Source organism: Anopheles maculipalpis, chromosome 3RL (assembly GCF_943734695.1).
Source record: "Anopheles maculipalpis chromosome 3RL, idAnoMacuDA_375_x, whole genome shotgun sequence".
NCBI lineage: Eukaryota > Metazoa > Arthropoda > Insecta > Diptera > Culicidae > Anopheles > Anopheles maculipalpis.
In genome coordinates, this window is record NC_064872.1 from 42,315,670 (window position 1) to 42,387,758 (window position 72,089).

Here is a 72,089-nt window from a genome sequence, read left to right on the forward strand (position 1 = left end):
GCACTTTAATCTTGCGAATACTTTTTCCTACCATCCCAAACTAGTCCATCCGTGACAAATAATGCGCACAAGCGTAAGCTGGAAAACGTTTTCTTAAGTACAAACATTCATCTTCATTCATCAAGATTGTGAGAATTAGTAAAAATAACCTCTTTTTGCTATCAAGTACGATTACGTTCTGCATGTGGCGAAGCTCAGAACTCTCTGCCCAAACGTTGTAATTATGCGTACTTCGAGCGAGTGGCCTTTTAATATCCCCATCAGAGTGAGGATTTTTTTGTTGTTGTGTGAACAATCATTGACAGCGTCGGTCAGGCTGTTGGTAGTAACCTTATCATTTCCACCAGGGACACGTTCGAACTCTGACCTGTTTGAGTTTATCAATCTTCTTCAGCTGGTGGTTTCGCAGCATCTCGATCGTTCTTGGACATGGCGTGTAGCAATGTTGAGTAATTCATGTGATCTTCTAGAATAGCTCTCCATCACGAGATGATCATTATCAAGGGATGGAAATAAAACCAAAATCGCGCGAATAGGATGATTAACCAGTGTACATAAACAATTCCCGAATGTTCGCTTTGCATTGCGATCGCTATGATCAAGCTGATAGCAGTTATGTTATGATGCGTACATTGGAGACACCAAAAAAATCTGCATTTCCCAATCTGCTCCCCGGTGATAAGCCGCAAGCATATGCATCATCAGTAGTCAATTTGACTGATGTTGTTTTCGCCAGCCACAACGCCAAGGTGATTGTACGTTATTTGTTATGCTTCTTTTGAAACCCACCAAGACTGGAAGAATAAGGTCATCGGCACGAATTAGATTGTTATCAAAATGCTTCAGCTTCAGCTACTGGAAGCGTCCTACATTGGGGACATTCGCGCACCATTTACAGTCTATTAAAAATGTCTCACTAAATCTGTACGAGCACTCTTTTAACGATTTTTGCTTTCCTACTCCTCGATAATACCACCCAAGGCGAAAACATAAACCGCAGTCCATTAGGGACGAATGCCGGTACGAAATCGTACGGAATGTGTTACCTACAAATGCAGCTCATTATCGACCAATCACTTTATTTATAGTGTGGCTATGGCCCTCCGGTTCATTTGCCTGTTCCACGCCGAACCAGCAGATTGGATCTAAAAATATGTGCATTCCGCACTGTTTGGACCGGCCGGTTGATGGTCTCGTCTAGGCCTTAACGTCGAACTTCCTTCCTGCTTTGTGGATGCTTCGTGCGTGGTTGATGGGTTGAAGGCTGCTCATCGTCGTTTGCAGTGGAAATGATCAAACCTACCTCGACGCTAAAACCGAACTCCACACGGCTGGGCAAGCACACAAGATGGCGAGTGGCGTCGAAACTGTCACAACTAATTACAGATGGCGACCAATCGATGCTGTGTCTTTGCGAAAGAACGGGAAGGTTACGGTTGACTTGTACTGCATCACAACTCAACCGTACTGCATCCAGTAGGATATCCTGGCGTCTGAACCCAAACCCAAAACGTACGTACCGATAGCCAAGGCTAACGAAAAGAAAACTCACACCGTACCGCACCCTAAGTGTCGCGAGACACGATCGTAATTGATTTGATCGCAGTCATTAATTATGGTCAACTACTGTGGACGGTAATACCGCGTTGGCGTCGCGCCCGGCGACGACTCAACTCGTTTGCATCGGGCCCTGTGCTGTGTCGCGCTTAGGTGACGGCTGGGCGACGAGATTGCGAGCCGTCCGACATTTGGCAGCCATGCGGCTCCAGTGCTCTACACCAGGCGAAATGACACTCCGACACTTTGGATTAGCTGGAACCTGTCGGATGCTGCCGGCTGCGCAAGGTGTGCGAAGTACAGTACAGAGGTGCAGCCGTAACAATTAACGATGCTGTTCAACGATTTCGTGATCGACGATCGGGATTGAGCCCGTGAGTGATTGAATGGGACACTGTCGCCCGCAAGATGTTGAGTGGTTGATTAGTAATAACTGTCAATTAGAAATTTCTCCTGTGAATATCGCAGACATAATACCGTTACAAAGCTAAACAATTGCTCACGTGTAATGTTGGTTAAGATTAGTGTTAGAAAATGTTGCGCGATATTTTACTACAATATTTTATTAATTATAGTAGAATCGAGTACACCCAAACAATGGTCCGTTCTTAGTGTGTAACTTGGCTCCTTCCTTACCCAGTGTTCGTTGCTGCGGATCACTCGCTCCCTTGATGATCCTGGGAGATCCTTTACCGATTCTTCTTCTTTTTCTCTTCCTCTTCTGTTCACTCTCCTATCCGCTTTTTAACTGGCAAGAGGTTGAAATCCCTACAAATTTTCCAACAATCAATTTAGCTGTTTAGCTGTAAACAAATCCTTGTTTGTTTCACGTCTAAATACAGTAGAATTTACCTATCGAGAGATATCGTCTTCTTTTTTTAACGCTAAACACTTTTCATTATCGATACAGCCAGGCTATTGTTTTGGAATAGAAAATAAGAAAATGATTAATTATTGCTTTACGAATGGTTATGCTGCATCGAGACGAACGCCATCACTTCAACACTATAACTTCACTGTCCACGTGAACGGCTAAAAAAACTCGTAATTGTTACAACTGCCACATTACACAACTGTAAATCCAACAATCCTTCTCAACATAATGAACTTGTGCGTAAAGTGTTGATTGGAGAAGTTTCTGTTAGCTTTAGTATGATCGATAGGCAGTCAGCACTTTAGGGCGTATTTCAACAGCGTTTTTATGATGCCTTGACTCCTAATTTTAAATTTGATTTTGATCTAAAAAAAAGGTGGCTTCCTGCACGAAAGATTTATGCACATCAAACATGCATCAAACTAATAATAACTTTTTCATCAGCATATCATAGCATCTGTACCCAGAAACTTCTCAGGAACAAGGAAGCAAGCTTCTGAAGTTTTGAGTTTATGTTGACCGACTCCCATCTGAGGGTGCTAATATCCTGACGATTGTCAAAGTCACAAGAATATGATGGAGATGCAGCTGCAGAGTCAGGATCCCGGAAAAAATATTACTAAATTTGTAACATTATAGTTTTTCAGATTAACTGCGAATTAATTGATCTTAAATGTTGTTACATTGTTTTATATGTTTATTATAACGTATTTATGGTATCACAATTTGAGTATAGGATTTAAGATACAAACATTCAAACAGTTGTATAAATCACATTTGTTTACATGACCTTAATTGAACATTTAATCAAATTTCAATGCTGTCCCAAAGTTGAATGTCATTACCAACCAATCCTACAAACGCTCCACATCAGCTGCAAACAGGAGATCCTTGACACACATCGCCAGTGCAACGGAACGATCATAATCATTTCAGCAAAAAAACATAATGCTTCCCTCGACGCCATGACTAGTTCCTGACAGGTTTGCACAACCACAGCCGCTGTAGCAGTGAGCATTAATTAGAAAATAATAAATGTCATTATGCACGGAGTTATTGCGTGTCGTCGCTGAAGACGCCGAGAGTAAAATATTTCAATCGGATGCCTAGGGCTATCACACATTGACCTTCATACTGAGTCAGCACCGGCCAAACTCTTCCCAACCTCCCAAGCAGCTCCACTGGAACCGAGAACGGGATGGTTCGCAATGCAAAAAAAGTGCACCGGTTGCGTCCAGTAACGGAACGAATTTCGCCTTTTCGGGACAATGCGCCATCGCGGCAACTGCTTGCGGTCAGTCGCACCAAACGTGTCCGCCGTGGCGCAGTGCACTTTACATTCATAACCCATCATTAAAGCGTCGCGTATGTGCCGAATTTTAAAATCGTACCGCCAGAAAGTCAGCCAGCAGGGAGGAAACGACCGCTTAGAGTTTGCAGGGCAACCATTACTGTTGTGATATTGCCAATGTTGAATCACAATAAAAGATGCCGATGACACGGGAATAGCACAAACAATTGGTTGATCCAATGAGTCGTAATCAAGAGACAGTGTTTGATTATTGATTTTAACAAATAAAGAATAATCATTTAAGATTACTCCGAATTTAACTAAGAATAATACATATTTACATAAACCTTTTGCAACCCAAGGGTTGCCGATCGGTTTATTGTGGATGAATGTTTAATTATGAACGATCGTCACGATTCACCCGGGAACGGAAACACACCAGAGTCCATTTCGTCCGACGCCAATCCGCGGTTTGTACGCTCCTTTTCTTTGGCGGCTCATTTAAGCGCTTAACAGGTCCATAATGATGTTGTTAAGAATTGCGACCAGAGCTTTTGTTGCGTTTCGGCGACGGGAAAGTGAAGAGCGGTGGGCAGCTTGAAGAACATGTGAATACCAGCCATAACCAAATGGTCATCCTTCCGCACGGGTCACCTTCCGCAGCTGGGATAACTCTCTCTGCGCGGAATCGATCCGTGCACGGAGCGATTCGTTCACGAGCTTCTCCTTTAAACTGTGGCCCGACTTGTCCTGCGTATGCTCGCGTATGGACTAAATTACAATAATAATGGTCCATTGTTTCGCCCCGATAATGATCGTTGTTCCCGCGATCGTACCGAAGTCGCTGAAAGACTTGAAGACTATTTTTGCCGCTCAAGTGCTGTCCAGTACGGTCTTGGAGCGGTTTGATTAGATTGTGAAAATTTTGATTTATTTTCTAGAAATGGCGATTTTTTCTTTTTCTTTAGTTAAACGAGTTCAAGCTCAACGAAGAACTTTCAACGGGCCGTTCCTTGTCAGTTACCTGAGCGACCTGATGAGTCGAACAGGATATTCCGCCAGTTGTTGGAACCTTCTAGTTTTTCTGCTTAATATACGTAACGAAAAATACACAATCAACTTTAAGTGGATCTAGCTTTCCAATACAATAAATCCTCCAAAAACAGGACCTATTCCATCTACCAATCCAAACTGCACACACTTATCAATCAAGCGCGTTAAATCGCACCCTTGGTTGCTCTCGCTTCTGCTGATTCACTTTGCCAAAATTATCTTTTGACAGTCACATTTCAAGATCTGCCGTGATTCTGTCAAAAAAATCGAAACGCAATAAACGGTGCACTGCAAGTTGCATTTGTTTCTTGCACCAGTTCGTAACCGGTTGGTTCCCGAACAACAGTCGACGGCTGGCTGGGCGTGTTACGTGACATCAGTTGGATTGATTGCATATTAGCATTTCGAACCGTTCGTACCGGTCGCTTTGCAGTGGTTTTTTTTCATTTATTTGCCTTAGCTTTGCAATTGGCTTTTGGCTTTTTTTTAGTTTGCCTCTCACCAATGCATTGGAAGAATCGTTCCTCTCGTCCAGTGGTTAACTCGACTTCTGGTTCGAGTTTTGTGTTCTTCAATACAGCGCTTGATTTTATGGGCAATTTTCTTTTAGGGATGCGATCGTTATCGCTTTAATTCTTGACCCTTTTTTTCGTAGCAAATCCTTCAATTATTACCGACCGAAACTCATTTTGACCCGATGCTTTGTCGGATGTTCTGGATGTGAAATATTCAACCGAAAAACCAAAAATAAAATCTCCACGAAACCGCAGATCACAAATATAGAAATACGCTGTCAGACCAGCTTGTTCGCTCGCTTAAGATCCAGCACCATATCTGTATCGGAACCGGACGCTGCACTGTACCCCCTGCACGGGAGAACAATAACGTTTACAGCCCATACCAGAAACTGATGTCGATGTAGGACAAAAAGAAAAAAAAAACATCCGACAAAAATCGCCGTTCTGCATTAATGATCATAAATCGATGGAACGCGATAAAACTAAGCAATTAATGCACCGAGCGTTCTTCATTAAATGGCGTCATTGGTGGCGCTTCGTGGCCGAGCTGCCCGCAACTCGTTGAACACTTGCATATGCATTGTCCTTCAGTTGGTTACCATTTCTTCCCGTGCCGTGGCAAAAATCGACGCGTTTCACTCGCTGAACCGTCCCTTGTGTCCGCGTGTTTTGTGTCCTTGCTTAAGACGCATGACAATTCTGGCCACGATAGGCAATGTAAGCATGCGTGCTAAATTTTACAATGCACCAATCTTGCACCCCGTACCGTATTAAAACGAGTGAGTTTGACAAACTGTCAATTCGATTATTCGACAACAATTAAGTGATTGAGAGATGCAGACTGTTGGTTGGTTACTCTATAATACGGTTGGCGCATGGTATGGGCAGGTCTTTTTCTGGTTCATTTTTGGTTGGAGCATCTTGCAAAGAATATCTGTTAAGGTTCATTGGTAGCGAATGGTTTGGTTTTCACATTCCACCACGTTCCACCACCGGTTATGGTATGATCGCAATGCATTGCATTTATTATCGTGTGCGCTTTCGTCAATTTATTGATTCTCTCACCAAAGCGTCATGTAATGAGCCTCAGCAATTGCATATTAGGAGACCACACAGCGATAGATGTCTTCTAGCTGAAATGAATGCTAATTGTGTTTTTGGATAACATTCTCTCGATGTTCAATAATAAAGGTGGGGAGATTATACACAACTATTACTTTAAACAGAGTTTACGTACCATCTAAAAAAAATGAAGCAAAAACGCATTAAAACTTCAATTTTAGAGTGCAAAAATCACTGCAATAGAGCCCGCTTTTATACCAGCAAAAAACATATTTGATCCGCAGATAAATAACGGCTGTTTTGAAATCGATGGGGCCACTGTGGATTGTGGCGCAATTTTGACGTTTACAAACGTCATAAATCAAGTTCGAAAGTGACATACTCGAACTGTGTAAACCGATTAGTGATTATTTCGTGCAAGTAAAAGTTCCTAGTTGTAGAAAATGTCTGATTTTGAGCCGGATAAGCGCCATATGCGGGAGGTGTTGCTGTTTTTGTAAACAAAACACATCACGCCACGACAAAGTTATTCTGCTGCATGACAATGCTCTGCCAAATGCTGCTCAGCCTTGATTGCGTCGAAAAACGTATCATTTTTCCGAAAAGGAATCCGTAATTTAACCGAAAGGTGGATGAAAGTAAAAAATAATAATGGCCAATATTTCGATTGACCCAATTTCTACAAATAAAATGCCTCGAGTAAAAATAAACTTGTGAAAAGAATGGCCGTTATTTCCTTGCGCGCCAAATAGTTAAACGATTTTAAAGTTTACACAATTAACTTAAAAACTTTTTCATTTTTTTCCAATGACTAAACAAGCTATTTGAAGATCACAATACATGATGGTCAAATCTTTTAATTGATAGCTAATGTTAAGCTTATTTATCCGTTTGTTTTGACAGCATGGTATTGTATTCTCGTTATGTTAATCTTTTCACCATATTAAATATACGGATTAACAAACCTTCACGATTGATAATTTTCATCAACAAAAACTTTACCTTTCCATATTCATGAACATTTAAAGGATGGTTTCAACTTTTTGGACACATTTTGAAAATTTCGATCTTCATCAAAGCAACAGATTTTTCTAGCACCTGCGAGTTCCATTCGTTACGCCATAAGAGGATAATTTATGCACGCATCTTTAGCGTCTCATGAGCAACAATTTATTTTCATCCCGCAAGGATGTTTCAAAACTGTCGATGAATCAGTTTTACCGTTTTGTCTACATTTGTCATAGTTTTATTTTTTGCGCATCCTTTTCCCAACGAAATGGGAGAATCGCTTGTGTTCAATGTCACTTTGTAAGGTGTAAGCAGCTAATCAATCTCAATAACGCTTCAATGGAACCAGCGGTTGAATAATTTGTCATCGCTCTCTGCACATCGACGCCAGCACAGAGTTCTGCTGCGAGTCTGGCATGCACGGTCATGGCTTCAGGAAGTGCAGCGCCGAGAAATCGGTGTTAGTGGACTAGACAATAAATTTGTAGTCCATCAAACAACAGGAGGCAGCGGTTAGAGAGTAACCTTGGGCGCGAAGTAGCAAAGCAGCACCAGCGAACCAGCCTGTTCGTCCACCGGCAACAACATTGCAGCCTCGAACGGTGTCAATTACAAAGTTTCCTTTACCGTCGTGCTGCGGCACCCCCGTACTACTACCACTACTAGTCCAACTACTTAACCCAACCCAATGTCCGCACGGTCCGTCAAGCTTCCTGTGTCGCTTTGGTTCGTGTTAACCCATCGACCGGGTGGCTGCAGAAGCTTTATGGCGATTAGTACGATTTCGATTAGCATAAAATATCATTTATTAATTTAGCAGGCACGCCACGCCATTCAATGGGCGAGGACCAGTACCGACAACTGTTTGGTGACCGTTGTGCTCAAGTCGGCACAGGAAAATAACGGCTAGACAACGGCACGTACTGACCATCTGCATCGATTTTTGCCTTCAGGGTTGATAAGTTACGCGGACGGTCAAATGTTGTTGACAAAAAAAAGCACAATAATATGTTTGTGTGGCGTTACGCCTGAAATGTCAATGGACATTATATTGTGTATACGAACAATATATTGATCGATACGAGTCTTGAAATCGTTTAAGTCACAACCAATAACGTAATTCATACTCCTGATGCTTATCAATCCTCCAGCCTTACACCAAGCTTCGAACATCTGTACGACTTGCAACCACTCAGGAGCTGCGGCTGTTACTAGATTCTAATCAAATTTCTCCCCAACACCGGGCAATACCAATCGTGTGGCACGACGCCACCACAGGAAGGGTGTCGTACTTGATGCATGTCACGCGTTACGAATATATCACCCAACTGCCCCATTGTCCACCACGGTGTGACACGGGCGTTGGCAAGCACGCCGGCCCCGAGGACTGTTCAACATTCCTGCCTTACAGAATGGTACTACTTTTCCGCTCCTTTCGATGGGCACTTCCTCGATGGCAAAACGAGCCCACACACATAAACTTAACGGCTGGACAGTTTTGTGGGTGAAACAGGCAGAGCTATTGCTCCACCCAACATCGTTTAGCATCTCATAAAACAAGCACGCAGATGCACGGTGCAGTGAGTAACTGGTTTCAGTTTTATCAACATTCACTTAGTGAGACAATTTTAATTTGAATATTCCAAAGTTGCACTGGCTATTAGGAGGTTGGTAACATTTCCACTCTTAATGGATTTCCCGGGCACAAACTGGCTCTCGTATAACGAAAAAAAAATTAAAACATTAAAAATAGTTTTGTTATGTTTGATTATTTCTTCCTTCAAAATGCTGGATCATTTCATTCAAACAGGAAATTCTCAAAAGATTATCAAGCCAAAAACCAAAAAACAAAAGCTTGCTCATTTCTTAGCCATATCAAAGCACTTGTAGAGCAATCATTCATCAGAGGTCATTTATAACCCGGAGTTTTTTTCAATGGGTACAATTTTACCAGACCTGACCGTTCTACAAGAATGAACAAAAAATTTTCCGGGGTTATCTAGAAATCAGAGGTGATGTACCTCAATGTTCATGCGTCTTTACGAAATCAATAAGACATAGCATCTATACGGTACTAGTCGTCTCATGTTTACCAATTTTAATCGAGCGCAATAGAAATGATCAAAACGTTTTCATACCCAGTTGGAAAGGGAGTACGACCGCTGCCCACACTAAGACGTCAAGATTGTCATCGGAGATTTTACCGCTCAGGTTGGAAGGGAGGAAGTATTTAAACCCTCGATAGGAAGTTTCAGTGTCCACCAGCTGACGAACGACAACGGGCTTCGTCTTGTGAACTTCTCCTCCTCCAAGCACATGACCATTCGCAGCACCTCACTTCAGTTACACCTGGAGATCACCACAGCGGACATATTCCCAGATTGACCACGTTCTTATCCATGGAAGGCACTTCTCAGATATTATCGACGTAAGGACATATAGAGGAGCAAACGTCGACTCAGATCATTTCCTGGTTATGGTTTAGTTACGCCAAAAACTCTGCGTCGCCAATAAGCTGCGCTTTCAAACTACCCCAAGCCCCAACATAGATCGGCTGAGGCAAGCTGATGTGGCGAGGGACTTCGCAAACGCGCTTGGTGAAGCGCTGCCGGAGGACACCACCACCGAGACGATGTCCCTCAATGACCACTGGCGCATGATGGAGCAAGCCATCAGCAACACAGCCGAGCGAACAATTGGCCGCGTGACACGTAACCAGAGGAAGGAATGGTTTGATGATGAGTGCAGGCAAGCACTATCCGAGAAGAACGCAGCGCATACCCGCATGCTCCAGCGCGAGACACGGCAGAACGTGAAACACTACAGACGACTGAGGAGGTAGCAGATCCGGCTCTTCCAGGATAAGAAGCGGAGTTTCGAAGAGTCGGACGAGCATCTGATGCAGCAATTATCCCAGTCGGGAGAAACTCGCAAGTTCTACAGGATGTTGAATGCGGCACGGGGCGGTTTTACTCCCATGACCGCTATGAGCCGCAGCGAGGAAGGAGATACCCTGTCGGACGAGCGAGAGGTTATCAACAGGTGGAAGTGCTACTTCGACAGACACCTTAACGGAGCAGATGCAGGAGGCACCGACCTAGGCGACCTGTCTTGAATACTCTTCTGCAGACTGGAACCCCTTGCTACAGATTTTGTAGGAAGCTACCAAGCTGGATTTGTTGGAGGCAAATGATCTTTACTCTACGGCAGATCCTTAAAAAATGCCGGAAGCACCAGATCCCTGTTCATTGACTTCAAGGCGGCCTACGATACCATAGATCGAACCGAACTATGGAACACCATGCAGCAGTACGGGAAGTCCCTGGGAATCTGGTACGGCTGCTAAAGGCCACTATGGACGGGGTGCAGTGCAAGGTGAGAGTTTCGAGCATACTGTCGGAATCGTTCGAATCTCACCGGGGTCTGAGGCATGGAGACGGACTCTCATGTTTGTTGTTCAACATCCCTCTACAAGGTGTCTACAACCGATCTCTCCAATTCCTTGGCTTCGCGGATGACATCGACATCATTGGACTCCGAAGCAGAGTATCATTTGACGGTGACGATCTCGAGGTGGTAGAGGAGTTCTGCTACTTTGGTACGATTGTAACTTCGGACATCAACGTAAGCAGCGAAATCCGAGGCGCATTGTTCAGGGGAATCGTGCCTACTACGGACTCCACAAACTCCTGCGATCCAGAGGACTCCAACAACACACGAAATGTGCGATATACCACACCTTGATACGTCCGGTAGTCTTCTACGGGTACGAGTCTTGGACTATGCTGATGGAGGACGCCAATGCACTCGCCATTTTCGAACGGCGGGTGCTAAGGACTATCTTTGGCGGTGTGTGCGAGCAGGGCGTGTGGCGAGGGAGAATGAACCACGAGCTAGCTGAGTTGTTTGGCGGTGCTGATATCCTGACGGTAGTCAAAGCCGGAAGGATATGTTGGCTGGGGCACGTGATGAGGATGCCAGACTCAGGCCGGACACCAAGAAGGTGCTCGTCAGCGAAACGTTCGGCACGAGGCGTAGAGGAGCACAGCGAGCTCGTTGGCTGGATCAAGTGGAGTCTAACCTGTCGGAGATCGGATGCAGCCGTGGATGGAGGATTGCAGCCCTAGACCGAGTTTCCTGGAAACTGATTGGAGACCTGGATATGTCGACACGACGTGCTCAATCCTGAGCAGGCCAAAAATAAGAAGAAGAAGAAATCATCGAATTGGAAAAAAGTTTTTGGTTATTTTGATTTTTTTTTTTTTATTTATTTATTTACTATTAATTATGACGTTACAACGACGTATTGTCAACACCGCTTGTGATGATTAAATTTTATAAACATACTGATAAGGCATTTTCTCCTTATTCTTTGCCTCAGGGCGGACATACACAATTATATTATTTTGAAAAAAAAAGTTATTTATTTTCAGAGAATAATATTTTTTAAATTGATTGGTGGATAAATTCATCGAAAGTAATGCTTTATCATCACTTCATTTGAAATACAGTTTATATGAACTATTATTTATTGTTTCTTCATTCACATGTGTACCCGTATACAAAAAATAAATATTCTTTATAATGCCGAACTTGAAGCAGTTCTACAAAAGTCGCAGAACAATGCCCCAATGTCCACAAACTGCTCAAACAGTATTACCTATCACAGAGCCAACGATTGTTTCATCGTTTCACATTTCACTCGTTGGAAGCTTTTCGATTGGAGTACCTCTATGTGTTGATTAACTGTATATTAATTGCTTGGCACAACTCCACCTGGAAGCCGTTTGAACAAACATGGACCAAACAAACCTTGCAACGAGGACGCCACGCTTCAACCCTATTTCTTTGCACCTAGCAATCTTCTACCTACCACTAATGCTAATGTTTACAGCTGTTGCACGCCCTCAAACAGGGAGGAAGTATTTTAAACCTAGTGTCTTGTGTTAAGCGCAAACAATGTATTTGTCCAACGCCCACGACTAGAAATGGCGGCTTGGAGCGACACACGCGGCGGAAGATGGTGTTGCCGTTGCCAAAGAAGGTATCGAAACAAACAAATATCTATCGCCCTTGCCTGCCCTGCCATCCTTCCAGAAGAACCATTTCCCCGCTTCCTTCCGCGAGTCAAATCCGATGGTTCGTTTAGCACCTCCCAACGTTTTGTAACGAACGTTAAGCGAAGGAACTAGCTTCTGATAGTGTCACGTTTTCGAGTTTGTTTCCGATATCCACGCCTGTGGTGCAAGCCTTCGTCAAAGACCTCGACTCTCGGACCTGTGAAATTTCGCTCCAGATGACGACGTCAATAGTGAGTCGCGTACTGATGGAGAGCAGGGCGACCACTTCGGTAGCAGTTGTTTGCCAAGTTCTCACCTGCACTTCCGCACTCACCTGCTTAGTGGCCGCCCGGTACCGATGAGGTGGGACGCAAGAGCAAATACGATTTTTATTGCCGGTAATTGTTGGCTGTCCACTTGACGCTCGGAAAACGGGCTCACGTTGACCGGTACCGGGGCTACTTTGCACGGTTTGTTTGCGCCAAACTGGCACCGGTAAGCATCCCTCAATGTGGATCGCTACCAATGTGGCGCATCTGTTTTCACACTGCAATTCCTCCGCTTCCTTACCACATCCCGGGGTATATCCAACCCGACAGCACCTCGCTCATCATTGCTCGCGCACATCGATTCATTGGCGTAAAAAAAAAAATACACCAACAGACACATGGCTGCACTACACCCACTCGCGCGCGCTCGCGCTCTTGATGCACCGGGACGATCAAGCGCATCGGTGCATCTTTGCAGCTGCACTTTAGCAAACGAGTGCCACCACTAACTGCCACTCTCGTACCATAGCCACCCTCTCCGGTTGTGCATCGATCGACGCCGTCGAACGAACGAAAATAGATGCATTTGTTTAGCATTAATTTGTCGCCCAGTGGAAATAAAACAACAAGTAGAAGAAGAAAAAAAGCACAAAACGGCATCTCTAATGCGTTCACCATAAATCTCTGGCTCGGGGCCGTGTGGTTGCTCTACCCTTCCCCCCCAAACATTCCGTACCGTACCGATCATCCGTTTCGTACAGTTGACGCCAGCCGGCTGACGAACCGGCCGGTCGACGGTTGCGCATCGTCGAGCACATTAAATCGCTGTGGTTTACGTGATTATGGCTAACGAATGGTAGTAAATTATTTAATCGTATGAGGGAGGAATTTTGCCTTGGGCGAAATCGAACGGGAAGAGAACATCTTGGTTTTCCAAGACGCCGTCAAGTTCACATATTGACAAGTGTCTGTTTCACTGGGGTAGAGTCGTCTATGATACCGCAGGTGTAGATGGTGACATTTCTCGAATGAAATCAACGTCGTTGTGAATGCTGCTTTAATCTTTGATTGAGTACGGTTACAGGGAAAGAAGAGAAGAATAGAATAATAAGACAATCAACAATGATAGAACTAAGTCTTCGTAAGGTTTCATTTTCTTTTTTGCGTTCAACTCTACAACGATGCATAATAACTATGTTAATAGTCGAATTTTTCTTATCAAAATTTAAGCAGAAGGAACATATTGAAAACACCTAATTAATACTTAAGAAATATGACGTCATAGAAATAAAAGTATTTTGTGTCGGTTTAGCATACATGGACTAGCAAAATGCTGTCAAATATTTCATGCATTTTACAAGTATCTCGATGGAGGTGTTTGTCTCGATGACAGTCATTCGATCTACATTGTCAAATTTTAAGGTGCTCCGTTTTGCTTACCACTCATTCCGCACCGCACCGATCGAGCGTGTTGTCCTCACAGTTGATCGCAACCACCTGGACAAAGAAGTGTACCGTCTGCTACGCTAACCCACCCCTACCACGTTCTATCCCATCCTGCACGAACCAAACTGACATTGAAACGAGCGGCAAGATGATGCTAATCTCGCGCATAATACGAAAATTAGTCCCAAAAATATGGCTCTCGGCTACGAACGAAGTGGGGGCTCGTACACGGGGCGATGAATGGTGCTAATTAAAATCGACAACATTAATACGAATTTATGGAGGTTGCGCCGCGTCGGTCCGCATTGTTTCTCCCGCGCATCCATCGCGTACGCGATCCCACTCGGATCAAATCTGGTCAGCCGGAAATCGACTCCGAGCTGAACTCGTATGATGCGCTAACGCTGTCCCATTGCCGTATCGGACGTTTGCTTTGCTGGCAAACCGGGCAGCGAGCGAGAACAACAAATTAATACGCTAAATTATAGTCTGACCTCCGAAGAGTAAATTAGATCACCGGCGGTAAACGGTTTCGAAGTGTGTAAGGAAGCCCTTTTAAGGATCGGAAACCAGGGAAGAATGAAAACACAGCACCGAATCTCATGCATATCTTCTTTTTTTTTTTTGCTTCTGTAGGTTAGATCGTGAAAGAGTTCGTTCATATTTATCCCTGTACGTAGGAGAAGCCTATTTTCAGTCTTTACTCACGTACATGTAGCAGCATCACCCTTTGGTTGCTCATCATTTTCCAATAGTTCGGCGGTTAGCTTCATAAAAACATTAATTATCGATCAAGCTCAGCTTTGTGCATTTGGGATACTTTCAGGATCGAAATCCTTAAACTTATGACAACTGCCTGCTAGCACGGTGGTCCAGATCGTTTGTAGCTACATTTATCACCGGCTTTAGATCGGACTAGTCCGCTGCTTGATGGAGAAATTATTGTAAGCCGTTACTTTGAATATATTCGATTATTGATCGTTTCTTTTTAATGCCCTGCTCAGGCTCCCTGCTCAGGTGCACCGACATTTATGACCAGCGAGTTTACTGATGTGAATAGTGACTGAACTGAAAGTAATTAATACTGGTCGTTTTCTTTATCGTACTGCACGCGAAAGGGAAGTTTTAAATGAATCACAGTTACACTGCTGTTAAATTCAAATCGAAACTGGCAAACACATGTTAATGAAACAAAATGAAACAATTTTACCCATTCGTCTAGATTTCAAGTGTCATTTTAAGGAGTAAAATTTTTATTTAGTTAATTGGAACATAGTTTTTTGGAGCTCGGACATTTTCATAGTTAAGGGATCGTTAAATTGTCATAAGTTTTACATGATCGATTTTTTTAATAATTTCAGAAAAACAACAAAACTCTAATCAACCACGAGGTACCTCAAACTTTAACTCTAAAATACTATTTTTATACAAAAAGTAGTAAATCTATCTCCTCGGAATCTTTACTAACGAATGTGTCACTTCGCTTGAAAGGTGCCTTAAATTACTCACCCTACACTGAAGTCACAAATTTTTCAAAACAAACCGACAGTCCCATTTGGCAGCTACCGTAACGTCACAAGAAACTCGTCCAAGTTGCGACAAGGGGCAAGAAAAACCAAAGCTTTCCTTTAAAAAAAACCCCCAACAAAATCTCCAAACCGAAACGATAACGATCTCGATGATTTTCGGTGTCCGTCCATCGTCCTCCTTGCGGCCATTCGTTAACTGACTACGACTTCCGCCAGCGATCCGCGTATCGTTTGCTTTATCAACGATCTCCGATCGCCAATCGAACGGATGGTTCCGCGATACATATTTTAGTGATCCTTTTATTCCTCTTGCCGGTACCTGGCTGCTGGCGACAGTGGTTTACCGCCGCACAACCTGCATTCCTTCTGCCCTACGTTCCAGCTCTTCCTTAAATGCGATCGATACCGGGACCGAGCAATCAGTCAGAATCAGCCCAAAAAAATGGTCCCCGTTTTTTTTTTTGCTTCATTACGCCCGTGTGCATGTCTGAGTGCGTATGTTCGTGTATGTGGTCCAAAAAGATCAATTCCACGATCGGCGATGTGGATGCTAGAGTGCTGCTGACATTGCTGATGCATTTCGATACAAACACGATTTTCCGGTGGAACGTTTTTTTCTTTGCGTTCTTCTGCCTGCCGGCCCAGCAAGAGCTGCGTTCGAAAATGAAAACGAGCGTTGCTGTTGGTCCAGCCGCCCTTGGTTCAGCTTCCGTCCATCGCGAGGGAAACCGGTTGCTGATTTAGGACGGCAGATAAAAACCAATCAATCTCATCGCACATTCGATCGGTAACAACCGCTCTTACGCATGACGCGGTGAAATCCTGTCGATCGCACTCGCTACCGATTCGTCTTTATTTAGCGAGCGATCGGAGCACATTGAAGCACCGAGGATGAGGTGAGAAACGGCTCCCACCCGACGATTGTTTTCGATCGTAAAGATCGCTTCGGTTCGCTCGACGCATACGGGTGAGAGCATAAGTTGTGATCATAAACGGCGATAATTTTTTGGAATTGATTGTCGGTTCTGAGCTGTGGTTTTTTGTTGCTTTCGCTATTGTTGCTCTGCTCTGGTAAAGTTTTGCTCGCTACTGCAACGTATCACTTGGCTTTTTGATCGACAAAAGAAGCGAAAATTGGCTGTTTTTTTGTAAGGTAAAATTGAATTTTATTTATTTTATGATCAAACAATTCTGCACTGCTCTACCCCTGCAACGGTTTCACCCTTTTGCAAGAACCTTTTCAAACTTCTCTGAGCAACCGCCATAAAAGCAGCGAGTGTGCACCCGGCTTGAATATGTAAACCTTTCGCCACCATGAAATGCAGCGCCAACTCGCGGTGTGGCGCGCGTAAAGTGAATCATCAACCGGACCGGAAAGATGATTTCATTACTGTGGCGGACAGGCTTGCCCTTTCCGCTGTCCACCGCAGTCCAGTGATAGAGAGCAAACTTCGCAGTCGCATTTCAATGAGCGGAATCGACAGTCACCAAATGTGGAATTGGAGAATCCATTTATTCCCTAGTGGTAAAGTGAATTGTCTTGGGATTTTCCCGAAATTTATACAAAAAATTTAAGCTTGTAATCGATTTTAAATAAGTAGTGGTAAAATTTTTATTACGTTTGATAATGTTAAACCACATTACGTATCTTTGTGTTCCCAAAGTTCCAATAATCTATTTTAATTTTAATCTATCAATGTACAAAGAAGTTAATGTACTTCAAAATCTGCTAAAAAAAATCCTGTGAGACTTATTTATTTCAGATAATTAAGTCTGTTTGGTACTAAGTATGTAACCTTTGATAACTTTACTGGTAATAGTTTGATAGTTGAATAGTTCATTGATCTCATGTAAATTAAAATATGATTTGCATTCGATCAAATGTTCAAAAATTAGGAAATGTTTTCATTCACAACGTTCGCGTATTGTTTTAACCTTTAAAACTTTAGGATTGACATAAAAAATTCACATAAATTGTTTTTCTTTTAATTCGTTTTTTATTGTACTTTTCCTTTTTCCGGCAACTGCCGCTGTATTTAAAAATATTTGTTTTCATGTTTACCCTTCTTGAAAACAACTTTAAATCGATATGTTATAGCAATACGGCCGTTCAACATGAACAAAAACAAGTGGGTATGTTAGATTTCGTTAGGCTTGTTTAACTAATAACATATTTTGAATGTTTTACGTTTTATTATGTCTTTATGAAAACTAATTGCACGGATATTGACAATTTTTCTATGGTATATTTCTGATTTTGTTTCAAGCTTCTTCATCATCAACATCATTTTGGCCTGCTCATTTAAAGAGCACGTCGTCGTGACATGGCCCGGTCAACAATAGATGTCAAGGAAACTCGATCCCTGGCTGCAGCTTCCCATCCATGTAGGCACCCGATCTCCGACAGGGTCACCCTACACCTGATTCAGCCAACGAACTCGCTGTGCTCCCCGACGCCTCGTGTCGAACTGGGGGTCGCTGACGAATACCTTCTTGGCGGAACATGAGTCCGGCATCCTCATAACAAGCCCTAACCATCGTATCCTGCCGGTCTTTGCTACCGTCAGGATGTTCGGTTCTCTGTATAGCTCAGCAAGCTCATGGTTCATCCTTCTCCTCCACACTCCATGCTCGAACACACCGCCAAAGATGGTCCGAAGAATGTTTGCATCCTCCGTCCGGATGGTCCAAGACTCGTGGCCATATAAGACCACCGGGCGAATCAATGTGCGATGTATCTCACATTACGTGCGGTCTCGAAGTCTTCTGGATCTCAGCAGACGGTGAAGGCCGTAGTAGGCACGATTCCTCTGCACAATGCGTCTCCGGATTTCGCTGCTGATATCAGTATCCGAAGTTACGACAGTCCCAAGATAGCAGAACTCCTCTACTACCTCGAGATCGTCGCCGTCGACTAACATGCTGCTTCCCACTCGAGCTCTATCGCGGTCAGAGCCTCCGGCAAGCAGGTATTTCGTCTTCGTCACATTGATCATCAATCCAATTCTTGCTGCTTCACGTTTCAGTCAGGTATGATTTCGATCTGGCCGCCTTGAAGTCGATAAACAGGGGATCTGGCGCTCTCGGCACTTCCAGAGGATCTGCCGAACAGTGAAGATTTGATCGGTGGTGGATTTGCCTACAACAAACCCAGCTTGGTAACTGCCGACGAAATCGGCAAGGGGGGCAAGTCTGCAGAACAAGATCTGGGACAGGGTCTTATAGGCGGCATTAAGGACTGAAATGGCACGATAGTTCGAGCATTCCAGTCTGTCGCCCTTTTTGTAGACTTGGTGAATGACGCCAAGTTTCCACTCCTCTGGTAATTCTTCCTGTTCCCAGATTCTCGTGATCAGCTTGTGCATTTCGACGGTAAGCCACTCCGGCCCCATCTTGAAGAGCTCGGCCGCCAGTCCATCACTACCAGCAGCCTTGTTGCTTTTAAGCTGCTGGATGGCGCTGGCAATCTCATCCAGAGATGGCGGAGGCACTTCGTCCTCTGTACGATTGCCTCTGTACGATTGATGTTGTTGCTGCTGTTGGCTTGTTATGCTACTTGCACCAACCTCTACCTCTGTGTCCTTCGAAGTAGCACTTCCACCTTTCGATCACCTTCCGCTCGTCTGTTAGGAGGTTTCCGTCTGCGTCCCGGCACATCGCGGTTTTAGGAGCAAATCCACTCCGTGCCTCTTTTAACCTCCAGTAAAACGAGCGGACGTAACCCCCCCCCCCCCCCCCTGGACCGAGAGAGTCTCCTCAATCGTTTGTAGTTTTCCACGTTCTGACGGGTTTCATGCTGAAGCATGAGAGCGCGTGCTGCATTCTTCTCGGATAGTGCACGAGTGCACTCTTCGTTGAACTATTAGTAGCTAATTTTCAGATTCCTAAATTTTTCAAAATTCCTATTTCTATCCAATACTCGTATTTCCCATCTTAGCACATCGTTGTTTTCTATGCATGTTTTCTTCTTCCTCTTCTTGGCTTAACGACCTCTAAGGCCATCTCACCTCACCTCACGTTGGCCATCGAAAAAATGTCTTGCTAGACTGCTGATATCACGTAGCTGGATAGTCAGTCCTCACTACAAGAGGACGGTCCGGAAGGGATTTGAACCCCGGTCCTGCCGTTTGAAGACCGACGCCGTTGTTGCCTACACCACCGGGCCGCCCCAATCTATGCATCCATGCATTACATTGAACGAACACCATATGGACCATATACAACACATTACCTGTTCAAGATAGTTATTTCTCTCTCCTTGCTACAACTTTGTATGCAAAAAGCACCAGCAAGGAAGGCGACCAAAGTATCCCGTCCGATGTCAACAGTGCTAGTCACTAGCGTTTTGTAAACAGGTGATTCAACAGCCTCCATCTGCCAGCACGGACATAATTGCAAATGGCAAAAAATAGCATCATCTGTTGCTTGTCAAACGCCGCACAAAATAGTCAACAAAGCTTTAGCCATCACATCACGCTAAGTGCAATCACATAGATGCACTATTCGAGCAAGTTTCACCTTCATTTGCACTCATTTTCTGCACCTCTTGGGGCGTGCATGGCATGACACGCCTGTCAGTCAGCGGATATGCAAAGATTTTACCTTTGCACCAGTTCTTACAGCATACAGTCTGCCAATTTTTTAGCCTAGAGACGCAACGTGCTCGTCAATTAGCGTAAGATATTTTTGATTGCTGTTTTACGGGTCCAAAGCGCACCATTGGTCTGTTCGGATGCGGATGCTGTATAACGGACACCTCATTACACTTAGCTGTAAACTATCATGGCTCTCGGACGGAGATTCACGAGCGACAGGTGATCGGTTTCGTACTGGTGACCATCGTACAACTGCTACAATGCTTCAACAGCTATGCATCCTTCTAGTTTCAGTTTCCTCAGGATAGAGTTTCGCGATCAGCGAATGGTCTGGTGTCTTTAATTTAAAAGTATTATTATACTTAAAACACTATTCCTAGGGTAATATGCACCCAGGTTCCGGGTCAGTGTGTTCGCACTCAGGCCAGTACACATGTACGCCGAACCCACGGACATACGCACTCGAGGAGTAAGCCATCCGGAGCAGCTACACGAAGTGCGATAACGCACAAGTGTTTCCCTCCCGGTCAATGCACACACATACATACACAGACACACACACACTCAGGTCTAATTTGCTTCGCTTATCAACCCCCCCAGGTTTAATGTTTCTCCTCTTCGTGCTGTCCAAAATCGACACTTGGCAGAGTTTACGCGACTTATCACACCTGTGCGATATCCGACCGTTCACTCGAGCAACTGGATCGCGACGCTGGTGGATGTTTTGTTTTTGGTTGGATTTTTTTTTCCAGCACCACTTGATACCACACCCCGCTCTCACTAAAGCGCCCAGTGTGTGATAAAGCAATGATGATTAAGGGCTCATCGTGTCGCTGCCAGATGGTTTGTGATGGGAAAGACCCTTCAATCAATCGATTCCACGTTTCCACGGGGTTTGTGGTTACATTTTAGCCCATTTTTAGAAGAATTTCTAACGCCGTTTGTCAGTGAAACTTTAATAATTACAGCAGAAAAAGTCTCGCATCGCATCCCCAAGTAAAAACCGCTTGGGGGTAAAATACTCTACCCAAGCCATTCTCTGCGCCACGAGCCACATAGTACAGCGGCAGCCAACAACAACAAAAAAAACTCACAACAGGTGTTTTCAAAGCCACTCCAAATCACCACGATAAGGGGTGGCACTGATACGGAGCAGCATAGACAACGCCGAACCACTACTCCGCTTATCGCACTGTTGCGAATGTGAACATTTGTTGTTTGCAATGTTTACCGATGTCTTTTCATTTGGTACGACGAGCCTTTAACGATAATGCAACCACCTGCACTTCACCTACCACCCCAACACCGGTCTCGATGATGATCGATGAAGCACGGAGACACTGTAACGCATCTAGCGCAAATTGGCAAACTGTGAAAACGTATGAACTTCAATCCTCCTGCACAAATATCTCGAACGTGCCAGTGCTTTCCTGATTCGTTTGCAGTGCAACAATCGTACCATCAATAATGTATTTATCTGTACGCATCCAACGACTGTCATCCAGTTGACCTGTTTCTTGGAACCCTCGCAGAAGTATCTTCATCTAGCGCGCAACTGTGTCATTATCAACATATGACAATTTGCCACTTTTTTGAGAGCATACATAAATGACTCGACAATTTGAGCTGACGGTTGCAATTCGGACTTTGATCCGGTGCAATTTTTCTTACCGGTTTTTCACCTTCGTCATCACTCGTCTTTTAGTTGTTCTACACAAAAATAAAACCCATGATTCGTTAAATGTTTTCTTACAAAAATATTTTATTTGTTTTTTGTTTTCATTTTCCTTTTTTCAGTATCTCACAAACTTGTAGTTGCTTCGTAGATCATCATTCTACTTTCACCTGTTCGATCACAATATTTGTATATAGTTTAACCTTAACCGTCTAAGGTACGATTGATTTTGTAAGTATTACAAAACAAGACTCTTACATCGCTATGCTTAGTGACCATTTGATATCGCTTATCCGATGCTTTGTGTTTTTCTAAAACAAACTGCAAATATGTACAAAATTGTCCACCCCGTTCTTCTCATAACTTGCTTTCCTTTACCAAGTACGATACACCTACAGGCCGAGCCCTTGACTTGAACATAACTTAAGACAATGCCACCAATCATGACTCACAGATCATACTTCGGAAGTAGAAGACCCACTTACGACCTAATATGGCTGTGTTTGTGGAGCAGCGGAAGCGTCAACTATTTGGGAAAACAAAAATTGTCTGGACGAGATTTTTCGCAACAAAACTTTCTCCAAGCCCTGATCTCCGGAAGCTACCGTTGATGCTGCGGCTGCACCTCGAACGTGATAATAATGACCGAGACACTAAATGGGACGCTGTGGGCTACTTTATTTTCGGTCGTGGCGCTAAGCTACTAGTGTAATATGACACTCCTCGTTCTTGTACTTTCTTCCGGCGGACTTTGACTGGCTAGCCGACATGCTCAGCACTCCCTAGGAACACGGAACCAGCTGTAAATGTATGTGGGTGTGTTGATTGTGTCACCATTGCTTCCTACCTATGTTTGGCAATGCTGTTCTCTATTCTCCTTCAAGATCACTGTAAACGCTCCTTGTTGTCAGTGTTTCTCATTTGCGCATTATTGCATTGTATGGCACTTTTACGTTTGGCTGCCATCCGAAAAGCATGAGGATGCACTTGGTTTGGTTTTGATTTCTTTTTTTTTGTTGCTTGCTTGTACCACCTATCTTTATGTCCTACCCTGCGATCAGTTATTGTCATTGGTGTGTTTAAGAAAATTGTGACACCTTGTCTAGTGAAAGAATTTGCTTGAAGTTAGCAATTTCAAGCCTACATTTGTACTCCACTGTTTACACGTCTACACACGCTCAATCCATCTAACACAAATCTCATTAAGAATTACGCATTAAGAATAAGCCGTTTCTGTAAACTTTTGTTTACAACCAATTCAGTCCACGCGCAACGTTCATGTCCAATATATAATTTTAAAAAAATGAAACGAAACACAAAGACACCATCTAAGGTTGCGCGAATTGATGCTGATTAATCAACCTGAGAGTTTGGACTAACTTTAAAAAGCACCGATGGCATCAAACAAATGCAGACAAACACATAACAAACCTAAGTGTTGCACCACGGCTGCGCCCCGGAAGAAGAAGCTCATCCCAGATCCAATCGCCGCGTACGACTCGCTCCTTTCATTCGTCCTTCTTCTTGCGTATCTTACCCTCCGTTTGGATCGTTTTCGTCACCATCTCGACACAGTCGGCGATCGATGGTTGTGATCCGTCCTCGCTGTAATCTTCGCCCGCCATTCGGCTGAGCGTTAAGATGTAGGAGCACGCGATACGCAGGATGGACAGCTTCGAAAGTTTCTGTGCGTTCGAGTAGGCTGGTACGGCTCGACGCAACTTCTCGTACGCGGCCGAGATCGTATGTACGCGGGTGCGCTCACGAGCATTTGCCTCGATTCGCCTTTCGCGCGTCATGTTTTTGTAGTTGCGCGTTTGCGATCCGGCACCACCCGGTGCGGAGGACTTGCCATGCCCACCGGAAGGAATTGATGACTCGTGATCCGTGATCGAGTCGTTCGTATCGTCGAGGGAGGGTGGTGCACGAGGCTGAACGAATAGGGAACCCGAGGGTGCATGGCCGTGAAGGTGACCATGTTGCTCCTGCAGCTCCTTCCAGTCGGGAGTGCGTTGCGGTGAACGCGAAGACGATCGAGGACTTGGTCGTGGCGATTGGTGTTTTGAGATGGATGAGGAGGAGCAGGAGGAGGACGAGATGTTCTTTTTAGCCACCAGGGCCAAAGGTTGCAGCTGCTCGAGTGGCTTGATACTAACCGCCCGGTGCAGTGTCGTGACGGCGGGATGACGCACCAGAAGATCGGCCGGATTAGGAAACGGCGGCAAAAAGGGTGCTGGGTGTGCTAGCACAGATCCTTCCAGTGGCATTGATGCTGGCGCCCACGGCCGAAAAGGACTGGTGGCGGTATGGCACGATGGAACGGGTGAGGTAGCGTCGAGCTCTTCGTGATCTTGCTCGTGATGATGCTGCTGCCGGTGCAGATCTTCGGTGTGCTTGCGTTCTTCATCGTACCGAATGCGCTTTTTCAGGGGCGCTAACAGTTCCGTCTCGGCAACTACACGCAGCGGTTCGGTGCTTTTGCGCTTGTTCTTTACCGAGGAAGCCTGCGTCATTATAGCAGTTGACGATGCATGCTTGACTTCCGGCACCGAGTCCTCGGAATTGTTCTCGGGACTGATTAATCCATCGCGCGAGCTCTGATCCAATGATTTCAGATCATCCTCGTGCTCTGAACTGCCCGAATTGAATCCAGAGTCTCGTTCGAGCGATGCGGACATGGCGGCTCCTGAAGAAAAGAAAAAAGAAAGACAAAAGGAAGCAAAGATTTAGATACTTTGTTGAACCAAAACTGCTTTCTTAAATGCTAAGTGATCGCACGGTTCGTATTGCCTATTTAAGAACATCTCACACAGGTGTGCTCATTCGACTGCCAGCTCTTCGTTAGCAGCATTTCAGCATTTCATATCCAAACAAACTTCCAAACTGTGAAAGGTTTTTGGGGACGGGCACAGGTGAGCCGGCATGGTGCGATAAAAATAACCACCACACCGACTGCATCTAAGCGATTTTCCGGAGTTTACCGGAAGTGCTGCGAATAATACTGTTTAACCATTGACGTTCGCTCAGCACACCAACTCGCTCATGTCCGAAGGTAAAATTGCGCCAATACGCACATGTGCCTCTTAACGAAAGTGCGGCAGAATGTACCAAACACCAAATTCCTTCGTTATACAGGGTTTCTGAGTAGAACTAGACAAGTGCGAGGCATTTCTAGACAACGCTCAAAATGAACAGGACAGCGGGTAGGTTGAACTGGACAACCGTCGCCCTTTCTCGACAATGGTCAAGCTGAACTGGACAAACGCTAGGTTGAAGTGGACAAACGACTAGTAGAACTGGACAGTCATATTTGAAATGGTTGGTGACACGGTGTGAAGCGTTTCGGAAACGCTAGGCAAATTTTAGAATTAAAATAATAACTACATGAAATACACATTTTCTGTAATTTACAATTATAAACAATTCCCAAACGTACGTTTGCTTTCACACCAAATATAATTGCGATCCGAATTCATGGTTTTCTTTAAAAATGTGAGATAGAAATAAAATATTTGGACAATACGGCATTGGACCGTCATAATCAATTGTAAATAAAATAAATAAAATATTTGCAATACCTGTTCAAAATTTTATCGTTTGACAGAAGATAACAGAAGAAGTTTCTGTTTATAATCACTGAATCGAGTTCTCGTAGCATGGATATTTTACAGAATCAAAAATACTAAATCAGGCGTACAAGAATTTATATACATTTGTTTTACCGCTTTCAAACATGCTTAAAGTACAAACTATTTTAATGTTATTATTGAATGCATGTTATGCATGTAAATTACAAAAAAAATGTATTTCAACGGTTACTTTTCAAATATTTGCCAAGCGTTTCCGAAACGCTTCCAACTGTTTCACCAACTTTTTCAAATATGACTGTCCAGTTCTACTTGTCGTTTGTCCACTTCAACCTAGCGTTAGTCCAGTTCAACTTGACCACTGTCGAGAAAGGGCGACGGTTGTCCAGTTCAACCTACCCGTTGTTCAGTTCATCTTGAGCTCTAGACAACGCCTCGCACTTGTCTAGTTCTACTCAGAAACCCTGTAAACGCTACTGATGTACGAAATGTGTGTTCGTCAGATGTTTCACTTTGTTTTATGATAGCATGCGGCGAAAGAAAATCCACAAGCATTATTTCCAGAAGTAATCGTTTTAGGAACACACACACACACATGCCTAGATTTATTGATTGTATCCAGAAGTTGATAGTGGATGGTTTTTCCTCTTTCGCATCACTCACACACACACACACACACTATCAACAAACAGCGCCAAAATTAATTAAACTGATGACACATTTTTTTCGCACTACTTTCTTTAGCAGAAATTTTAGCATACAAAAAAGCACATCGCCTATTAAGAGGATTAGCCCTGCAAAATCTTCATGGTCGAAGCCGCCAAAAAAAAAAATCAGTAGACATTTAAGCTTCCCAGGCCGATTCGGTCCTAATCTGAGGCGGATCTGATGCGCCAAACCGTTAAACCAGAGTGTTAAGCGCCGATGCGCAAGCAGTACGGCGTTTCCCCATCACCGGCGCTACCATCTCTAATTAGTCTTTTAAGTCGGGTGCGACAGAGCGCGCGCCGCGTCCGTCTGTGGTCAAGCGGTGGATGATGTTGCCCCCGGGTGCGGGCAACGTTAGCTTCTAAGTATAATTTATGTTTGTTTATGTTTTCTTTATAGCCGGCCGCTCGTACCGCGCTTCACACGCACCACGGCACCACCGCGCCGGACGCATATTGTTTTAAGCGCACAGCTGTCAATGGAGCTAGAAATTGTCATTCGCACCAAAGCGCCATAAACGACGCAGCTTGAAACTCGACGATATCGTTCGTCGGTGGCGACACACGCAACACGAAAATCATCCGCTCTGTTCACCTTGCGAGAACAGCTCGTAAGGAAAGAAGGGGGAAGCAAGATGGCGTCACGCAAATTTATGCAAATGAAGCCACCTTCCGACAACAACAGCACAAGGCAGCGGGAAAGACGCCTGCTTTGTGACCAAAGCCATCGCCAAACGATCGCCAGGAATGCAGTCTCGTGAAGATCGTTGGCCGGAGATAAGCGAAACCAATCATAACGCACGCATACCAACAGCGTTCCGTCGCTTGATGATAAATTCGTTGAAAAAACGGCAGACGCATCATCATCAAACGATCGTCGATGGGACGGAACTCGTTCGTAATCTTGAGAACCCATCAAGATACCGTGCCAGCTGTATTTTCGCTGTAACACATCATTCTTTGTACGCCGTTCAACCACGTAAAATCTTTTCCCCCCACATTCAGAGTCATCGATTTCCTACAAAGGCCACTTCCTTCCTGTATCTGCACGGGGTGGAAGTCAGGGGCGCTTCGATTGAATTATGTGTAAGTAATTAATTTTCATCAGTAACCACATCTGATAGTCATGCCAACCCAACGCCAACACCTCGTCGGGGCTGGCACGATGAAGTTATTAATAAGACACCGTCGAGACACAGCCGAGGCGCAGACGCAGCGCCACCGATGCACCGCCACGGGGGCATTGGAACGCAGCGAGCGTATCGCACAGTCCAAATTGCAATCTGCGCGTTTGGGAGGACGACGTTTACACGAGTGCATATAAATTACCCCCAGCTTAAACAACAAACAGCACCGCTGTCACAGGCCATGTGGATGTGTGTTGCCGAAGTTGCTGTGTGGCCACCAGCTATTAACAGCTGGCCGACACACGGCACAGAGTACACTTGTGGCAGCACTGCACAATACAACCCACCGAACACTGCAATGATGACACATCATCGCCGGGGTGCCCACTTAAAGGAGTAAATCCCTTTTGTAGCGTACGGGAATAAATTGCATTCGCCTTCCGTCTGCCCTTTGACACCGCTCCATCGCTTTGCTTTGGATCGCATATGTGTGCAAAGGAAGGGGGGGGCTTAGCAGCAGTTTGTTGTAAATTAACTTGTGAATGTTAATCATTATATAAACAAGTAGGGTGGGATCACCTGGGTAATCTTCGTAGTGACCCGAGACGAGATCTAGTCGGAAGCCATCTGATGGCTCTTGAAGCACTTACACATACTTCCAGCGTTATACTAACAGCCCTTGAAATATGATGCATATGTATAGTTGTTGAGGTCTAATAATGAGGTCTAAAACAAATTGCACAGATAAACGACACATGATTCTTCAGCATTTATTTGAAAATACTTTTTCTTGAGATACTCCATTACAACATTTAAGTCTTTGCTTGATCAGCTGATACTTTAAAATCCCTGCGAGTATGCTATCAACCGAATTCCACCGTTCTGTCTCTTGCAAAAATCTATCCTCATACAGAAAAAAAACACCCCACTATTACTCCTTATTTTTCCTATCCCTCACTGCATCACGGTCATCGAATACTCCTTAGATGGCAACGTCCTCAGCGAGGAAAGCAGTCTGCAAGAATATAAAACTCCTCACCCCATAAACCCGAACCTCCGGCTGCCGTCGGTGCATGATTTTGTGGCAAAAGTTATTGTTCTATATCGCGCTAACCGACCGGCGCCAGATTGTGCCGGGATTGTCTCGCTTTTCGCGTTCCTGCGGCTTGCCCCGCACGGTGCGGTTCCTCTGAGCTGCAGCCCATAGCCCGGTGCAGCAGATTATTCTTCCCATTAGTTTGCCAAAAGACAATCGAACCATCTGGCGCTGTAGTGGCGTTAGCGCGGTGATAGCAAAGGGGGACACGGGATGCACGCCGGTTCGACGGTTTCGTTGTCGTGTCCTCCTTAAAAGGACCGGGTTTCAGCAAGCAAAGCAAAAAATAAAAGCACAAAGTACCTATTATCACAAAAAAAGCATCTGCAAAATGGAAACTTTGCGCAACTTTGGGAGTATGGCGTCTGAACTTGAAAATGACTGTAATGCTGCAGTCGCCCACTTTTGCAAAACATTCCATGACACCCACCAAAAACCTCATCCAGAATCAAGCGCGATTCCTACGCTCCCCTTAACCCACCGCCCCGTTTCGGCGGCAACCCGGTGATGCGGGTCGGGTCGGATTTCGGAGTTCATAAATAATCGCCGAATGTTGTCGTCTGCTACAATGGGGTTTTCCACCCGGCGCTGTGTCCCAACTGCCGGCGGTTGCCCTCTCCAACGAACCAAACCAGCGCCCGGATACCGGTGGCTGCACTTATTTTGCATTCATTCGCGGTCGTCGTCATCCTCGCCGTCGTCGTCTAGATAATGATCAACACTTTCAGGCGACGCGAACCTCGTACGTTTGTATCGCCACCGTGGCCACATTCTACCTTTCCCTCGTTCGTTATTGTATTAAAAAGCGAACTGCATGCAACCAAACGCTCAAACATCTTCCACGCAAAAGGCAGGCTGCTGTACGGCAGGAGAACTCAAAACATTTGCCGCACCAAAAAAAAACTCTCCAACAAACACACACACACAATGAGAAGAAATGGAAATTCGATGATTCGTGCTAAGAAATATATGCACTGAACATTAAAACACTGAAGTAGCCGCAAGGCGAACCTAACACGTGAAAAACGTGAGGACAGTTGATTGAACGAAAACATAATTTGTGTCGCATTTTTCCGCCATTTTTCATATGGCGCTTCCTTCTCCTCCACTGACAAGCACTGGCTCACTTGCGATGCGTCGAATGAAAAAAGGAAAAAGGAAGCCAGAGCACAAGAAACGCCACTCTCGATTACACATTTTCCACCATTCGCCTTCTATTAATTAGAAAACGACGATACGACGAGTGAAGAAACCGTTCTGACCAATCATCATCATCCTTGTGTGTCCGTGTTGAGATTGAACGGGCTAGAAAAATATTGACAAGCGACCGTTGAATTGCGCTCCGTTGAATCGTTAATTCCATTAATTCCTTCCAGTTCCTAATTAGCTGCCACTGAGTTCAGTGTGATCCTGACAAACCCACACGAAAGGGTGACGGTGAGCTGTGTCATTTGATGCCGTTGCTCAACATTTCCTATCCATCGCTCTTGATGTCACGAGAACATCTGTTCTGTTCTGGATCGAAATTGGAATTGTCGAGACATCATATGGTAGGACATTACAGACCGTTGTTGTTTTGATGAACGCTTTCGTAAACCGCTCTCAATTTCTTTTGTTATTGCGTTTGAATGAGTAACTATTCAATTGCATCCCATTTATTGTTTTGCAAATTTTCTCCAACCCAGACCGGTGCACGTGCCTCGTTATGCAATAGGTGCGTTCGAGGGCGGCGACACCACTGGGCCGGGGTCCAGTAGCCCCGGAAGCGCTGCATATCGATCAACACGATCGACACTATCGCGTAACGCACATAACGCACACGGTTACGCCGCGGTTCATCCTTCCCACCGACCCGGCGAGGGAGCGATCTGCATCCAAACGCAGTAGGTCACGTCGTCGCGACCTCGTTCCCGGTCGCCACAAGTCTCAAGCAATTACGGGTGAAAATTGCATCATGTTAATAAATTGACAGTAATTTATTCCGCGCACCCTGCGTCCGTGCCGTGCCACCCGTGCGTTTTGTTTGCAAAAACGTATACTTTTGCGTACGGCCGGTGTAATGTGCAATAACGGAATGGGAAATGGTTCGGAATCGGTTCAAATCGGTTTTGTGTGCGTGTGTGTGTGTGTGTGTGTGTATGTGATTGGTATGTCTTGCCCTGGGAGAAGAAAAGACAAAACAAAACCTGCTACACGATCTTTACTTGCACAAGGCGTATCGTATTTGTTTTACAATGCAAATTGCACTCCTATGATGGCATGTGTAACAGCTCCACTAGCGAGGCTCTTACCATTTTAGCGCGGACCAGCATGTTAATGGCGCTACGGTGGCGTTTCACATCATTCGAGAGATTCTAAACATCTTTCTTGCACTCGATGCATCCCTAATAGATGGAAACAAAATCCGGAGGATCAAAATCTGAGGTTCCGTTGTTGGCGCCTGCACAGCACATCCACGCTCGTGCTCAGAACTCTGCTGTGCCACGGTGAATCGTTGCGCGCTTTATTGTTTATTGCTTCAGAGTGTGATGCTGCAGGGTTTTGCTTCGGCCAATGATCGCCAGTGATGTGTCTGCATGCAGCAAGCGATGATCATTATGTCAAACAAAGCACATCAAGCGTCTCTCCCCATACGCTAATAATCGCTGCAAACATAAATATAATGCTGCATTTTCATCGATCCGATCAAACTGGCACGGTCACTGAATTTTGGCTAATCGAGGCTCGAGGCTAAGGGCAAACATTCCTACTGTATCATTAGCACGCATAACACTCTGCTGCACACTCGCACACGCTGCCATTATGCTGGCCGGTCAGTTTGCAGCACAATGCAATGGGCCGGTCAGCAGTAGGCTAAATAAACTGCCAATTTGTTTGCGTATTTATATTTACTTAATCGGCTTCCTGCGTGCCGGAGAGCAAGCAAACCATACGAAGTAGCAACGAAAGATGTAATAAGGCAAAAAGGGAACAGTATTGGATTGCAGGATCATTGCACCGAGCACCAACGGGAAAGAGGAACAAAAACAATGGGGATGTGGTAACTGAGAAAATAAATTGTAACTTAACGCCCCGTTTCCCATTCCGATCGATCCCGTACGTACGTGCACGGGACGCCATATGTTACTGCAGGCAGGCGGAGCATTCCGTGTGTAGGGTGTACCGCGGGGGTAAACACGAGGAAGCACGAGCGCTGCAAGTGCAAGCCGGAAAAAGATTGCCCGTTGACAGGCGACCGGGAAGACAAGGCGAGCGAGCTGTACAGCAGCCAGTGTGTACGCAAACGATTTGTTGGGAAACGGTACTGGCGGGAAGTTGGTTTCGGATCAACATTCGTTACATTGAACTGTGCGCTTACTCCTTCCCTTCCACTGGGACTGTGGGGGGAAAGAGCGGGACGAGTGAATCTAGATGGAAACATTACGTCGCGATGCTCTGGCGCCATCTGTGCTGTCGTTTCGTGAGCCAGAGGGCGCACAACCGTTGAGCGAGGCGGTGATTTACAGACGAAACGTGAACGACGAGGAAAGACGATACCGATGATATCCTCCCTAAAATCCTATTTCCAGAACCGTGATTTCGATTTGCTGCTCGTGCTGACCCGTTACTTCTTGGAAGATGCGCCCGGTACGCGGGTCTGTTGCTCAGGACACCGAAAGGATGCGCGGTGCCTTAAGAACATGTCTGCAAGACGCGTTAGGTTTTTTTGGTTTTTCTTCCGTTCTGTTCCACTAGCCAGATCTCCTTGGTTGGGCTCTTGCTGTTGTCCAATTTTATTGGCACCAGAGAAAACTTCCTCGCTGGTATCCCCACATTATTGTTGGGGTTAAATTTAACTTGCGAAACCGAGCTACATTCATCGGATGCAGATCTATGTGTGCGATTGATTAAATTCCGGAGTTGCTTGCTGAGGAACTGAAAACTCCAAAAGGTTTTCAGTTCCTCTACAAGCACACACACACCACAAATTCACACAATCGACAGGACCGCAAAAAAGGGCGCAGTAAAACCTGAAACACTGTCCGCGAACAGCTCGTGGCCCCGAAAATGGCAAAATGTCTACACTTCTCGTTTTGCGTTTGTTTTTTTTTTTTCGCACACCTTTTTGCATTCTGTGGTTTTTGGGCGACGCATCTTCACGGTCCTTTAGCGGTCTCCCCTGGGAAACTTTCGAACCCTAACCGAAAATAAAGAAGCATCCCAAAGCACACACCACGCCGCTCCACGATTCTACCGAAAAACTGCTATCGCTAGCTTTTATCTTACCGTTTGCCGACGCGGGAAGAAGATTGGCGCCTTAAAACCGGCGCCGAAAAAGGATGCAGTTTGTGTTCACCATTGGAAGCGACGGCAGTGAAAAAAAACAACCTTTTACAACATCCTTAGGGTTTGAAGTATGGAGCAGAGTTAGCTATGTTTCAGTTGAGATTAATTTTGTGCTTCAAACTTTGCCCTGCCGACACGTTGCACGGTTCGAAATGGTACAAATGATGATTCGTTAAGTTTCCTTGTGCAACAATATATGATCTAACCATCTCAGGAGTACTACAAATGAAATACTTTTCCACTGAGGAACTGTAGATTTTAGTCCATAACCTTTCAATGTTTCGCTTACCGCTTCCACCCAATTAAAAGCGAACAAACGATGTGGAACAAACTATTAGTCGCATTAAATAGAAACGGATAGACGCATGGACGTGTAGGGATTAAAACATTTACTGCGAATAAAATAATCATCCAGCTTCGGAGAAGATTTAAGGTCGATCGTAAATGCATGCACCGTTTCATTTTTGCAGCAACGCCTTTGCAAAACCAAACCATGATCCATAATGGAGCCATAAAGATTTTAATAGCCTCGAAGGTAATCAGTGCCCCGCTTTCCCAACCAACAGACATCTTACAGGCGACATCTTGCAAGAAATTCGAGTGTGAATCTCAGTCCCCTTCAGTCATATTCTAATTAACCCTCGCGCTGGTTTAAAGACAACCGGAACGTCTTTCGTGCATCACCCCGCGGCATACCATAAATTATGTCCGCGTATAGAAATGTGCCACCTGCGCACCGCACCACAGCTTACGTGGTTTCGTTAACAACACTTTACGCATCTGTCCCTCGGACAGATCTGTTCCTCTGCTGGCGATTATTATGTCGGCGCCGGGCGACATTCTAGCCATAAAATGCACATGTGCACGGGACACGATCGAATGGTATAAATGGAAAACACAGCCACACCTCAAACCTCGCTGTTTCTGTAGCAAAGCAGCAAACGAATTAGATGAACTTATTCATCATCCATTCGGTGCCGGCTGCCGGCTACAGAGAGGGTAAATGCTTTCATTCGAGCGAATACCATTCATGCTGGTAAGACTATCAAAACATTTTCAACGAAAGATGGATAGACTGCTTCTCTGTGGGGCCGTTTTCACCCACTCAAGTGACTTTGGCGTTTGAAAACATTTCGGCTGCACGAACAACGCGGTAATAAAATCTCTCATCCTCTAAGACACCCCTGTCACAAGGGATGTGTCCTGTTAGGTGGCGCGCTGAGCAGCGAGATGTTCGCGAGTGGGGAAGGGAAATATTTTCACCGGAAAACTCAAACAACACGACCCTCGTTGTTTGATTGTCGGTGGACATTCCAACGCTTGTCAAAACTAGTGGATCGAACAGAAAAATCCGCCTTACACCTACGAGCAGCCGAGGACTTGTCCCAACGTGACAGATGGCGTTCCTGCAGACGATCCATCAAACGGTTTCCAACACAACCACACTATCAAACGTGTGATTTAATTCCAACCGAAACTTTGTTCGTGGCACCGTGTGCGGTGCCGTGTTGAAGAGTTTATAAACAAAACGATCGGTGACAAGTTCTCTCGGTAGTGGCGACATCTTCATCGTCGGGATGGGCAAATAAATCCCACGTGAGTAGATCTATACAATTCGAGGAAACTTTGCTGGTGACATAATGACAAATTGCAGTTGACGATGGATTCGTACACGTCCGCACAGTTACAACGCAGCATCCACCCGCACGGTCTGGACTGGATGGAAAATATGTGGTCGAATTTCTTTTGATACGTTTAGGATTGCCCTCTGACAGAAGCCGAAATATGCCGAATACAATCATATAACACAGATTTAGATAACCATTTTTGATTTATGCGTCGACTCGGGAGGAGCAACAACTCAGGTCAACAGCTTAGCTAGGCGCCGTGACGTATTGAGACTCGATCTTCCATCCATCGTCGAAAAATTGATCTTAAGATGGAGAGCGACATTCTGTTTGACATGTTTTACATTCTAGGGGATATTCTACTTTGAGCTGTAAAGAGCCTGTGTGTGATATGCTTTGAATTATGGTGAGAAGTAAAGTATTTAAATAACCTAAATAACTGAACCAAACCTACATTCGAACTCTCATTCGAATCGCACACAAAAACAACATTATTTGTAATCGGAACTCAAGGGCAACATTTCGTCACTCCAGAGCATACGCTCCGATCAAGAATTACATTCCATTTATTCGACTACTTCGCAAACCATCACTGCTTCCAGCTTGACGTCAGTCGCTATATTGATATGTATCATTTTCCGGTTTTTTTTCTCTTCGTCGTTGTGCTTCAACTTCCACAAATGATCGCACCGGATGCCATCTCGTAGCGTAACACACAACGCTTACACTTTATCTTGGAATTAGAATCCCACCCGGATGGGCGAGCAACTCATCCATCTCACGTCCAGATGGCGACGATGACAACCGTCGGTTCTCCTCTATCGCATACCCGCCATGCAAAAGGAGGGATTATCGTGTGCGAATCGTAAGTCCAGTATGTCCAGCGCGCGCCCTAGAGGCAATACGTACGGAGAGAGTGTTCCAACGAAGTGGCTCAGCGCTGGGAAATGTGCAAACAAATGATAAGCGAAGCGTTGTTTGAACATCTGGACGGATCGGACGGATGAAGCACGTGTGCATAGAAGGTCACTTACGGACGAATGGGTAGTATGGCAACGGGAGGGATGTTTTTTTTTTTACGTCGGGAATGGTTACATCGATCTCGGCCGGCATAATATAGACGCTTGCTACACATCGGCATCGGGTTTTTGTGTGATTAAACATTTCAGTGCGACAGTTCCACGAAATCAAACACCTTTTGGTTATTTTTAGAAGCATCGTTACTTCATGTTACTTCATGTATTGCTTCACAGCAAACCGAGGTGACTTAAATGTGCACAAAAAGCACAGCCCAGCCTTAATATTCGCCGTACGTTCTTCATTTGCGGATCGTTTTATGCGTAGAAGCTTTGTTTTGTTGTCGATCTTCTGGGCGTGAGAAAAATTGTATTTCCTTAGCCGAGCTTGTCCAGGGAGATCATCCCTGACCAAGACTTATCATTCATCTTAGATGAGCCATTCCCATTTTCCCGAGTTCTGTGGAAGTTGGCTTCGCAAAGCAACTGTATCAAAAAAAGCAACCCATAATTTCATTTATAGCTCCTAACTGCAACGTTTTCAGCATCAAAACTGAAACACACGATCGTCTCTCTTATTAGCAGTTCCATTTTGGCACTCTCCATTTCACATCTGCGGGTCGAGATCATAAGCCAACGATGGAGGCATCGCACTGCTGCGAAACCTGCACTGAAGAGTCGTCCCTTTACCGAACGACCCATATTTCGGGACGCACCCCTCCGGTCTATAATTATATACCGTCGTCTCGGATTTGTACACACGTTCACCACGTCTGATGTGTGCCACCCATTCATAAGAATGGCGTTTCTAGTCAACTGCGACTGGTGTTGCACCTTCCAAGAATATTTCCTAACCCATCGCCCCCCGTTTGCCATCATCCCCAGCAAAATCTTTTCGATCAGAATGGATTCGAGGGTCATCCCCATGGGGCACTAGGCTATCTTGGAAGGATAAAAACACATATACACACACAAAATGTGCAAAGCATCAAATCAGGATGTGTTCTTGATGGGATTCGTTCTTGGAATCTGCGGGCCGAAACCAAATTAATTACTCGCGCAGTGCTGCCGCTCACATCCGGTCTATATATAAACAGACTTTTGGTAAAAGATGTAACTTTCACGCAACTAGAGCCGGTCTATGGAGGACTATATTATTTCTCCATTATTAATTACACGAAACGAACTCTCACCCAATGCACAATTGCCAAAGGGATGATTCTCTGATAAACCCTCCCAAAACTAATTACTCTTTGATGTACGCATCCGGTTGTGTCCTGTCGCTTCAGACAGCCCGACACTAACACCTTCAGCTTGCCTGCCCACCGCAGATGAATGCCCCGTTGCGTTTCCTACCGAGTCTAATTAAATGCAACCGCCACGTTCACGATCGTGCTGGCGCATGATCATCAAATGTCATACACTCGCATGTCATCTTGATGAACAGATTTCTTCTCCATCACCAGAGGCACGTATCGGTTGCCTTCGCGCTTGCAAGTGTGTATACCGGGGGCACCCGGCTGCTTCCTTCGTCGCCTTCGATTGTCGGACGAGGTAATCTTCCGTCCAGCTGTAAGCGATTTGCGCGGATTGAGTGATTTATGAATGAGCGTGCGAGGTGTGGACACACGCGAGACGCACTTTTCCAACATTCCTGAGTACTTCGTCTGTCCGAATTCTCCTTCTCGCCTAGTGACTCCCTCGTCAACGTTTAATTTCACTGGAGTCGCGAGCGAATGTGGTTCTCCAATTAAAATCCGAGCGCAAAAGGCGCCACTAATAAATGACATAATTACAACGTACAGCTCAGTTCTCCCGCACCAGTAGCTGAACTGCGTCGTCACCAACGCTGCGGTTAGGGTGGCAATTACTGGCCATCAGGGCGGGGAGTGTGAATGGGGTGTAGTACATTGGTTACTTATGTCCTCCCTCTTATGACCCCCTACTACGAATCTCCCTCGATTATAATACTAGGGCAGAGGAGCGTAAGATGAGTGAAACTTAGTGACAGCTGTCGTGAGCAGGCGTTTAATTGCTTCCGCTCATTTCTACCATAGACAAATAAAGGCACCCATTGCCTTCGCTCCCCAAAACCGAGTGAAGAGAGCAATTGACGATGAAAAGCCCACCGCCCACATACATTTTTCCATTTGCAAACATTACTTGATTTCTACGATCGATGAATTTTCAACACTTACCTTTCATAAGGATCGCTGACAGTTCAACTGCACTTAACTTTGGATACATTTTTGCCAAAGTGCTCATCGCGTCGGACCACATTTGAAGCGTAAGAAATTTCACCGCACACACGGTGGCTTTGGCAGCTGCTTTGACTGTTCTTTTCCACCCTTCGATGGTCACTTCTTTCGTGCAACAATGTTGCACCGTTGCACTTGCAGCAAAAACTTCCCCTTTACTATCTTCCGCCGTCGTCTAGCTAGTGCTCTTTTTGCTAACAACCCGCCGATTCCCTTATGTCACAGCACTTGGGCAGAGCGCGATAGCGTCGATGTTGGTTCCGTTGACGTCGTTAGACTTTTCCTTAGCTAGCTATCTGTCGTTGTTTGCTTATCGCCTGCTTTATTTTTATCTCTTCTCCTTCTTCCTTTACCGAGCAGTTTGGCTTATTCTTCTTCTTTGCTGCTCAAAAACCCCGCTCACATATTCACCGCACAGGGAACAGGTTTGATGCCCATAACACATAAGGCAAGTCACCATGCATCACCAACTACTTTTGTACCCTACCGAACCGACTTTTTGCTCCCAATTTCCTACCGGAAGGAAGTATGAGAGGTCGCAAAAAACTTCCACTACAAACACAACGCAGTTTGGGACACAATGCACTCTCACTCACATAGTAAGTCAAGTAAGAAAAGCATCCGGGCCCGTCCTTACAGCAAGGGATGATTCACTGGAGCAACACTGTTAAAAGGTTATTTTACGCTTGTACCCATAAAAAGGCACGAGAGGTTTGTGTTGTTAGTTAGAGATATCCTTTCACCGTTCTGCGATGTTTCACTGTCGCTAGGCTATCCTTTATTTCCGTTCAAAAGACCATCGGCAACGACTGGTGCGTGGTGTTGATCGTCAGCCGGAAAAGCACACTTAATATTTCACACTTTTTTTGTAACGCTCAAATAACGTATAACTGCTCGAAAATACATCCACAGGAATAAAGCTGACTATCGTACACAATCTCTGCAGTACGTGCACATCCGCAAATATTTCGTACGTTTCCGTTCCACACAACAACTAAACACTGTATAGTACCGCACACGATCAGAACAATTCTCACATGACCCACAGACGGACTATCGCGTACTATCTTTCTCTAGATCATTAACGACCAGGCTCGCTCTGACACTTGCGACCGGTCGACACGAAAGCATAAGTTCAACTGCAACATCAACAACATTGCGAATGGCTACGAGCTAGTGTTGAGATGCTGCGGGATATTTCAAGATGCAGGGTTCGTTTCGCCAACTTTCATGTGCTCCACCCATTAACTGTTCTTGATTCTCATTTCAACTTGCGGTAGCAGTATTAGTAGTATTACAGTTAATAAAATCTAGATTTCTGTTTTTTCCAATCTTTGGAATAAGGCATAATAAGGAATTAATTTTGAAATTATTTTTTATCGTTTAGTTATGTATTTAATGGGAATCATAAAATAAAAATGCAAGATATGAGCACCATATGAGCGATCGACGTATAACGACCATGGTGATAGGGGCGTTGGATTTTAAATGCCCGTCTGCAACGTCTCAAAACTATCAAACTTTTTCATCCTGGGCTAGCCTCACTGATACCTAGTTCGATTGAAAGATACTCGATAACGTTCGATTGAAATTTCAACTCCGTTGAAGTGCTGAAGTGCTATTATTGCCTCTACCATCGGGTCGATAAATTCAGATACAGCAAGCCGATTTTTCGTCTTTTTAAATTTAAAATGCTGTGCTTTTGGTATTGCATGTTTTTTTTCTATACCTATTGTGCGTCATAAAAGAATGATTGAACAGAAATAGTTAAATGAAAGCTTTCATTAAATATGTGAAGATGGTTACATGGCTGAATACCTGATCAATCAAAGTTAATGTGCATAAGTAAAATTAAATGGATAATCAAATACTTGTACCATGCTATCCTAGAACTAGAATTACACGTTAATAAAAAATTTACAATCCTTATAGTGTTTACTTAACATTTGTAAGTGTTGAAGTATTGTTAAAAAAACATATGAAAACTTTTCCCATTGAATGTTCGAAATATGCTTTAAAAAATCATAAATTTGACTTCCTTGACTTGACTACGACTGAGCTGCCTACCAACCCTGTAAGAGCGAAACCAATCGCTCACAACAGCGTTCGCTCTCGCTCTCAATACCAGAACGGTTCTCTCTCACTTAGGAGAGTTCACTTGCACTTGCCGGGTGCATTCGCACGTCCTTAGCTCGCTCATTCGTACCCGACGCTTGCCTGCACTTGCTACTTTGTTTGTGGCCGCCCATTCGCCGGCTCGGAAAACTCTCCCCTTGTCTCGGCGAGCCGGTACAGCAGCTCAGGTGCAGAGCGCCATCAGCATGCACAGCGAGGGGTGTGAGAGAACATAATTTTTATGTCGTCCGTTTCCCTTTCAGCGCTTCCTCCCAATGTCCTACACGTGCGGAGTTTGGATTGCGATGCGTTGACTCACAATGTGTGAGTAGATGAGAACGTTCACGTACGATTCACTTATGTAGACCGAGATCATGTGACAATTTGTGAGTAAGCTGTGTTGAAATGTTCAAAAAGTTTATTGAACAAAAAAACGATACAAATAAATCTAATAAACACTTAAAGGAAAGACGCAAACGGTTCTTTTGAACCACTCACAATGTTTGCTTGTGCGATTAGCACCTGCGGGCTAAAAATATATCATTGATAAAAATAGAGCTGGAACATGAACTATTTTTAGCGGACTGTTGTTGACAAAACGGTGTTTGTGTTCTTGATATGATAGATTCTGCCATCCAAGCAGGGCCCACGTTATCGTTACCGACAGATATCCAACATTCGCTACGCTTACTTTGCGTAACCGTTGGAATTGGACCGTTAGTTTAGCGATTCAGATGAATCAATGCTTCTAAGTATGCAAACAGATAAACATTTTCGGACATTGCTAATGTTGTGGAAAATTCCTACGCCTAAATGCTGGTATTTTTCCATCGCAAGTCTCTGATATTGGTTAACACCTTTGTGCGGCAAAGGTCCAAAAACGGAAACAAATTTGCTTTCTGTATTTATTTGTCACGCTATCTCGACGGATGGCAAACAAACGTCTGGCGAGTGTCCCGAAACGTGAACTAAACTGTTTGAACATATTGATAGCACAATTGTATGAGTTCAGAAAGCTTCTGCGGACCTTCAAATTATCCACAATTCCATAAACACAATCTGTGCATAAACGTTTGCAATACTATGGATCGGGAAATGTGCATGATAGTATTGGTTGGAAAATGGTCCCACGTAGGAGAGCTTATACAGAGCCGTGTAAACATAACTAGAGCCATAAATATTGTCCTACTTGACAGAACAACGTTGGTAGAGCGATCAACACATCTTCGCCTTGTCTTTGCAATACGTAGGACGCTTTACCGGTAGCATATTGACTACACTACCACAACCAGATTTTCAAAAGGACTTTCCCAGGACTTTGCCGATGCTTTTTGCGCAATGTTCTCCATGTGTTTCTATACCTAGAGATGTGCCAAAAAAAACGTACATGCAAACCGGTTTACGGGCTAGCCCGTTCCTTACAACACCCAGTTTGTATACTACCTCAATGTCTTCAACTTCAAACCGTTTCGTTTTCTCGCCCTTGCTTGCTCGTATGCAAACCAAACGCAAACGGTACTATGCAGAAACTCATAAACTCTCACCGCACGGCCACATGTGTTGACCGAACTTCGAAGAAAACCAGAAGTGAAGCAACACCGGCATAAATGGCTCATCTAAAATATTGCCACGTTTCGGAAGTAAAAATACAGCTGAACGTTTGGTTGGTTGTTGAGCATTAACCAGCGTTCTGACGATCGACTTGGTTGGTGCATATTGCGCTGTTGTTCAACAAATCGTAGGAAGAATCGGATGCGGATGCGTCAGCCTTTTACCGTTCCCGCTTCACAGTGGTCATTTCCTCTAGCGATCTTTCCTCGCACATGTTCACATGTATGCAAAAGCCAACGGGGCGCTTACCAGACGTCCCGAGTATGAGTCAGTGGAACAGTTTGGAGGAAGTGGCAGGATTCTAATGATGGACACTTGGAAAGTGAGCGATTGTGTGAACAGCTGGCTCACATGTGAGGACACCCGGTACGGTGGAACGTGAGAACAGCAGGGGAAAGAAAATTATACACACTTTGTTGCATTTGCACTTTGGTATATCGACCATATGATTTCTGTGTGAGAATATGGACGCAACGATAGCCAAAAGAATACCAACGGTTTATTTTATTTATTTTTTGTTTTGCAAGGATTAACTTTTTATGGGTACTTTTGTAATTCAAGAAGAAAATGAACGCAAATGTAATAAATGAATTGCTAAATACTTTTGGAAAAATGTTAGTTCTTATAGGCAGAAATAGTTAAAAAGCGTTTAGTATAGTATTAGTATGGGGGCGGCCTGGTGGTCCAGGCGACAGCGACACCGGTCTTCAAACAGTAGGACCGGGGTTCAAATCTCACCCGGACCGTCCCCGTAGTGAGGACTTGACTATCCAACTAGTAAGACATTTTCGATGGCCGGCATGACCTTAGAGGTCGTTAAGCCAAGAAGAAGTAGTTAAAAAGCGTGTGAAATAATTAAATTACGCATAACTTACATTAAATAGCCATTCCAGCATTCACCACATACCAAATTTATCAAAAAATTCCTAAGCTCTTCAAATTAAAAGCTGGTACATTAAACCTATCATCTACAGTAGTCACATACACAAATCTTGTACAGATTGTGTATCCATTCGGAGGGAAAGTCCCAACTCAGTAGAGTAAATCCCAGTTCTGCGTGATAGTGAGTCAGACGATTGAAACATGTTGACAAATCTCTAGAGATTTAAATTGGGTAATACTGTTGACGATCTTACGTCACGTGAAAATGTAAGTGATGTGAGCAAATTCAATAGTTTACTTGTAAACCTTCAACCATACACCATAACCGTGATTGAAGTTCCTGTGTACTGCAAATGTCAATTTTACTACAAAAACTACATTATTGACTTCTAACTGCTACCGAAGACTTTTATTTCACACTGTGTTTAAACAATTTCATGCAATCCTGCCCTAAAATGCGTCTGTGGCGCATACAAAGTCGTCAAATATTTGATCGGCCAAGAAGCTTCGGCCACATGTGTGTTCTTTGTGCACGATCTGCTTCCGAGAAGAAAGCATAAACCCTTAACAAACGGCCACAGCTAGTCCAGAAATCGAAAGCAAAGCAAACTTCGCTCTTCAATTCACGGCTACCGCAGGCAAATAAATAGAAACTTCCGCCGCACCGAACACACAACGAAACGGCATCTCGTTGCAGACCACATTGCCAACACATTGCGCAGAACGGCACTCAAGCGCAAGGAAAACAAAATGGCCAAAAAATGACTCCTTACGGGCATGGAATGTTGCACTGTGATGCACTAGGCAGCGTGAGCGAAAGGGGAGAAAAACTAGACAGGAACTTACAAAAAGAAACCCAACCCTACGCCGAACGGAACTGGCTTTTTATGGCTTAATATCCTTATGAAAAACACATGTTCATATGTGCATTAACCGGCCATTTCGGGGTCGAATTGATCTGCTTTGTCGTGGCAGTCGTTGTCGCTACCAGCTTTGCCAGTTTGTTCGGCTTAAACCTGCTTCAAGATGCTTCTCACCGAGTTCGGCGCTGAACGATGGCATTGCGTAGCGTTCGGTGCATCGTAAAAGTGTTCGATTGCTTTCAACCTGCTGCACGGAAACACAGGCCCACCCCCGCACACTCTCCTGGAAACCCAGCCTGGTAGTATTTATCTTTCCTACCATCCGCGGCACATTCACTTGATGAGTGTTGACTGCTGTCAGCAATCGGGCGCACCGCTTCATAAACAAGCGTTTATTGCTTCCGTGAAAATTGTTTCCATTTTCCTTGCGATCTTCACCGGGATCGGTGGGAAAGCGTGTCTCCGCATGGTTCTAAACACTAGCGTTGAACGGACAAATTGTGCTATTCTCGGTTAACACCTCCAACAGAAAATCATTTACTACTTATCGAGAAGAGCACGCCACTATATACTAGATCAAACAAAGTTTAACAGCTGCAGTTGATGCTCCATTTTAAGCCAAATTCTGACGAAATGGAACAAATGGATTTCGATGAGGATCTCCCATATGGTTCATGCTAACGAAGCGTACGCATGCGTCAGTGCACTCTCAATTTGTTGAATCTAACGATGACTTCATCTAGGTATGCTACTAATGATCACATATGACTCATTGCGAAACCTTTGATTCGTTGTGATTGAATTGAAATTCAATCCACAGTGCCAGAGTTCTTTTAAGTCATTGACAATGCATCGAGGCGTACTTATTGTCCATCACATTTGAAAAACTTTCACAACAGTTCGTCATATTGGTTGTTTATACCAATATGACAAAAGGTGAGTCAAAATACTGCCAAAAGCCTTTAATGTTCTTAACTTCTTGCCTTTCTCTCTGCATGCTAAGAAAATAAAATTGATAAATTATAAACAAGGACCTTCAAAACAACATTTCCGATGAGCATTCAAGAAAAATATTCTCTACGTAGTCATCTTACAACTCACGCTTTCATCCCTTCTGCATACTTCAAATTCTGAACAAGCTTTTTGCAACACCTTCAACCAAGGTTACGCAAACAATGTCAACAATTTTATAAAGCACAATCGACAAATGCATCGAATGCAGCAGCATTACCCGTCCACCGACTACGATCTCGATCGGAACGTCCTTTTTTCTGCAGCCGTCTGCAGCCGTCACTGAGCAAACACTGAGTAAAAGCTTTACGATTGTGATCCGTGATTTTTCAGGACTCTTCCGTACGGACTGTTCCGTCGGTTTAAGCTAGTTGGTGCCGGTGGTTGGCGTTTTTGTTTCACACGTTCCGGTCGCATTTTAACACCGTTCAAATACGTTCCGGAATGTGACGTGTCGCGACGAAAATGGATCGTTCACGCCTGCTCGCTTTGCTTACCTCGCCATGCGGACGAGGCTGCCTAACTAAGGACAAGATGTAGCTGGTCAGAAAGTGCAGAAAGAGCAGCCAAAAAGTCAAACCTACATAAAAGTCAAAATGAGTTCTACTTCAATCAGGGAGCTGCGTTGGTTGCAGCTGTACATGGGCGATTTTCGGCAACAAAAGCCCACCAGTTGACGGGCGATCGACAGCATGCGATACCGCAATGAGTTTTGGGGCCAAGCAACAGAAATAATAAAAAAAATAAAATGAATATGGAATGCCAAACAGGCCAACGGAAAACTTCGACCCTCAAGTGAACCAGATTTCGGCCAAAAACACATTTTCTTCAGCGATGGCTGGTGAAGATAATTGGTATGAAATATCTTCGATTCACACGTTGCACCTAACACGGGCTGCGTTACCGCCGCAGGCGCGCACCGTCGGAGAATCTGTCGGAACGCGTCTCGAATTAGACGACAACGACAACTCCAAACTTCGGCAACTGTTGCACCTTACCCACTGAAGCCCGCCCGCGCTCGGTATGAAATGCGTCCACTTTTTCCATCTGGCACGCAAGAACGTGTCAGTTTTGTCACTTGTACGTGTCGAAGTTACACGAGTGCGGTGCGCACGGATGCTTCAGTTTTCAGTTTGCGACGGACTGTCCCGCTTAGTCTCGAACTTATGCTTCGCAAGAATGTGTCTGAAAGCGGTCCAATAGCCAGCAATCGTAGGCGGATGGATGCGGAGCGATCTGCCAGTCTTATTTCCGGCATCCATTCCCCAGCAATCTCTCTCGTCTCCTAACGTTTCGCAAGCGACGTCAGTGTGTCGCGCAGTGTTCGCCTTGGTTTGTGCTATTTTCGGGGTTTCTGGGGCTTCCCGAAATCTTCGTTCACCATTGAAGGACTTTTTGGCGATGATGGGCGATAAAATTAGGAGTGGACACAGCACAACATCCCAACACATACCCCAACAACACCAACAAAAGCAAACACCACATGGCACTGGGGGACAGGTGAAACTCGATACGGTGCGGTCAAGTATAATTAAGAAGAGTGTTACAAATTGCTCCTCTGCAATGAGACGTGGTGCGTTGGGCCGAGGAACATGCTAATTAGCGAAATGTCGTAGAGACATATTGAGAATGACGGACGAAGCAGCAACGATCGTATTTGATCACATTTCATTAAATATAAAAGCACTGGCGACTATTTCTCTCATGATATATTGCTTTAAGAAAATGACCGATCATGCACTGATGACAATTGATCTTCGAAACTTGATATCCTTTAAATATAATTTCGTATCAGAGATTCATATACGTTTTATAAAAACAATGACTAAACAGAGAATTTCTATTCAATATGCTGTACCATGGACACGTGACTTCACGTTGCTCGCTAGAACTGTATTTTGTTAAATCTAATTTTAAACTGACCTACGCACATCCTGTCAGTCCCCAGTCTTTCAGTTCCCGATTACCTTCAACGTCATACCTGCCCTGCTGCGTGTAGTCGCAGGTGTTCAACCCGAATCAACAAAGTTGAGAAAAATAAATGTGTGATGTCACGCGTGAACTCATAAAAAATGGACATTTGAGCTATAGTTCTGCCGGCATCGTACGCCGTGATCATACCGGCAGCATTGTAGTGAAGATGCCGAACACTGTCGCCGGTACCGCTCCTGTCGGGAATAGATCCAGCAGCCCATTGGACACAGTAATCTCAAAGATCCAACCTTTACTTCAGGTGTCGACCGACGCAAGTGTGAAGTGTCCATATAAATTTCGCAGCTGATGCCGGGCACTTGTTCAGCGTACCTTTTATCGACCATTTAGTTTCAGCACAGGTACCGAGGTAAAATTTGCCTCAGGCTACTCCAACAACCAACCATGACGACGCAAACTGCACAAATCGTGCTCTATTCCTTCCAAGCTTCGGATTTATGGCGCCGATAGGCCCGTAGGAGGGCGATTGAAAACACCTTCAGTACTTAACCTCTTCAATCCGCACCCACCAAGCACATCGTGATGCTGGGTGTGACTTCTAAGAGAGGGCGTTGTATGTATTAACCTTCTATCCTTTTTCCCTATATTCACCGTTTGACACAATCTTGGCAAGCCAAACGGCCTGTCATAATCGTCGTACCACAGCAACCGTGCTGGACATCTGCCACGATGATGTGAAGCTTTTGGAAATCTCGGTTTGGCACTAGCCCACAGGAACGAGAATCGCTGTCAAGCTAGTAAAATGGGTATGAGTTTTATTGCACCACATTTACACTTCTACTTTACCGAACTCAACAGTTCAACGGCCCGGAAGCTGCAAACTCTTAATTAAAAAAAAAAACCTGCAGTACTGGAGTTATGATTCGCATTAAAATGTTTACTGCATCCCAACTAAAGCCAGGGTTTTGCAAAATCGAGATGGATTGGAATGGAATTTGTATCCTTCTTTGCTTGGCAAAATCTTCCTCGGTTTGGGCCGCTCGTCGTGCGAATGAAACATGATCATCGTCGTAGAATTGCGGAACATTCTCGTTCTCGAACCTTTTTTTTTAAGGAACCAACTGAAAAGGTGAAACGAAAATGAGTTGCGAAGGAGTTGAAATTACGTTTCTTCCTTCCAATGCCCACCATCGATCGGGATCATCTAATCCTTCAAACGTTAACGTCTTCCAAAGGGAATGTGTGTACGGGCTAGAGAGAACTGTTTTTGTTTGCCATCTTGAGCCGGTTACTCCCCGCAGTCAATTCCCGATCAAGCTATAATGACCAATCACTTTCAGATTTTGAAATTTGGAGTCGCGCCCCAACGCGCCTCTCGTTTTTGGGGAGGGGAGCGATACTCTGATGGAGTTGCTTTATAGTTGATGCAAACACGCTTCAGAATTCTTCCCAAACAGTGCGCGGGACACAAAGCGACGGGATGCAGCGTACGCACCCATAAACATCCAACAAACGATCATCCCAGCCGTTGGTGTCGATCAGACGCTTCGGAAAGGTTGTTATTAAAGATGATATTTGTGGTTTGATTGCGGTGCGGGTGTACCATGCCGAACGCGTAGGGCAAATGACGAGCGCGTTAATATGCGGCATCTTTTTTTTTTTTGCAGACCACTTGTCTGTTGGTCCCGACGAGGTTCGGCACAATTTTGGATATGGGAAAGCAGACACAGCGGACACATACATACACAGAGAGCCGTGGCCAAAGTATGGTAATTACGGAGTCTTGAATTCTGTTGATGATCGGTTGGATGGAATCGATCTTTCCCGTTGGGCAAACAAGAATTCGATCGATTCGTACCGAAGTCAAGCTCCCCTCAGAATCTGGCGTGTTGTGCGTGCGACCAGATGCTGTACCGTTTCGTAGGGTACAGTGTAATTGAATAAATCGAAACGAAACCGTTTAGCAGCGTTTACAAGGACGGTGATTATAGGGTGCCGTTTGGCAATTATCACACACTGTAAGGGAACAGTTTACGCCATCTAATTGGTAATTACGCTGTGCTGCAGCGGAATGTGAAGAATTCCAATCACCACACACCAAATGGATTTCGGATGATTGATCAATGTGGTCTTTTCTGTGGCCTGGAACATGATATACCATGTGTAGTGTGATGATATTCAAATGAATTGTGTCCTACACTTCTTGAACCTGTTGCGGAACTCACATACACGATGTATAAGTCCGATTTCCAATTCAATTTAAATGATGTTCGAACTAGCTTAAAAGACCGACAAACATAGAAGCAAACACGTAACAAATTATCTTCGCTTAACATCAATAGAAAGGAATCATCTCACAGAACAACTTCTTTAGAATTGTCCAATCAATCAATGTTTTGGAATTATAACATTTAAATGGCTAACTACTTTCAATGGATTTACCTGTACAAAAATGGCTCGATTCAGATGTTTGGTAAAGTAACTTTTCGTGTAGCTTGATCCACCATTCGACCGTTCAATAACAGATCGATCAATATTCCAATTTTTAACGTTTGATTGTACTTGACATCGAATTCGCACCACATCCTGTCAGCAAAGGGATAAACATTCAACACTGAAACTTAGCACATCCTACTGCTGCACCGCCGAACATGCAGTTTTATGGCGTTATTTTTTGCGTCTTAAATTAGTTTCACTAATGGTTTCATTAGAAAAAAGAGTAAGACGCGATGCATCCGTAGCCACCGGTGCCTAGCACCAGTTGTCTTAGCGCTTGTCCTACTGCATCGACAGAACCCCCAGGGCAGATGTTTTCGATGCAAACTGCTGCTTTAGCTGTCGCTAACACCGAACTCGATCTTCGTTCATAGCGATTACTTCATCTGCCACGATCAGGCTTTTCGGCAGTTGCCGCACGGATGTTTCTTTTTTTCTCTTTTGTTGTCCTGTTTTGTAGCTGCTTCAAGGTGTTTGAGCGTGTGTGCTTGTGCGTTATCGCATCCTTCTATGAGCATGTGCTTGTGTAAAATACACAGTTGGTGAAGGTTTTTTTTTTTGAACATTTGTTTTCACAAAACACATTCTGAGCTTGTTTGCCGTTTAAGCGTACTCACTCATCGACAAAGTCGGAATACGATCAGCCACAAGACATTAGCTATGGTAGACGTCTTATTCTGTTTGAGGTTAGATCACGCATAACTAAATTGCATCGTGTGGAACAATTCCAGTAGAATAAAGTCCAAAAATCATGACCTAAAATCATGACATGTTTCTTTACTCCCAAATCTATAATGTTCATTACGTCGATAACCAGTTTTTTCGCTCTTCAAAACTATGTTCTTGTCGATTGACACATCCGACACCCTGTGCCTACCAGATGAACAATGCCTCAGTAAACTAGCTAGATTCCATTGCAATGACACCATCATACCATCATCATCAGACTCTACGAGTTAATTTTCTTCCTCTGTCCCTAGAATTTCTGTTTTTCAAGGATCAATGAGATAGGCTAACTATAACTGACACTAGTTTGCCTGCGCCTGTAACACGAGATGACCTAATCTGAGCTACAGGAATTTGTTTATCCCTGTGCAGTGCATAGTAATGTGCGGTCCACATGAAACGATGCTTTTAAATGTCACAGAAATGAAGCAACATGAACACATGGTGCACATTTTGCCACGAACAAGTGTCGATTCTTCAGCCTACGATCACTTAGTTGTTGAGTTTCTCTAGGCTCAATCAAAGCTCAAGTAAACCAACCATTTGACGGTCCATTAAAAGAGAGGTCCAGACCCACTTTCTACGCTCCTATGTTTCTGACACATGCAGAAAAACAAACAATAAATCGTAAATAATGTTAAAAGAGTACCGAAACTAGCATAGCGTACTTATGAATGCGTGTCCGCACAGGGAAATCCCACGCGATTTTGTGATTCAATCGTCCAGCACAGGGAATGGAAAGTCCTGGAAGGATTAGTTTTCAAAAATACCTGCATCAAATTTTGATGCATTTAAGCTATGCCATCTTCGTACATTGGCCCCTTAAAACCTATACCGATAGGATCTTATGTATTCTGTTTATGAAGATCGTTGTTTGTTCTACCTCTTTATGATCTGTTCCATATTTCAAAGGTGCGATGATAAAAGGTGTCTTCTAGCAAACACTACCCTGCCCCTGAAACCGATCTTGCACCTGATCGGTTGCACACATCAGCTGGGCCGTTGACATCCAACGAGCACCTGACGGAATCCCCGAAATCCACGGGTACTAGATGGTTCCACGGAACTGTTTCCACCATTTTTTTCCCCTTCCGATACACATCGACACTGTCAATGCACCTCATCGGTCAACATTTCATCATTAACTGTGAGACACAAACGTTACCTGGTCTCTACGTTCCCCAAAGAGTATGTTGAAGGATCGAACGGTGTAGAATCCATGGTCCCGAGGATCACTCTGTTTGCAAGCACACACCTGTTCTATAACACACGCGGTAGCAAATTTCACCACTGAGGCGTGCCTCACCTTCAAGGTGCTCCAGATGCAATCGAAAACGATCGTGCCTGCTTGTCGGATCGCTGAGCACGAAGCCACCCTGTCGTTTGGCATTCCTATGCAACACCATCCGTTATCATGCTACCGGTGCCATCCACAATGCACCGTACGACTCATTTCCTCCAAAAAAAAAAGGACCGTTGAATTGTTACCTCCTTCCTCCTTACTTTCGCCGACTTCCAGGCGCTTTAGAGCCACTTGAAGAAAGAATGTTATAGGCGGCAACATGTTGTAAAGGTGGGTCCGAGGCAAACTATTCTTGAAACACCTGACTTTTTACTTTGGTATCGTGTTAATTTTTTATTTCCTTCCTCAACGCTACCAGCTGGTATCAACAGTAGAACGTTATGTGTTCGTTTTCGAGATGACTTTCCCTTTTCAGCTGGTGGCGTTCTAGAGCACCCCATTCAATGCTGACCTATAGCTTGGAAGTAGCCAACAAAAGCATCTATACCGTCTTCGGTTAATCCTTACAAGCGGGGTGGATGGAGAAAAATAACGCTTACGTATTATTCTCAAGTGAAGTCCTATGGCGAATGGGTTTACATTTCATTCATAACGTCTCGAGAAGCTCAGCGCATATGTTTCCATCGAAGGCATTACGCTTAAAGTAAAAGAATTCAGCGAAAAGAAATCCTTCACGCATGTTGCTGAGAGCAAACATTCTACACCATAATTCTGCAGAAAAAAAAAGATGTCGAAAATCTTAACGGAGTTTTGCGAGTCGGGCCAGTTCGTGCGTGTGTGTGTGTGTGTGTACAGCCTGTGAGAGTATTTTTTACGGCTTGTTTACGTCATCTTTTTTAACCATTCCACAATATCCAACAAACACAGTACTAAAGAAGGAATTGTACAGATGTTAGGAAGATCACTGCTTGCAGCTAATTTCCCTCTTTCTTCAGGACGTTGAGCGCGTCTGACTTATTTCTCAGCCACCAGCCAGCCTTCGGCATCATTAGTCTGATATTTAATACTCTACATGAAGCAGAAAAATGTCTGTCTCAGTCGGCCTATTGGTTGGTCGGTCATTTATCACACGCAAAGGGCTGTGCCTGGGTAGGAATGTCAGGCATAGTTGTTGCACCGCAACCGACAATCCCTGGATAGCTGAACAGCTATCAAATATTGATTTTTTTTTGACATTTTTTTCCTACACAACACTTGCTAATACAGCAATGAAATGTGAGTTCATTGCACACTTGTACACCAGTTACCGGCTACACCAAAGCGTACTCGTACCGGACACCGGATATGTTAGCCGATATTTGGTACAGCTTCTCGAGATCCTCATTTTCGTTCGTCACTGTTTTTGATGATAAGTGTTAGCTTTTGGGAAGAAAATACAGCAAAAATCTCAACCACTTGCACATGGTTTTCGGGCTTACGGTTTAGTGTGCTCGCTCGACCCACCCAACACAGTGTTCAAGTCCTAGGTCGGTGGCGCAATATTCAACAGTTTCCATAACCGCTGCTGGCATTTCCGTACTAACAGTGCATTGGTAAATGCTTTCGAAAAATTTCATCTCAACAGCCAACGAAAGAAAAAAGCGATAAGTGGTAACGAGAGCCCGCGTGAGTTCACACATGTGTTTTGGTTGTGGGTTGCAGGGAACAAAGAAACATTGTGCATCGAAACATGGTTTGTGGTAAGGCGATCTGAAATATAAAGCATTTAATTTATTTATATTAGTAGATTTCATCATCATTTATTCTTTTAATCATCTCTTTTCTTCAAAGTTACCCACAAAATTGTACGCAAACGACATCAGCTACAGAAATTGCTTGCATTCGAACAGGTATACACAGCAGCTCACCTCGTAATCCTCCGGCTGGGCCAGCATTGTACGTTCACTGACCCGTTTGTTCATGTATGCCATAATCCTAAATCTATCATAATATCCACTTGAACCAACAAAAGAACTCAAGAGGGATGATAAAAGTTAGAGTGCCAAGAATTTGGCTAGGGGTGCGTGTTGAACAATCAAGCTGTTTCACTGCCCATTCTGAGGATTCTGTTTCGAAACAAGCCCTTAACCTGCGCGCCTCCAATATCTCGTCCTTTAATGATTGTCCTTGCCTGCTTAGGATTAGGGAACAAAGAAATATCCCAACGCTCAGCCCTGGATAAACAAGGGGAGGAAGCGGCTGAAAGCAGGGCGTTCCTAAAACAATGCCCAAAAGACATCAAGCGGTGGAAAAGCGTAACAAGTGCTGGTTATGGTCCAATGAAAAGTTGTAAATCATAAACATTCGCACTGACATATTTTTTGCTTCACTCTCAAGTAACAAGCCCACTGCTGTTTTGTGGTTCTATCGCTTAGGTACGGGTAAGGAAAGGGCCTAGTGAAGCAAATGAGATATTTATCGTCGCGCAGCGTTCCTTTGCAAGGTAATTTGGCAACGAAGATCGAAAGAGGCACTGCAGTGAGCGGGTGTTTTTAATGAACAGGAAACGCCTTCAGCTGACAAAACTCTTTCGTGCCAACAATGGCTAGCGGCCCAGGTGTGTCGAATGGTAAGCTGGATTATGGTTTATGAAGGTCCTCGAAGTTGTACGGTGTGATGGTGCTCTGTAAACGACTTTCATGCTGAAATTGACATGCTTCGTCGATTACGCAGACTCTCAAGAAAGAGCTTGATTTTGTAATATGTCACCAAATGCTACAACTTACTAGGATGGTTTCTTTAGAGTGGATTTCTATAAATATTTGCTGCTTTCAGTTGATAACGATAGAGACGCATAAAGCCTAATGACACAAAGTCATTGTAAAATAACTAACAAATCATCTATAAAAGATCTATTAGAAGCAGTAATGTGTTATTGGATAGAAATTTTTAACAAAGAATCTAATTTATACATACATTTAAAACATTTTACCAATTACAAGGCATATTAGATGTTTAATTCTCCTTTAACAATTTTCACGCGTCTGGTTTCCATCTCAACGTTAGTTTAAAATGGTCTCTCATGAGAATCATCACCACGCCTGCACAACGCACGATCTACACTGCCATGCAGTGCTTGAACATTTTCAACGCCTTTGCGATAAAATAGGGAAACATAGTCCGTGCACATGTTTCAAGTATCCACCGAAGCCGACTTGCTTGAAGCCACTTGATGAAACTGGGTTCTATGCCGGGTCAAAAGCAGAACCTAGTTGATGACAGTCGTCCAGCATAATCCGTTCTCACCATACTTGATCACAGACGATCGTTGATCCGTTCAAAATTCTCAGATGAGTTTGAAGAACAACGTTTCCATCTTCAAAAAAGCAAGTGTGGCCACTCGGTGTGTGTGTGTGTTGCTTTGGTACCACAACAGAGGTGCTCTTTCGTCAAACGTAATTGCTGAGACTGTCCCATTGAAACGTCTCCATTGCCCCAAACATGGTTACTGCACGTTCGAAATCTGACGGGTCCAATAATTTATAACAATTAAATCGCACCGAGGCGCACACTTCAACCTGAAGCGCTGTGTCGCCCTGAAACCAACCGATCTTGTCAACGCCTGCGCTGCCCGAAAATGAAGACCCGAGAACCCTTGCAGGCCCACCAGCGATTGCAAGCCTTTCGCCATAATTGCTCCTCAAGCGTGCGTCTGTCGGCTCAAGAAGCCACCCTGTACGGCGAGGCGAACTGTGCTGATAGATAAATGCCGCTGGTGTTGAGCGTTCGCGTGAAGTATTGCTCAAGTGGCGTAGCCGTAACTGTGGCCCCTCCAGTGAGAGATTTGTTCTCCTGAGCTCAGATGTGTGGTCGGTTTCTTGAGAATTATTACCGAAAAATACTCCTTAACACACAAACAAACCGTGGCATGGGCCGTTTGCGATCTTTCATCGATATGACGCATCAACTGCTTGTCCCACACTCGACAAGCGTTGATGTTTTAGTGCCTTTGTAATGACTTCTCACGCCATTGAACGCATGGTTCGCTCTTTTCCTGCTCCGATTCACAGGTTAGCAAGCATCCACTTTACTTGATCGTTAGACAGCACAAGCTACCCTGGCTACGTGGCTTTGAGCAAATTTAGGGAATCTTGAGCATTGCTCACATGTGTTCAAGCTGCAAACAGTCCATTCTGCAGGAATAATGCCATGTCCCGAAAATTGCCAGGAAGTCCAAGCGTCGTAAATGTTCTTCATATGTGTTGAACGCCATCTAACCGCTCAATTTTTATTTATTTATTTTCGCTTCATTTTTCCGAAGAATCCTGTATAAGTTCGCAAACATCATCCACTTTAGATGAACTATCCTAAAACATCCATACGATCGAGCACAGGAATCAATATACAAACAGACACCCATGATCATACATCAAGAAAGCCCAATTGCAATACAATGCAGTGAACCCCGGTGATGGATCCATTCCTCAATTTCTCAAACGTAAACACTTCATCATCTCATCAACGGCTCTGGCGGCTGCTCAACGAGGAGATCATATTCGCAACCAAACACGTGCACATGGTGCGTTGATGTACACTTTGGGCTTTCGGGTTTTCCGGTTGCGTTGTTTTACCGCAACATTGGAAACATATGGAACCCGTTTTGGTAGCAGCTTCTCCCCGCTCTGCATTGTCTGAACTGCTAAGACAGAGCTAACGAGAGGTACCTTCCTAAGATCCGAAACAGACATACTTAAACATTTTCATTCATACCCTGGATCCTGCCGGCAGCCATGTTTTTATTTGTTTATTTAACAGTGTACTGCCGAAACAGAGGAACTCCCACGATGCGGATAAAATGTTAAGCATTCTTCCTAAAATGTTGACATCCGTAAATTTTTGTACACATTAATTTGCTAGAAATCTAAGAATCCTCAAACTTTTTATTATGTCCACACTATATGAAGCGCTTTTAACCTCTTCTTTTTTTCTCTATTTTTGACGTTCTAGTGTTGTTAGTCGACGCTGATACGGCAGCAACTCCTCCCAGCTGGTCCATGTCTGGTTTGCTGTCTGCCATCATCACACCGGAAGGGTAAATGACACAGGAAGCAACTAACATAACCCAAGACGCCAGATCCGCCAGAATATCTATATTTACCATATATGCACGCAGACCAACCAGGCAACACTCAGCTCCAGCTGTGCGTGGAAAAATTACTGCTCCGCAAATCGTTACTGTTAGCTGTCGCTTCTAAGCTTCTATTACACAAAATAAAAAGCAAAACGTACCCTAACTTTTGGTAGCGGGGGCCACCAGCCTGGTGCTGGTTTTACTCGGTTACCGGTCTAGTTGAAACACGTTGTTAAAGTGTTGAACGGGCCCCGCCTTTACTCCACTACGATCCGAAGATTTACTCTAAATCTTTACAAACTTGTCCTCGTGCTTCCTAGCGCGATGAGATGTTTGTTAGTTCCGGTTAATTCCAACCCTGTTACGCTGCTCACTCGTCGGCAGTGTCGTTGTGCTCGCCCGAAATTGTTAGCGTTGAAAATGTTTGTTTATGCAGCCTGGCAAAAGCGGGCCAGTGTTATGGTTTTAATGCTGAACGTTACTGCGAGACATATCGGCTGAATGTGTCACCGCATCTGGTTATCTAATAATGACACCGCTTTCATGAGTCATGTTGTCATCCATTTGGCTCAGTGTTAAGCTCCGACACCGCGATGTGTGTGACATTTTTTTCAAATCATTGCCACCCTGAAACGAAAGGGAACAATCAATTGCGGGAGCAGAATGGAAGAATGTCTTCAAATGTCAATGAACCATACTCAGCACGCATATGAGACGTTCTTCATATGAGACGTGAAAAATTGATCTATTTTTATATCATCCAAATGGTTAAACAAACATGAGAAAAACGATGCATTATTTCTGTAAGTAAAATTCTCCATAAAACTGCAAAAATGCCAAACCTTATTATAAATTCATTTTTCTAAACATAATCGATCGTTCGGCGTTCGGAATAATTTTGACAGTTACATTTTTGTTTATAACTCGTGATCGAGTTGGCATAGCAAAACAAGCAATACGTCATTCGACAGCTAAAAGTGTGCGAAACAAGCAGCGAAAAGATCCCGTGATAAAAAATGCCAAAAAGAGTACATTGTGGAAGCGGATCTCATGCATCATGATGATCCGCGCCGGACGCGACAACCGCCGACACGGTTAACACCCAGAACAACCGGTGGCTGGATTACTGCCCTGCAGACGTGCGTCGGGTGCCGCAAACCAAGTTCCTCCAGACGGTGATGGTGTTTTCCTGCGTGTCATCGAAAGGGGATGTGATGCCGCCCCACTTTTTCGAGCAAGGGCTGAGGCTGAACGCGGACGGGTACATTTCCATGCTGGACACCGTTGTTAAGCCTTGGATCACGAGAGTGGCCAACGGCAGATCGTACGTGTTCCAGCAGGATTCCGCTCCGTGCCATACAGCCTCCAAAACGATAAAGTGGTTGGAGGCCAATTTCAATGACTTCACCGCGCCGAATGGTGGCCTCCCAGCTCCCCGGATCTTAATCCAATGGATTATTTCGTGTGGGGCACGGTGGAACGGGACACCAACAGAACCTTCAGCAACACCAAGGCGAAGCTCAGGTCCGTTTTCGCGGCCCTACTCCGCGAAACTGTCGCCAGGGCTTGTTCCCGGTTCCGGAGACGGGTGGAGGCCGTTATAGAAGCCGAGGGCGGATATTTTGAATAAAATGAATAAAATACATGGTAAGCTACTATTTCTAAAACAAAAAAATATTCCCTGATGATCAATTTTGCCATAATTTTTTTTTCTTTCTCCGTAGGTGACTGTCAAAATTGTCCCGAACGCCTTGTATAATCGTATAATTGATAATTACAACTCTCACTACTCCAAGTAAATGACCACAACAAGTAGTATTCAAAAACATTATCAAAATTCATCAGTTCATGAGTAGAACGAAACAATGTACTACGTATTAAAATTTCCAACTATTTCCTTGTTATATCCAGTCTTACTTGAGCTATTATAAAGCTGTTATAGGCTACTGTAAACCAGGTTTTAGTTACGAGTAATTACTATAATAATTTTCGAGCAGGAAATATTTATACCACATGCTATCTAAAATCACAGTTCGTCGCATTTTCTCAATGATGCACAGATAAAATCAAATCTTGTAAAGAAAACACCTACCTCATGAAGTAATTTCTAGATTTGTTGCAATTAACATAAACCATTTCCCATTTATATCTTATACCAATGCATCGATACTGCATATGTTCATCTACATAAATGCGTTATATACTCCAATCGTCTCTGCGTAAGCCAGACCTTAAACAGACCTGTAATTAAAATTTAATTCACTTTTAAATAGCTTCTCGAAGCGTACTCAACACTTCCGTTGAGGTTGGGTTTGTTGCTCCAAAAACCCATTTTACAATCCTAACTCCGCGAAGATGCATATTCAGCTTTTCGGCTTGACTCTCCACTCAATAGGCGCGCGAGGGCAAGCAATTCAAACAGTCCAACAGAAAATCGAAGCTACTAAATTGCTATGTGCAATAAAACTTCATCAACACTCCCGTGTGTCCGTGTTTGTGAGCTTGTGCGAGTCCTTTAATGGGAGAGGGGAGGGGGGGGGGGTCTTAGCATAAACCAAACAAACGCAGTGACAACGCCAAACTCAGCGTGGCAGCGTCGTCAAAAGTGAAGCCAGCTCTTAATTTGGACTGTGTTTGGCCGTTTCCGTTTTATTTTCACCATCAAAACCTTAATGAGTCATTTTAACGGAATTGCAATTTTGGCTTAACACGCTGCCTCGATGGTGGAGGGTCTGGTGCGTTTCTGCTCCGTTCAGACTAATGCGTCCTTCCGTAAAGACTCTCATCTGCTGCTTGTTGGTGGATTTTCTAACACTAGCCCGCTGGTTCTAAACGGGCAAGCGCTTCCCCATGGCAGCCTTGAACGACAAGCGCCCGAAATGAAATTGAAACGTATTCGATGATTTATTAGGAACCACATCTGCCTTTTGCGTTTGCGTTCTTGCGCCCGTCCTGGGATGGGAAGTTGAGCGGTTCGTTTTTACCACCGATTTGCATCCGCCTGTTTTGAGGTTTTTCGTGCATGAACGCGAAATGGCCGGTTTTTTTTTTTTGGAAGATCAGGTTAGATTTTTGTAGGCTGCCTTTTTAGGGGATCCCGCCATGCCTTCCAGAGAAACAACAAGCACAGAAGGTGACGTGTTGAATGCCTTGCGCTTCTCGCTTTCGGTCCAAATTTCATCCCATCTTTTTCCCTACCATCCATCCATGTTTTTGCAACATCTTCAGCTCAGCGCATGAGGCCAGAACGAAAACGCGAATGGCAAGGAACAGATAGGAAGTAGAAAGACACCAACCATCGTCGCTAATTCATAGCATGCCAAACGATTTCTTCTTCGCAGCACGTTTACTTAGTGGTAGGGGAAGTAATTAGAAAATGGTTTTATAACGTCAACATGCATAGCCATCATTTTTGGCCGATCTTTGATGACCGTTTCAAAAGCGGCTACAGAGCGGACAAATAGTAAGAAGGGTTCCCGAACAACTGGATAAGAGCTGGAGCAACAGCAACAGCAAACCCCACGAGAATGGTCATTATCAATTTCTGCATCTGCATTTGTCGCATGATTTACGCAGGAATCTAACGCTAACGTAAAACAGACAGGAGCGTTTTATTTTATAGAAGCGAGTATTATCTTCTTAAAGAAGCTGGATTGAAATTTTTGAAACAACATTTAGGATTTTTGTTGTCTAGTTTAAGGCCAAATGTTTAATTTAAAATCCTGCTTTGATGGTACATACAATAAAACACCGTGGTATGTCTTATAAAACTGTGATATTTCAATGCAAAAGCATCAAACCATCCACTAACTCGTTTTACCATAACATGTCGCTACAAGATGCAAACGATGTTTTAATATTTTCATAACCCCTTTCTTATTCGTTCCCTTCCATTGCATCTAAGAACAGCGCACATTAGTCCAAATGCTGCTTCGAATGCGTAGCCGCTTGAAGGTGGCTAATTTTTGACGGCAATTCAATCCAAACTACACCAAATCCCTTCACTTCCACGCTCGTAAACCAGTTTCAATGCAGGGTCCACGACCATGCTAATGCATTATCTTTAATGCACTTTCTATGCTGCATTTCGAAGGTTTCCACAGTTTAGCACAACTCCTGTAACCGGCGCTTCATCTTCATTCGTTGTCCGCTTCCAGCTTCAGCGTCATTTGTCTTCACCTTCTTCATCGTGTGTCCCGCGGCAGCAAGCCGAACCTGTCGTTCCCTCTTCAGATGCGCTGCCTCGATTGGGTAATTTCCGAAGAATCTGCCGCAGGTGTTAATCACAAGAAGCAAAATGCTCCGAAACTCTCGCACCAAATGTGAAAGATCTGCAACCAGCAAAGAACGGACAAATTTAGAGACTTCTGTCCAACGGTCTCTCCTTGCTGTATCCCGTTTGGTCTGCCCAGACCTCAGAAAGTAGCAAATTTATTGGCAGCGTTGGGATACATTGAATTGGACACGTCGGGTGGATAAGCGATCCAGCGCGGGAAAGGTTTTCGGCAAGTTGGGCGGCAAGTTCAGCGGAAAGCCAATGCACACCGGCCACCGCAACAAGATAATGACTTTGGCAGACCGAATTCCCGAGTGTGTTACGACCTAAAGCTTCGCCTGCCGTTAAAATTAATTATCGCAACAAATGCGCATCAGACTTAGGGTGCTCCGCGGATTGGCGTTTTATCTTAACATTTGCTCCACTTCATTCGTCTACCGCGCCAGCTGTAGCGATGGACGCAATGTCTTACATTGCGAGCGGTTCTGCGGCCCTCCCGGCTTATTATGACGCCAGCAAACGGGTAGGCTCGTTGCTGAAAATTAGCTAAAAATTGTTCATTAGTTTTGAGTGATTGAGTTGTTGAAAAGAAAATATGTTCATCTACTGCTAACTGGGCTGGAGGGGAGAAATTTATTGCACAAAAAAAGGCTATCTGCTTATTATTGCAATCTGCTTAAGAACGCAAACAGCCATTACGGACCTGTTTTTCGTGGGACAAATGATAAATGCTTACATTTTAGCAGTTCGTCAATCATTAACTAAAAACCTTGTACTTTTATCAGTTAGCAATGAAGTTCTTTTGCTTCTTGCGTATCGAGACCATTAAATGACGCACCTGTCCATCTAAATCAACATCAAAACAAAACTAAATTGGCTAAACAAAACATTATTCAACAACTATGATACTGTGCCAAATGGAACTATTTAGTTAAGCATTGTGTAACAAAAAGATCCATTTCTCAACCACGTGTACGGAAAGGGAAGCTCAAAAAACTTTCCCCAGTATCGTGATGCAGTCCCAATTCAATTCACTCTGCTCTGCTCACATCATCAATGACATCTGTTTTCGGGTCCATAACGTTATTAATTTATATATGTGACTTTTTTTTTTATGTGATCCACCTTCGTCGCCCGAACCGTTTGACCCCGGGCTGAGCACCCGGGCGACCCCACTTGCCGGTGAACCGCATTTATCACCTAGCGACAGCAACGTGAGCATAAATGTATAAATATATATTTACGACGCACAAAACCAGCCACAAGCCAGAAACACATCTTGCGCCTTTTGAAGTTGTTTGATGACACAGGAAGTGTGTATCGTGGCCTGGTGCCGAAGCATAACGTTTGACAGGATATCAGTCATTACATCACCGCGCAGTCCGCCGGCTGTTATTTCAGGTGAGTAGCTCTTCTTTCGTCAGCTGTGCTGGTGTATATCTGTATACAAATTGTAACAAACTGCTAGCACATGTAGAAAGAGAGACATGAAAAGGCAGGGAAAGAACGAATGACGGGTAAATGTTTTACTAATTATATTTTTATTTGCCAAACAAAAAATATCGACCCAATCGCGTAAGATTCTAGAAAAAAAAAAAACTTTTGAAAACAAAGGCACCTCAAAACACCTTGAACAGTATTTTACTATCGTTCAACGATCAGTTAAAATTAATATTTTTTCATAAAATCAGAACTTGCATGCCCCAACTTTGCGTAAAGATTCGGTTTTTTGTTGTATAAATCACACCTAACAATTTTTATTGCATTATTTATAAAATAAAATACACTTTTATTTAATTGCTGATGTGTTCTAATACAACACAAATAAATTACCACACCTCCATGCAGTGCCACAGTATTTCCGGCTTACTTGAATATTTCTGAACATATCTTTCAACACTGACCCTTTTAAGAACGTTGAATTGAATTTTTCTAATAGCGAGACCTTCGGGCAACTGCCGATCATAACCCAGTCATCTGCTAAACCGGCACCACCACATCATACCAAACGAACTTCAAAACACACAAAACATTTCTTGATCAGGTGTGTACGCGATGGTCCGTTTCCTGCACTATCGACCCTCGAAAACGGTTCATTTGTGCACCTTTTTTTCGTTCACATTCTTCATACTGTTTGTATCTTTATATCTGCTTCTTCACCCTTCGAGACTATGGAGGTCCAAACCGCTCGCACACTAAAATCATCTATGCTGCATTTAAAGCACGCGCCAAAATTACACTGGATGGACAAATGTTTTATGGGATCGTCAGGGAAGCTGGTCGTTGCCAGACACATTGCCGGTATGCACTCTGAAACAGACCTGCAAACTGCTCCGGTGGTATGTGACCCGATAAGCCGAATTCCAAGTGGTTCGATTAGTGTTATTTTATTGTTTATTCTTTTCCGTCCATGCACGGGTGCAAAGAAAACGTGGTAAGGACAAAATACGTATGCCAGCAAACAGAATACGGAGCCAAACATTGTGGCAAAAGTATACGAAAAGCATTAGCAGGTTAGCAGGTGGTACATCTTTATGACTGTGTTGCAAAGTGTTTCTATGGTATTTCTATTGTGCGATAGTAGGATCGTTCGGTAACGAATATTTAGACCATTTTGGTTTCGGCGCTGAGAAGCAAACACTGTTTGTAATATGTTTTCTTTTATTTTTTGCGGACCATCTGTTTCATAAAATTAACACTTTGAATTAATGAACGACTAGTGTCGCCTGCACAACATAATCATTCTTATATCAATTATGCTTATCTTCTTCTTCTTGGCCTGCTCAAGATTGAGCACGTCGAGTCTTCATGGCCAGGTCTCCAATCAGTTTCCAGGAAACTCGATCTAGGGCTGCAGTCCTCCATCCACGGCTGCATCCACCTGTGACTCCATTCGATCCAGCCTACGAGCTTGCTGTGCTCCTCTACGCCTCGTGCCGAACGGGTCGCTGACGAGCACCTTCTTCGTGGGGCATGAGTCCGGCATCCTCATCACGTGCCCCAGCCAACATATCCTTCCGGCTTTGACTACCGTTAGGATATCAGCACCGCCAAACAGTTCAGCTAGCTCGTGGTTCATTCTCCTTCGCCACACGCCCTACTCGCACACACCGCCAAAGATAGTCCTTAGCACCCGCCGTTCGAAAATGGCGAGTGCATTGGCGTCCTCCATCAGCATAGTCCAAGACTCGTACCCGTAGAGGACTACCGGACGTATCAAGGTGTGGTATATCGCACATTTCGTGTATTGTTGGAGTCTTCTGGATCGCAGGAGTTTATGGAGTCCGTAGTAGGCACTATTCCCCATGAACAATGCGCCTTCGGATTTCGCTGCTGACTTTGTTGTCCGAAGTTACGATCGTACCACGGTAGCAGAACTCCTCTGCCCCCTCCAGATCGTCGCCGTCAACTGATACTCTGCTTCCGAGTCGCGCTCTATAACGGTCAGAGCCTCCGGCAAGCAGGTATTTTGTCTTCGTCGCATTGATACTCAATCAATTGAAGTCAAGGAATTGGAGAGATCGGGTGAAAATCGTGCCCCGGATGTCGAAGCCCGCGCTTCGCATGACACCTTCCGGAGCGATGATGAATAACAAACAGGAGAGTCCGTTCCGAGTCAGTCCGACCTTGCCTCAGACCCTGGTGAGATTCGAAGGATTCCGATAGCATGCTCGAAACTCTCACCTTGCACTGCACCCCGTCCATAGTGGCCTTTAGCAGCCGTACCAGATTCCCAGGGACTTCCCGTACTGCTGCATGGTGTTCCATAGTTCGGTCCGATCTATGGTATCGTCAGCCGCATTGAAGTCAATGAACAGGTGGTGCGTAGGGATCTTGTGCTCCCGGCATTTTTGGAGGATGCGTCGTAGAGTAAAGATTTGGTCGGTTGTCGATTTGTCTCCAACCAATCCAGCTTGATAGCTTCCAACAAATTCTGTAGCAAGGGGTTCCAGTCTGCAGAAGAATATTTAAGACAGGATTTTATAGGCAGCATTCAGAACTGTGATGGCCCGAAAGTTTGCACAGTCCATCCTGTCGCCCTTTTTGTACACCGGGTGTATGACACCCAGTATCCATTCGTCCGGTAGTTCTTCCTGATCCCAAATCTTAACAATCAGCCGATGCATGATGGCGGAAATCCTCTCCGGACCCATCTTGAACAGTTCGGCCACCCGCCCATCGCTGCCAGCTGATTTGTTGCATTTCAGCTGTTTGATGGCACTGATGACTTTGTCCAGGGTTGGCGGGGGTATCTCGTCATCATCATGCTAGCTGTCGTAGTTCTGCACACCTCTGCTTCCTGCGCCTAGGTCGGTGCCTCCTGCATCTGCTCCGTTAAGGTGTCTGTCGAAGTAACACTTCCACCTGTTGATAACCTCTCGCTCGTCCCACAGGATATCTCCTTCCTCGCTGCGGCACATAGCGATCATGGGAGTAAAACCGCCCCGTGCCGCATTCAACATCCTGTAGAACTTGCGAGTTTCCCCCGACTAGGATAATTGCTGCATCAGTTGCTCGTCCGACTCTTCGAAACTCCGCTTCTTATCCTGGAAGAGCCGGATCTGCTGCATCCTCAGTCGTATGTAGTGTTCCACGTTCTGCCGGGTCTCGCGCTGGAGGATACGGGTACGCGCTGCGTTCTTCTCGGATAGTGCTCGCCTGCACTCATCATCAAACCATTCTTTCCTCTGGTTACGTGTCACGCCGCCAATTGTTCGCTCGGCTGTTTTGCTGATGACTTGCTCCACCATGCGCCAGTGGTTATTGAGGGACATCGTCTCGGTGGTTGTGTCCTTCGGCAGCGCTTCACCAAGCGCGTTTGCGAAGTATCTCGCCACATCAGCCAACCATAACCGGGAAATGATCTTAGTCGGCTCCTCTATAGGTCCTTACATCGATAATATCCGAGAAGTGCCTTCCATCGATTAGAACGTGGTCAATCTGGGAAGATGTCTGCTGTGGTGATCTCCAGGTGTAACTGAAGCGAAGTGCGTGCTGGAAGAAGGTGCTGCGAATGGTCATGTGCTTGTGCGAATTAATTGTGCTTACACAATTGTTTATTGATTTTAATTCAAAGTGGATCGCGTGAGGCACCCTTGCAAATGGGGCAGCAAATCAAGTGCACAATGCATGAACTTATCAACTTACCTTACCAAAGCTGGTCGCTCACCACGAGTTTAAAAACGCTGTGCGCGGCATGTCCGGTTGGTGACGATCACAGACGACGTTGAAAGGCGCTAAAATAAGGCGGGAGATCCTCTACGTCGAGCATCGATCTAGCTCGGAGATATTGGCGGAACGTGTAGGCTTTGACCAGATTGTAGAGCCGTTGAACCGATTCGATTGTCCAGGAGTCCTGTAATAAACAGCGCACAGCGTCCGTCGTAGTCCGCGTTTACCCTCCAGAACCGCAGAGCGAACTGTATGAATTTGCCATGGATGGAAAGAAGCAGGCGAGCGGAGGAACACAAGAAGGTCACAATACAACTGGATCATATTCCAAAAGCGAAGCAATGGAGCAAGGAGTGCGAGATACTGTCAAAGGCAGCTTTAATGTGCGTACACCGCGTCGATCTGGGATCTAGCATCGATCGGCACTATGGTTCGATCTGAGAACCGGCAATAATCTTACCTCAAATTATATCTTTCTGCAAAACCAAGTCAAACTTAAGGGTTTATTTTTCATACAAAAGTTGTAAGTACACTCTTCAGTTATTGAATTGCAGATTTTCTATCGATCAATTTGTTCTCATTCGTTAATGATTCCACACTATGGTTGGAATGGTTCCAGGTCACCTAGGCGAATCAATTGGCGCTTCTTTTTCCGCCGTTCTGCTACCCTAGCAAATGGAATGAATCACCTACCCCAACGAGCTGTGCATAATTGGAATCCGGCTAAACGAGCCACCCTCAGAACCCCCAGTAGTTTCCTAGAGTTTGCGCTCAAAATTTGCCGAAAAGGTCAACGGGCCGCAACAGGTAGCCAAGCACCTGCTAACTAGCTGCCTAGGATGCATCTGATGCATCTCACCACAACACCAACTCATGTGCGCGAATTCGTCCACTTTGGCAAACTTTAGCGAGCGGATGCACCATTTATATGGCGGTTCATTAGGCCATGTCCATGTGCGCGATCAGACACCGCCACCAGAACGCTAGTTAATTGTAGGTTTGATGCTGCCGGCTGCCGGCGGTTTAGCGTCTTTAATTATGATATTGCGCTTGTGACCGTTAGCAGCTCGCATTAGTGGCCAATAAAAATAAGCCCCCACGGTGCAGTGCTCCGGCCAGAGATTCCGTACGCTTTGGCGGGGTGGCCCTGAGCCATTAGCCATCAGCCGTGAGCGAACAGCTGCTGCCAGCTCGTTGCCCGGTTGGATGTGTATATTTGCCAAATTTTTACACCAAACCCACTTTCAATGCAATCTCGTCCGCGGCTGCGGCTGATGATGGATTGACCTTAAAAAGATTGACTAGCGACTCGTTTGCTGCGTTTCGACCCGTCATCAACAGGCGTGCGAAGCAGAATGCCCCCGGCCGATAAATTCCATCGATTGGGAAAGCAGGGAATTTGCAAAATGCTTAACCTGTTGCTGTCGAACATTTCATGAGAGTTCACAAAATTCTACCCAGATAACAATGAGCAGAGTTATTATACAGAAAATTAAGGATCAAAACACGTGCTCAGCGAATAACTTCAAGCAGCCCTTTTTACAACAAATGCCTGCAAAATCCATTACAAATTTAAAGCATTCTGATGGTAAATTAAAACTGCATAAATTGTGCCGCTTATTGCGAACAGTTGTGCCAGTTGTGACATAATGTAACCGTCAGCGGGTAAACAAGAACCTGCCAGAAGAACACCTTGTGCTCGACACATTTTTCAAAGTGTCATTGATACGGCCAATTCATTCAACTATTTGCAGTATTTAAACACAAGTGCCCTTAATGGTTTTGCAGCACCAAATAACCACTTCACCATCGCTACGAAACCCCGTTAACGTAAGTCCCAAAGATCGCCAACAATGTAGAATGGAGTGCTCGTTTACGGTAATGCAAAGTAACGGCACTTTCCGTAACTGGTGCCATGTTTCGTCCTTAGGTGCGTAGACGTCCTTCCTTGGGTGAACGGAATTCCCTTTTTCGAACGCTTCGTAATGATTACATTATTCATTTTTTATACATCTCTCCGCACACTTGACGGCTTCTGGGTGACGGAGGCGACAAATCGTCTTACGGGAAGCACGTCAGGCAGCCTTGTTTCCTACGTTTCCAACGCCAGATGTGGTTTCGAGAGCAGTATCATTCCCTTGTCCAATGCAATGTGGCTCGGCAACGTACAAAACACTCCCTTAAGGATGCTACATTTGACGTACTTCTAACCAGATGGAGGTTGGCACTAAGTTAAATTACGAATTAAGCAGTCCGCCTCGTCGATCTTAGATGGTTTTTACTCGAACCGACCGTGTTGAAGAAAGGGGCATCCGTCTTTTGAGCTTGTAAAATTTGAGCCTCTCGAAAGTGTGAGTAGACAGAATGTGTTTTTTTTTTTGTGCTGTTTTTACTACAATACATCCTTTCGCCTATCGTTGCCAGATGCCGGCTCATTAGCTTAAAGACAGATGGCTCTTCGAATGATGTCCTTTTGTTGACTTCATAAATGAGAATTTATAAGACATTGCGGTGTATGCACAAGGAATTGAAGGAATGAATGTGGTAAAATGTACATTTTATTTCCACCTTCTCTTTATTTCTATAATTTTATGCAATGGACGACATAAAAATTATGTAGTAAAAAGTTGTGAAACAAAACATAGATCTTAAAAATAAATGATAGTCGAATGATCTGTCAATGTTTTAAATATCATCAAGCAAAATACATTATCCCTCAAGATATGCTGTACCAATAAACTTCTCTTAGTGCTTACTTTAATGTTCACTACAATATAATGCGGTGAATTGACATAGCCAGATTGAATAGAAATTAACTAATTCGTTTCAAACTTTAACAACTATTCTGCTTTATGTTCACATCCTAAGTCAATTTTTAACGCGTCATTTAACGGTTTTCAATTTATTTCAACGATTATTTTACGACCGTTTAACTGATAGTTTTCTCACGATTGCTTGTAGTTCTTAACATTGTTGCGCTTAACAATCGGAAGATTGCCACATTTACCAGCGCCACTTCTAAATCGTATGCGCCGCACTAAGATCCCATTCGACACATCTTGATGACAATTGTGAGCCCAGCACCATTTGTTGAACACATTTCTCATCCTTCAACCACACAGACTGAAGGTCGGTCGGTATGTTTAGGATAAGCGTTGTGAGAAAATCCGTTCGTACTCTATTGCAACAGATGGTGTTGTATTTGGTGATTTTATTCTCGGGAAAGCGAAAACATATGTGCAAGGGTTTGTTACCCCCATCGTCGCAGCAAACGGACACTGAAAATGAGTTTAAAACCTTGTGCAAACGCGACCAACGATACTTGAGACAATTGTTTCAATGTTTATACGCACAGTTCGCAGGAAACAGCCAACATGGGATATGCGCCATCGATTGCGTGAACTTGCTGTGACCTTGTCGTTGTGTTCGCTTCTTCCTCGAAACCACCAAGTACTGGAAGTGTAAAGTTTGTATGTAAGAAAACGGCAGAAAAAAAAGTAAGCCACCCCCAACACTCATCAAAGAGAAGACGACCCACCAAACAATGCAAGAACTAAACGCAAAAACGTTGCTGGTAAACTCTGTAGAAAACTTTGTACGCACCATTTTCCTCCCATACTGTCTGTATACGGATCCTTCAGTGCAGAAATTTTGGGTTGTTGCCATTTATGGCTACAGTTTGGTGCTTTTTTTTTCCACACCGTGATGCCAATCTCTCGGTCAGTCGGCATCCCAATGATGTTGTTGACGTTCGTGGTGTAGACTTCAAGGACCTTTCGAGGAGCACTCCACCTCCCCAGCGGGTGTCATACAGGACATTGGCAGTACAGGCAAAGTGTTGGTGTGACTCGTGATGGTGGCGTTAAGGTCCATGAACGATTTCGAAACCTGGCGCATCCCAAAGAAGGACAATGGCGAAAAAGAAAAGAGCAATTTATTTTCAAGCTTCCTTTCTTCTGTGTTCGGTTTTAGGATTGCAGTCAAAATTGAACTTGATTCCTCCAAACGCTTTTTCGCTCTCTCGCCTTCTCACTATTTTGCTCGCTCTGTTCTGTTCAGCGACTAGCACTCTTCTCACTAGCTCATTACATCGGAAACGATCGAGATGTGCAATGCATCCCCGGTACGGTCGTTTGCAAAGGGGTACGTTGTAAAGAAATTTGTTTTACTTACGTTTATGGTAGTGCCCAACATTGACAGTCCCTGGCCGTGGCATTCTTTCACCTTCTGCAAACCGAGCGAAAGATCGTGAGATTTCCTATCACACATCGGTAGCCCAGGATGTGAGGGACATTACAGTGGAAATAACCATGAAGCGTGTGCGTCGAGATCCCGAAGGAACAACGAAAGGGACGGAGAAGGTGAAGCGTTTCGGAACCGATGCTGTCTGCGAATTGCAGTCCGTACTCTCTTGGGACTCGAACATCTCTCCAGCCCCGGTGGGGCAGGTTAAAAGTGAAAAAGTGCACCAAAAAAATTGAGACCAAAACCCAGACGGTTCATTTGGTTATCGGAATTGATTTTGGCGCCAGTGACACCGCGGGAGGAGGAATTTGCTTTCGGTCGTGTCTCCGTGTCCCAAGTCCAGGTTAAACCCTGGGCCCTTAAACGAAAACGGACGGCTGCAATGCTGAAACGATTGATTTATGGGGTTTGAAAATTCTCAGCACCCGAGTTTGTTGCCTTTTTATGGCAGCCTTAGGCCATTGTCATGATCTAGGGCTGGCGCTTTACCCGTTTGGTGAGGGCACGATTTGAAATTATTTTAAGCATCGAGAATGGTCGGAGTCCAATCATGGTGCTATTTTTACGGTGGCTTTACAGCACCTACCAAAACGTGCAAGGATGAAACGGCATAAAGTCAATCCTGGCAAATGTCTTAAGAAAAACACCCTTAATCATTGTTCATTTGCATACCTGAAGTGTCATACTGCACGAGGGACTGGGATTGTAAGAACTGTCGGGTTCTTCAAGGATAACATATTTCCCCTCACGGCATGGCTAAGCATGGCTCTTGGTCATATAAAATTATCGGTTTTATTCAAGGATCTTATTTAGTGGCGTCATTCAACACAGACTGGCTTGTTTTAGATGTATTAAAATGCCAAAAATACAATGTTTATTTAATTTATTTATTTATTAAGTATGACCACACGTCACCTACCAAAAGCGGTGGAGAAAAGCATGAACTCGGTACGGCGTTCCTGATCATAGGTGAGATGCGAAAGCGAGTGATCGGGTGGTGGCCGATGAATTAACGGATGTGCAGGTTGAGGATCCGCGGAAGGTTCTTCAATCTGAGCATTATCAATGTGCACAGTCCGCACCTTCCAAGCACCGATGACGGTAAAGACCGTTTTTATACACAGTTGGAGAGGGAGTACGACCGCTTCCCAGAACACGACAGAAGATTGTCATCGGAGATTTTAACGCTCAGGTTGGACGGGAGAAGGTACATATTTCAACCCTCGATAGGAAGTTTCAGTGCCCACCAGGTGACAAACGACAACGGGCTTCGGCTTGTGAACTTCGCCTCCTCCAAGCACATGACCATTCGCAGCACCTCACTTCAGTTACATCTGGAGATCACCACAGTAGACATATTCCCAGATTGACCACGTTCTTATCGATGGAAGGCACATCTAAGATATTATCAACGTAAGGACCTATAGAGGAGCAAAGCTGATGCAAGCTGATGTGGCGAGATACTTCGCAAACGCGCTTGGTGAAGCGCTGCCGGGGGACACCAAGGCGATGTCCCTCAATGACTACTCGCGTATGGTGGAGCAAGCCATCAGCAAAACAGCCGAGCGAACAATTGGCCGCGTGACACGTAACCAGAGGAAGGAATGGTTTGATGATGAGTGCAGGCAAGCACTATCCGAGAAGAACGCAGCGCATACCCGCATGCTCCAGCGCGAGACCCGGCAGAACGTGGAACACTACATACGACTGAGGAGGTAGCAGAACCGGCTCTTCCAGGACAAGAATCGGAGTTTCAAAGAGTCGGACGAGCAACTGATGCAGCAATTATCCCAGTCGGGGGAAACTCGCAAGTTCTACAGGATGTTGAATGCGGCACGGGGCGGTTTTACTCCCATGACCGCTATGAGCCGCAGCGAGGAAGGAGATATCCTGTCGGACGAGCGAGAGGTGATTCACAGGGCGAAATGCAACTTCGACAGACAACTTAACGGAGCAGATGCAGGAGGCACCGACCTAGGCGACCTGTCTTGAATACTCTTCTGCAGACTGGAACCCCTTGCTACAGATTTTGTAGGAAGCTACCAAGCTGGATTTGTTGGAGGCAAATGATCTTTACTCTACCGCAGATCCTTAAAAAATGCCGGGAGCACCAGGTGACTTCAAGGCGGCTGACGATACCGTAGATCGGACCGATGGAACACCATGCAGCAGTACGGGAAGTCCCTGGGAATCTGGTACGACTGCTAAAGGCCACTATGGACGGGGTGCAGTGCAAGGTGAGAGTTTCGAGCATGCTGTCGGAATCGTTCGAATCTCACCAGGGTCTGAGGCTAGGAGACGGACTCTCCTGTTTGTTGTTCAATATCGCTCTGGAGGGTGTCATACGAAGCGCAGGCTTCGACATCCGGGGCACGATTTTCACCCGATCTCTCCAATTCCTTGGCTTCGCGGATGGCATCGACATCATCGGACGGACAACTGCGGCGGTGTGCGAGGCCAATAGAACTGGATTGAGTATCAATGCGACGAAGACAAAATTCCTGCATGACGGACGCTCTGACCGTGATATAGCCCGACTCGGAAGCAGAGCATCAGTTGATGGTGACGATCTCGAGTGGGTAGAGGAGTTCTGCTACCTTGGTACGATCGTAACTTCGGACATCAACGTAAGCAGCGAAATCCGAAGGCGCATTGTTCATGGGGAATAGAGCCTACTACGGACTCCACAAACTCCTGCGATCCAGAGGACTTCAACAACACACGA

At 44.7% G+C, this 72,089-nt stretch overlaps 1 protein-coding gene across 1 annotated transcript; it reads right to left on the minus strand.

Moving 5' to 3' along the window:
• Positions 1-23,409: 23,409 nt before the first annotated feature.
• Positions 23,410-37,745, minus strand: LOC126564749 (uncharacterized). Its single transcript, XM_050221847.1, has 2 exons — positions 37,623-37,745; positions 23,410-24,623 (listed from the first exon to the last, which is right to left on the minus strand). Exons 1-2 carry the CDS (start codon positions 37,702-37,704, stop codon positions 23,446-23,448), a joined length of 1,260 nt encoding a protein of 419 aa, XP_050077804.1. The 5' UTR covers positions 37,705-37,745; the 3' UTR covers positions 23,410-23,445.
• Between the last annotated feature and the right edge of the window lie 34,344 nt (positions 37,746-72,089).

Bases quoted from the DNA above. Each gene is read 5' to 3' on its own strand.
- LOC126564749 (XM_050221847.1), bottom strand. From the start codon at position 37,704: ATGTGGTCCGACGCGATGAGCACTTTGGCAAAAATGTATCCAAAGTTA. The intron at 24,624-37,622 runs GTAAGTGTTGAA...TCTTTTCTTCAG, and splicing joins GTCAGCGATCCTTATGAAAG to GAGCCGCCATGTCCGCATCG.